General features: G+C 42.7%; 1 long non-coding RNA gene across 1 annotated transcript; it reads left to right on the top strand.

Annotated features, from left to right (window-relative positions):
- Nucleotides 1-46,861: 46,861 nt before the first annotated feature.
- Nucleotides 46,862-52,504, top strand: LOC134298328 (uncharacterized). Its single transcript, XR_010005342.1, has 4 exons — nt 46,862-46,966; nt 47,115-47,152; nt 49,049-49,185; nt 52,002-52,504. It is a non-coding gene; the product is annotated as an uncharacterized LOC134298328 (long non-coding RNA).
- The last annotated feature ends 19,585 nt before the right edge of the window (nt 52,505-72,089 follow it).

Raw genomic sequence — 72,089 nt, 5'->3', positions numbered from 1 at the left:
TGATTTTTTACTACAATCTCCATTTTGATTAATGACTGAGTCAGGATAAGAAAAAATATTTGACTGTTTCAAATTTATTATACCCATTGATAACAAAGCCCAACAAAAAATTATTGGTGTCTTGGTTTTTAGGCCTGTTCCTGAGGTTATATGGGGTGCTGATTCAGAAAAGTGCATAGGATAGACCAGGCCTGTAGTGAGGGGGTGGTTTTAGGAGTTCAACCCCCCCCCCCCCCGAAATTTTTCAGGTTATAAAAAAAATCTGGTTTACTCATGAATTTTAACTGTTAACCAAATCACCATGCTAAGTCTATGAGATGCAAAACATTACGAGTTCCTCCAGGCATGATCTCAAGCAGATATTGACAGGTTTGTAGCGGGGTGGGGTGTGTGCTAGGGGTTCAAACCCCCCCCCCCCCGAAATTTTCAAAACCCCTCCTGAATTTTTTTTCTGGCTACAGCCCTGGGATAGACTGTATCAGCTCTAGTTTTTTATTTGGTTATCGTGATTTCTTATGGGAAGTCAATGGCAACTGATATATATGACATATGTTCTGTATTTCAAGAGTTGATAGGGGGAAAGTGGTACCATTTTTTGAGCCATCAGGTCAAATGGATCCAGAAACAAGTCTAAAATTTGAGGCACCAAAACGTGTGTTGGCCAGTGTAATCATTCCATAAGTTTGAATCTGCAATTGTGTTATTATAGTAAAACAACATGGAGAAAGAGCCTTTTATGATATTGTTCTTTTTAAAATTCTGAGTCAAATAATTTTCAAAATGTGTCTTTGTGACTAAATGTGTTGTAGCAGCTTAAACACCATCATGCCTCTTCTTTTTCTGCATAACCTAAATGTATTTTCAAGAGACAGTGGGATGTAGTTGTTTGAATGCTCAGCTAGGATTCCAGGAGACCAGAATTTGAATCTCTCCTTTGCCCTAGGAAACCCATTGGTTGACCTTAGAAAAGTCACATCCTCTCATCCTCAGAGGAAGATAATGGAAAATCTCCTCTGAATAAACTTTTTCAACAAATACCTCTGAAATAGGAAGAGCTGCATAGCTGTTTTAATTGTGCAAACAACCTTCATTTGCTCTAGATCTTGAGAAGCAAATTTCACTATTTCTGTTGTAAATGTTTGAAACTGCTGTAAAAGTCACTCTAGAGATTGGGGCTACGGTAGGCATTAATCCCACATACATCTTCTCACATAAAATAGAGAACTGTCTTGGGAAATTAGGATAGAATCAATAAATTTGTTATCACTACACTTCTTATTATAGAAGTGAAATGAATTGTGGTGAACCTCAACTTTGTGCCTAGTTTCTCTATTATAAGAACTAGGGCCAAAAGAAGGTGGTAACACAGATGGCAATGATCTTTAATTCTCTTGTATTTTAATTATTACAATAGCTAATCTAAATCTATCTCTATAAAGTATTCATGTGAAAGGCAGAATTACACTTTGGACAAATTTATAAAAGAACAGCATAGCCGTGCTAATGAACAGTAAAAACCAGCTTAATTGTGATTTTGTCCCAATTGACATGTTGAACATCAGCTGGATGGGAGATGGCCAGGGATAACATTTACACTCATTCTCTTGTTAGTTCAATTATTATATATTTTTTAGAGTGTTACTGAATCAATATGATGGGTAAGATGTAGCTGGTGTATCAAACTCATTGGGTTGCTCTACTTATCCTGAGACTCCAAAGGAAATAATCCATATCCGCATGTAGCACAGATAGTTCTAGGTGTAATAATTCTATTCTGTGAAATGAACAGGAGGAGAAAAAAAACATTACCAGGAGAAACTCCTTTGTATAGTTACAGCACAGTACATTTAATCTGTAAACAGGCAATGAATAGGAAAAATATAATTATCCCCCAAATGCTTTCTAAGCTTAAGGGCTAAATTTCTAAAGAGGTGTGTAGGGAGTTGTATGAGTAAATCTCATTATTGTTAACAGGATTTATGTATTAATCTTCTCACAGCATTTTTTAAAAAAACTCACAGGAACAATAAAAGGCCAGAAAAGCACAAAACGGAAAAGAAAGCATACAGAATCAGCTCAAAACATTCATTTTTTCTTATTCATTTATTCCTTGAACTATCCAGGAGGCCAAGTTATATACAGAGTGTTCCAAATGCAGGTAAGAACCAGACATATTTGCTTCAATTTGCAGTGATGTATTCATTTCTGAATAAAAGATAAATAGCTTCTTAAGCAAGCATGAGACAAGTTATTACTGATTACATTCCTGCCTCAGTCATGAATTTCAGACTATGTACCTGGCTCTCTTCCTTTCCATTTTGTTTTTAGGGCAATCCTTTGAGAAAGCCCAGGTGAAATGCACTGGCCAGGATCCTGCTGGGGCTCTACACAAATGTAAGAACTGTAAGTATTCTTTGCCTAAGAAAGCCCTATGAAATCCATGGCGTCGCCATAATTCAACAGCTGACTTGAAAGCACATACACATGGACTCACATGGTGCTATCCACATGTAAATGCTGTGAAATCAATTGTTCTTTCTCTGAGGTCACCTAACTGTGCTCTCTCATACTGCCCAGCATCCCACAGCACAAACAGCCTTTTGAATCAGACTGACAGGGATACCAAAAGTGAAACTAGTTGTAGCGTAATGGATCCTGGTGATGCAATGGGTTAAAGCTTTGTGCCGGCAGGACTGCTGACTTGAAGGTTGCATTGCTAACCAGATGGTTGCTGGTTCGAATCCAACCCGGGGAGAGTGCGGATGAGCTCCCTCTGTCAACTCCAGCTCCATGCAGGGACATGAGAGAAGCCTCCCACAAGGATGGTAAAAACATCAAAACATCTGGGCATCCCCTCGGCAACATCCTTGTAGATGGCCAACTCTCTCACACCAGAAGCTACTTGCAGTTTCTCAAGTCACTCCTGACACACACACACACACACACACACACACACAAACCCCTAATGGCATACTAATCAGAATTATGTCAGTAAGAACTATAGTAATGAGGATCAGTTTTAAAATCATTACAATAGCAATTGAAAAGAAGGTCAACATAAACAGTGCTGCTAAGCAATGCAACAGAAAACCATCAAAGCAACTCTATTGAAGTCAGCCCTACAGTCCCGTGCCTGAGTATAATTCAATATTGGATGAAGGATTCTGTAGCTCCTGTGATGCCACATCCCTGGTACTGACACCTTCCTTTCTGTAAGCATGTCAGGGTGAATCCATTATAGCCAAACTCTGAAGCAAGGCATGGGCAATCACTGCTTTCGTTGGGGAAAAACAAGGGCCACTAACACCAGAATGGATTTAACAAACTTCCATTGATTTAATAGGGCTAAATATATTTTGATTATCTATTTGATGTAGGCTAAACTCTCTCATTTGACTGGACAGGTAGGATGATAATGGGATGTTGTTTAGAGTATGTTGCCTTTCAAATTATTGGTTATGGATCTGTCCAATCAAGTATATTGATGTGTTTTTAACATGCAACCAAAGAGCATAGAAGATCTGGATATTGTGCTGTTATTCCATCTTTCCTTCCTTAGTGGGTTTTTTGTATTGAGAAGAAAGATAAAGATATTGGAAAGTATAAAATCATTACAAATAGAAGACAGTGGCAGCCTGAAAAAAATCTATGAATGATGATGATGAAAAACCTCTTCTGGAAAAATACAAAGTTCCCAAGATCTCAACAACATCCATTAGCAATGACTTGTAATGGAACCTTCTATAAATGTCTTCAAATAGAGATTCCCACTCCCACTGGAAACTTGTGAGTTTCTTTTAAAAAAATTCTAACATACACATTTCCTCCATTGACAAAAGTTTGTTCATACGTATTTTTCAACTGAACATATTTTTAGCTGTTCACATTATAAGAAGTGCTACTTTACATGTGTTTTATTTTTCCCAAACTGCCTTTCAGTCTTTCAAATTGTTATTAATGTTATTTGTATCTTGCCTTTTCTCCCAAACCAACAATGAAAACAGGTCAAAAATTTAAACAAAGATAATACAGTTCACACATTCTAATGTGCTAATTATTGTGTCAAAGTATGTTTTTCCCTTGCAACGAGTCTTAAAGGATGTAAAGCCCAGCATTTGTCAACACTCTCAAACCCATTCTTTTTCTTCACTAAATTTTTCTCTTTATTTTTGCTTTTGGTTGCTTCTAATGAATGCTGTCAATTATTTATATTAATTAGCTGGGCAATGGATGTTAATGGGATGAGATTGTAAATAGACTCCATCAAAATGATGTGAATAAATTATTCCAATTTTGTCATTCACCATGTGTCCTCCTATATTTTACTGCATCGTCTGTTCTGCAAAAAAAATATACAGATATTATAGCAGACTTTTGGGGGCACTTAACACATTTTGCTATTCACAAGCTTCAATCCTATCTAGTCTGAATTACAGTAGACTCATTTAATCAATCACTAACTAGTAAACAAACTCATAGTTAATAGACCTGCATAACTTTGAACTAACAAAATAAGGTCAATGTTTTTTGAACTGACTACAGTGCTTCTTGACCAAAAAAACAAACAAATCTGATAGGTAATGAAAACCAGGAGGGAATTATAACATTTTAATATGCAAATATGCAAGGACATGCACTAATCTGTTTATTAGTTCTGAAATAGATCTGTTGTGTATTTTGGAGTTTGGTAGATCAACACTTCCATAAATACCATTGACTCAATGAGACTTACTCTAGCTGGGACTATCAATTATGTTTAATTTAGACTGCTGCTGACCTGTGACATTTTTAAAAATTATCTATACCTTTATTTTCTGTGATAATAAGGATTCCATGCATCATCCTGCTTATGTTTTCTTCATATATTTAAGATGAAGAGAATGGCCTAATAGTAATATAGATACTATCTGAGCCTTGTGGTTGGCTACAACTATGTGCTTTATTTTACTCAGTATATATCACTGGTTCTTATACTGTGAGACCCGACCCCAAAAGGAATTTTCTTAGCTCACAATTGGGGTTCTGAAAAGTCTGGCAACAATAAAGGTTTTCTGAACATCACATAGTGGCTGCTTTAGACATTTACACAAATCTGTTGTGTAGTGTTTACAGTGGACTCTGCAGAAGATGCTTCAACTGTACTTCATAAAAAGGAAAACCAGCTTGTTTAAGTTTGCTATCAATAAATGTTTGATTTGTATACCTATTTCATAAACTTATATATCTGGGATCATGTAAAAATTTCTTAAGCCAAAAGGGGTCACAAATAAAAAGGTTTAAGAAACCCTGGTCTATATTCATTCTTCTAAGAGAAAAAAATGCATGTGTTCTGTACAATAATTGCATACTACATTCATTTGTTTCCTATGTGGGATAGGAACAAAAGTAAACATATATTCCCTTGCTGTAATAAAATTTAATAAATTTCAGGAATATGGATGACTATCCAAAGGATGAATGGTGAAAATCTGTACCCAAGCAGATGCAGTTCGCCACAATTTCCCATTAGGCTGCAAGGGTTATCTGTTGCTATTTTCAATGACTGGAGAAAAGCCAACAGAGACTGGAGATAGGAGCGTTCTTAAAATGTTGCCTGTTGTTATCTCCAGTCAGTAATTAGAGAAAGGTCCAGCAGTGACTGGAGACTGGAGACCATTATTATCATTACTACTAGACATGTGCGATCCATGAAAAAAATGGTTCAGTACTAGCTTCAAACGTAGGGGCGCTGGCACTTCATTTCTAAAGTCATTTCCAAATTTTGAAGCAAAAAAATTCAAAACTTTCAGAAATTTCTGAATCTTCGTAAGTACTTCGTTAACGGAGTGTGCACATGGGCATGAAGGAAAACATTATCGTCAATGGGCAAAATTAAGGGGCCTCTCTCTCCCTCATTTTTTGAGCTATCCTAATGAAATTTGCTACAGTGATAGAACACAAAAAACGCTGTTAGCTCACCAAATCTATGAACGTTTGACATATCCTCAGATTTTTGGCAAATTTATAATATTTTTTATTTAAAAAACCATTTTTTAATAATGACAAAAATCTGTTCCTGGTTTGAAAGTGTTATTTCCTGTTTCATTGGGTTGTCTTTACTTTGAAAGTCATTGTTCTACTTCAGAAACTTTGTTTTTGTGGCTGAAACTTTGTTAAATTGGTGGACAATGTCCAGGAAACCATATGTGCTATCATAGCACCATGTCCCTTGTGCAAAGACAAAGTTTTGGCAGTGTAATAAAATTTTGCCATGTTTCTATGACAGAACCAATTAGGAGATGACATTTATCACTCAGGAACAGAAATCATAGCGCACCATCAAATCACTCCTGACAGATGGCCGTCAGCCTCTGAATAAGGAAATCTGTTCCTGGTTTGAAACTGTTTCATTGGGTTTTCTGGGGCTGAGAGTGTGTGACTTGCCCAAGATCACCCAGTGGGTTTTCATGGCTGAGTGGGGAATGAATCACAGTCCAACTCTGAAACCTCTACATTACAACATGCTGTCCCAAAAAGGGGCAGTTGTTTCTTCCTATGAGGCTTAAAACCTCAGTCTTTTGTTTTTTACAAATGCTCCCTTCGGGGTGAGAAGAGGGGAATATAAATACTGTAAATAAATAAATAATAATAATAATAATAATAATAATAATAATAATAATAAATGAACTTTTAAAATATGAAATGTCACCTTGGCATGACCCCAGTGTTTTGTCATCAAGGCACATAATCAAACACACTTAAAGGTCTCAATCAAGACATTTTGCATGAATAAGGAATGGCTGTTCCCTTGAACTTCGGAGCCTGGCCACTCAAGGTAGAGCGCCTTTGGACAGGATTACCACATTCCACTGGGGTAAAACCCTCCACCCTCGGAAAGTGGAGATTACCCAAAACTGTCTCACTCCTTTGTCTACACAGCTAGCTGATCCCACTGTCAAAAGTCTCACCTGTTCGTTTCAATATCCAGCCTTTAGGAAACTGGAGTCTGGCGTTTCTGCCAGACACAGATGTATATTCCCACTTTTGCAAAACAATATTTGGTTGGCTTGAGAACCCCAGGGGATCTCGCCAGCCATTACATCCTCCGTGAATCACTTAAATCCACTCAAAGACCATGCTCAGTTCATTGTTTCCCGCCTGGCCCACCTCACTGCTCCTGACTGGCCGAGGGGCCAAAATGGCACTGGCTTTCTGATTGGTCAGCACACCTCTGCCTCCCCCTCCTGCTGTTAGCAACAACCAATCAGTGTGAGGCCAGTCTGAAGGGGCGTCCGTAGGAAATCCAAAAGTTGACCGCTGTCAGGACCCTGGCTGCAGAGCACCAATAACCTTACACAGAGGCCAGTCTCTATCTAATATCTTTATTAAAGAAATATATAAAATCAATAAAAACAAGTGAAGAATATAGTTCAGAAGCAGACCTTTCAGATAAGGTCAAATATAGTCCAGAAATCTATTGTCCAATATAAGATATTAGAGTTCAAAGTTTTAATCCACTTGACCGAAACACACACTTTGCCAAGCAATAGTGTGGGGAAATAACAGAGTCTTTAAAGTCCAATGAAGCTTTACAACAAGGCTGGAAATAAACTTGATTCTTGACTAGATCCATGACTGGAGGCAAGACGAACATGAAGCATGAAACAGAGTCCGTGGTAAATCCGTGAGACAGGGCAAGGCTTGAAGCTTGATCCGGGAAGCAAGGAACTGGGATTACGAAGTCCACACACGATCTCTCTCCTCAAGCTGATCAATTGACTCCGCAAAGTATCCCTCGCGCCAAACACCTATATTGGGTCTCGTTTTCCCACCAACAGAACTCTTTCCCTAGAGAACGAGAAGCAAAACCCAACTCTGTCCAGATGCATGACTCCTTAGAATTTCCCAAGGGAAGCAGACCTAATCAGCCATTTGTTTGGCAGCGATTCTCAGGCTTCTGCGATTATCTTTAGAATAATTTTCCCTCCTGGAAAACGGGGGGGGAGTTCTGCCGAAGGCCTGTTTGGCTGAATTCTTGAGGGCAAACATCAACATCCTGCAGGTGCAGAGACTCCGGCTCTTGCTGAACCGGCGAAAATCCCATGTTGTCCTCTTCGTCTGCCACAATAGTACTAGGAACAGGACTACAAGGCCCATGAGTCATCACAACCGCCCTGTTTTTATGTTATAAAAAGTGTTGTAATGTGTTATGTGACATGTCACTTTGGCGAATGATTGCATTTTGACATCCGCGTCAGCTGACTCAAATAAATATCAACTCGGTCATCTCTCTTCATGGCTCTAGGGTGAGATTATTGGGGGAACGGGGCAAATTGATCTGTAGCACCTCCCGCTTGCCAGGATTTTCGAACCAGAAGGCATTGAGTCTCCCTAATTCAGAGGAGAACCCCTAAATTTTGGCTCAATAACACAGTTTAAATCTGGGATCAGATCCTGGGAATTAGGGCAGTGTAGATTCACTTGTGTCCCCCTCCACACTGCTGTTATATCCCAAGATCTGATCCCAGATTATCTGCTCTGAACTGGATTATATGAGTCTACACTGCCAGATAATCTGGGATAAGAAGATAATCTAGAAGTGGGTTTCTTCCCGCACTCAGGAGTGGATGGGTCTTACACATGTCACATACAAATATAGAGCAAATTTTAAAAGGAATACTACTAAAACATAGATTTAAAATGCAACCTTTTCCCTTCCCAGAATGATACTAATACACACACACACACACACACACACACACACACACACAGAGTAAAACCCCACTCGTTCGAGCCCCACTCGTCCGAGCCTCCGTGTAATCTGAGCAGGTGAACGGGGAGGGCCACAAAGGCCCTCCCCGTTCACCTGCTTGCTGGCGTGCGTGTTGCTAGGTAGATAGCAAGCTACCTAGAAACACGCACGGGGCACCTCCCAAGGGGCGAGCGCCCCGTCCATGTTGCTAGGTAGCTTGCTATCTACTTAGCAACACGCACAGCCGGCTCCTTCGCCATGCCAGGGGCCGGTGTTGCCGGCCCCCAGCATGATGAAGGAGCCGAGGCACGGGCGGGTGAGTGGGTGAACGGGGAGGGCTTTTGCGGCCCTCCCCCTTCACCCGCTCAATGTCTGGCCCAAACGCCCACTGAACGGAAAGGTTTCCTCTCCATTCGGCGGGCACTTGGAGCCAGGGAAGCAGGAAGTGTGTTGCTTCCCTGGTTCCAAGCAGCCGCCAAAGGGAGAGCAAGCCTCTTCGTTCGGTGGGTGCTTGGAAGGAAGCACCCGCCGAATGAAGAGGCTTACTCCCTTTGGTGGCCGCTTGGAGCCAGGGAAGCGGGAGTCGCTTCTGTGGCTCCAAGCAGCCGCCAAAGGGAGAGAAAGCCTCTTCGTTCGGTGGGTACTTGGATGGCTGGGGGGCTTCCTTTGTTCAGTCATTAGCCTTCCTTGGGTCTCCTCTGCCCTCAGAGTGTTGGTTCCCATCTACTGTTTTGATTTTAGAGTTTTTCAATACTGGTAGCCAGATTTTGTTCAGTTTCATAGTTTCCTCCTTTCTGTTGAAGCTGTCCACATGCTTGTGGATTTCAATGGCTTCTCTGTGTAGTCTGACATGATAGTTGTTGGAGTGGTCCAGCATTTCTGTGTTCTCAAATAATATACTGTGTCCAGGTTGGTTCATCAACTGCTCTGCTATGGCTGATTTCTCTGGTGAATTAGTCTGCAGTGCCTTTCATGTTCTTTGACTCTTGTTTGACAACTCCAACAACTATCATGTCAGACTACACAGAGAAGCCATTGCCCCCCAGGCAACCTTTCCAATGCTAACTAGGGTGATTAACTGAAACATTAATGCTGGCTTCCCCGTGACAAAGGACTCTTGCCACACCCTGGACTCTCCACAGATATATTTTTTCCTTTCCTTGCCTAGTTTATCCATGCCTCACAGTCTCTGAGGATGCCTGCCATAGATATGGGCGAAACATCAGGAGAAAATACTTCTGGAACATGACCACACAGCCCGAAAGACATACAACAACCCTGTGATCCCAGCCATGAAAGCCTTCAACAACATAATACTCACAGTCCATTGAATTTAAACCAATAGACTTTAAATATGTACTTAACCTTATAAAGTTTCCTGCTACGTGGTCCCAACTACACATAAGAGCAAGAGGGATGCAGATGGGGGGTTGGGGGTGGAGGAAAAGCAGCCCCACTACCATGAGGGTACAAGAGGGAGGTGGGGGGAGAGAGAGGGGGGGAGTGAGAGCAGCCTTGCTGTCACCATGAAGGCGCAAGAGCGAGAGAGAGAGAGAATGGTGAATTAGTCTGCAGGATATGTATTTGTTTCTGAACCTAATGTGTAATTAAATGAATAAATTCACATTGATTTATTATTGGCTTCAATTTGCAATTGTTGTGAAATCAGTGCCTTCATTTTAATTTTAATTTAAAAAATGTTCTAGTTTCTCATATTTGATTCAAATAAAAACCACTGCATTGCATTACAAATCACATCGCACCACAAATGCATAATTCCTGCAAAACTATGCAGAATTGTGAGCTATCTGTGAAACTGATGAGTCATATCAACTGTCTAATTTGAAGCAAATAGCCCTCAGTTCAAGGACTTTAGTCATCTACTATCTCGTTCAGCAAAATGAAGTGGACAAAGATACTTTAACTGCAGTTTCCAGTTTTCCTTACCTTATATTTGGCTATTCTACTACAGTTAATGTGACTTGTAATCCAACAATATCTGGAAGTCTATCCTTACTCATTTTTGTAGTAGTTATCTCTTCTACTTTTCTTTTAAATTGCCCAGTCACAGTGGGAAAGGCATCCCCCCCCCCCAAGTTATCTGACCAGTCAGATTCTCCCTGGAAATTACTTTTGAATTTCTATCAAAGCAGATGTTATTTTGTTTTACTTTTTACACTCTTTCTTAATTGCCTGTAAAGTTGAGATTATTTGTCCAAGCTGTCTACAACTTGACAGATCTCATCCTTTGAGGGTTAGCAGCAAGTGTGAAAATTTCATACCGTTTAAATGTGAAATGTCAGAGTTGCAAGCTAAAGGATGGATACCCATTAAAAGTAATGGAAAACGTAAAGGATGTCATCTCTTTATAAAACCGTGCTTCAAATGAGCATTCTTTATCCAATCAGCCTGTCATTTGGTGGGTGCAATACACTGGGAGAGGGTCAAAAGCTTATGAATAGCATTTCAATTGAAGGGGGGGGGACAAAAATGTGGTTAGCAGAACATAAACTGGATTTCTATTAAAGTCCATATGAAAATGAAGATAAAATGGAGATTAAACCAAATGAGGGTGGCTGTTAAACAATAAAACCAAGCATTTATTTACCAAGTGTAAATTCCCAGTTTGAAGTAGCAGTTGGTCAGACAATAACAAGGTGGACCCTTGGTATCCAGATCCAGGACCCCACATAGATGACAAAGGAGTAGATGATTTAATCCATGAATGCAGAATCCATGGATGTGGATAGTATAATCTTTAGCCATTTTGTAGACATAGAAAAAAATAGGAAGAAGGTGCAGTAGTCTTCTTGAAAACATGGGACTGAAGCAGAGGAAATGATCTGGTCTAGCAAGCAGTTGGCCTAGTAGTGTCTGTGGACTCCAGTTTTCAGACTATAATTGGACTATGAGCACTGGTAGGCATGTGCGATCGATAAAAAATGTTTCAAAGTTATTACAAACTTGGAGGGCACTGGCTTTTCATTTCTAAAGTGCTTCTAAAATATTTCTAAAGCATAGTTAATAAAACTTTAATTACTATAACGAGAGTTATGAAATTTTGTAACTTTTTCATTATAGTAATTGCTCAAGTGGGGAAACTTCAGGGGCTCCTTTCTCCCTCATTTTATTAGGTATTGGAGTGAAATTTGCTACAATGGTAGAACACATTCACTACTGTTAGCTCATCAAGTTTCAGAATGTTCCACTTATCCACCAATTTTGGGGGAATTATCAAATTTTTATAAACAACATTTAAAAAAAAAACTACAAGAGCGATCTCCTTGAATCTTTCATAAATATGCATACATCTACTGATTTTAAGTTTTTTTGTTTTTTTTTTACAGTTTTGACAAAACCTTTTTTTAAAAAGCCATAATAGCTGGCTCATTGAATGTCTCTCATATTAACCAATAAAACTTCAATTTAGGGATTTTCTTCCCAGCTCAGCAGAGAGATTTACTTACTAGAAATATCATTCAGTCTTCCTCTTTGCAGATTCAACAATTTATTGGAATTCTGGCTAGCAGCTGCTATGGAGGGACAAATCTTTCTTCTATCCTGATTGGGGCTTTCTGATGCTGAGCAGAATTCTGGGAAATGTAGTTTAGAGCAGCGCCTTTTGAATTTTCTGCCAAATGGCTCCTCGCCTTCCCAGATTACATTTCTGAGAATTCTGTGCTCTCTTTCCCAGCAAACTCTGCTTTCTCCATGCTGCTTTCCCCTCCTAATGGCAAGAGGCAATTTAAAGAGAAAAGGCAGCCTTTTTGGCTTTGCTAGGTAACGGCGCTCTATGCAGTCATGTCGGCCACATGACCTTGCAGGTGTCTACGGACAACGCCGGCTCTTCGTCTTAGAAAGATCTCAGCCGGCATTTGGAAACAACAGACATTGACAAAATTACAATCTGCCAACTGCAAAAGGCCACCCTACTGGGATCTGCACGCATCATCCAAAAATACCTCACACAGTCCTAGACACTTGGGAAGTGTTTGACTTGTGATTTTGTGATATGAAATCCAGCATATCTATCTTGTTTGCTGTGTCATAATAAAATAATAATAATTTATTTATAACCCGCCCTATCTCCCCAAAGGGACTCAGGGCAGTTTCCAGTGGAAATAACATAATGGCAAACATTCAATACCAAAAACAATATAACAAATCAAACAGTAGATAAACAAACTCAATAAAAATTATAAAAAGCAAGCATAAATAAACATAACATAATACCACACACATATGTACAGCATAATAAGCAATAAGCTCTTAAAAATGAGACTAAAACATAGAAACTAAAATTTATTTATTTATTTATTTACATCATTTTTACCCCGCCCTTCTCACCAGGAGGGACTCAGGGTGGCTTACAACAGTCGGCAAATTGCATTGCCCAAAATACAGTCAATAAAACAATGACATATTAATAAACAATAAAACAGTACCACATCAATTAAAACTCTAATTAGACTCTATAAAACCATGAATTATAAAATTTAAAATGCAAGTATAATTAAATTCATCCACTAACACCTTCGTGTGCACCTTGATTCATGTCATATTGACCTCAGATGTTACTCCTCGAATGCTTGAGTACACAGCCATGTCATCACGGCTTTCCTGAAACCTAGGAGAGTCAGAGCTTGTCGAACACTACTGGGGAGGGCATTCCACAGTCGAGGAGCCACCACTGAGAAGGCCCTGTCCCTTGTTCCCACCAACCGTGCCTGTGAGGTGGGACCGAGAGCAGGTTCTCTCCAGATGATCTTAACAACCTAGTAGGTTCATAAGAGGAGATACTTTCGGACAAGTAGTTTGGGCCAGAACCATTTAGGGCTTTATAGGTCAAGACCAGCACTTTGAATTGGGCTCGGTATCATATTGGCAGCCAATGGAGCTGGCTTAGCAGGGGGGTGGTACACTCCCTGTATGCCGCTCCAGTTATTAATCTGGCTGCCACTCGTTGTACTAGTTGGAGCTTCTGGGTCGTCTTCAAAGGCAACCCCATGTAGAGAGCGTTGCAGTAGTCCAAACAGGATGTAACCAGAGTGTGGACCACCATGGCCAAGTCCGGCTTCCCAAGGTACAGGCCCAGCGATGAGTCCAAGAGAATTCCCAGACTGCGAACCTGTGTCTTCAGGGGGAGTGTGACCCCATCCAACACAGGTTGCAACCCTGTACCCTGTTCAGCCTTACGATTGACCAGGAGGACCTCCGTCTTGTCTGGATTGAGTTTCAATTTGTTCACCCACATCCAGTCCAACACAGCGGGCAATCACCGGTTCAGGACCTGGACAGCAATGGTATGTAGTATCTAATAAGCAAATATAGGTGTCAGTGACTAGGTGAGGATATATACAAAGATGTCCGAATCCTCCTTCTCTCCATAGACTAGGGTACATAGGTGGGTTTTAGAAGTTTTTTGAATGAGAAGAAGGAGGGAGCCATTTTTAGTTCTTTAGGGAGGGAGGCAGGGAATGATCATGGAGAAGGCCCCCTCTCTCATTCCCACCAATGAGGGTGGGACAGAGAGCAAGGCCTCCTCTGCAGATCACAGTACTTCAGCTGGTTTGTATGTGGAAATATGATTTTTCAAATAGTCTGGGCCCAAACCATTTAGGGCTTTATAGGTAATAACCAGCACTTTGTATTTAGCTCAGAAGCAGACTGGTATCCAGTGGAACTGCTGTAACATGGGAGTTGTCTGCTCCCTGTTAGTAATCTCACTGCAAATCTCTGGACCAGTTGCAGCTTGTGAACTGTCACGCTTACTTCAAACGACCCGCATGAATACAGACCAAAGGCAGCTGCTATCAAACGGAATCTTTATTGAAGAACACACGACTTGGAAAAGTCGAGAATGACATAATGTTTACATACAATCATCTTTATTACCTTCGCTACAACGTCACACCACACGTAAATATCATCACCCAAGCCCCACCCCATGTATCATTATCATCACTACAACACAAACTACTCATTAAAATTGTTTTGATACTCTCTCCAGAATTTCCCATGCTTTGCTGCCAGGTGTCCGTAGGAGCTATAGAGGAGTGCGAATTGTTATGGCTCCGATTCAAGAGCTTGCAGACTCAGCTCTTGGAATCGGTCCCATGACAGTGAACTATCCTCAAAGGCAGCCCCACATAGAGAGCATTGCAGTAGTCCAGGCAGGATGTTACTAAGGCGTGGACTACCATAGCCAGATCTGGTTTGGGCACAGCTGGCATATGAATTTTAATTGTGCAAAGGCACTCCTGGCCACTGACAATACCTGGGGTTCCAGGGTCAGCTATGAGTCCAGGATCATCCCACGACTGCGGACATGTGTCTTCAGGGAGGTGTGACCCCATTCAACACAAGCTGTAACTGTTGTAGTTACACCAAGGGGCAGTTCTGGTACTACTGGTAAAATTGCTAGTAGGAGTAAAAGGGATAATGTTGAGCAGGTGTTTGATGAGGAACAGCAAGTAAAGCGGATTTGGGAAATACTTATGGCTCCTACTGATGAGGAGACGTTTGAAGGCTTCTCTAGTGAGGAGGACTCAATGGAGGAAGATGATGGGTTAACAGAAAGTAGAGGAATTAAGAGATCAACTCGGGAGCAAGAGTCAGATGAGGAAAAGGAAAGAAAGAAGATTCGTGATATACTTACTGCTCCCACAGAAGATGAAACATTTGAAGGTTTTTCTGGGGATGATGGGTCTGAGAGTGGGATGGAAGAAGCTGCAGGTTGGTCTCAAGTAAATATGTGTTGCAGCACCAGTTTCTGAGGGTGCATCGGGAGACTGGCATGCTACTGGTACACCAGAGACATGGGGAGATCTAAGTCTTGAACAAAGATGGAGTGATTGGAGGGCTGGTGGGCGAGGTTCACATATGAGATCAAGATCAGCTGTGGATAATGATGATAGGGCAGAGGCCTCATCATCATCAGACTCTAAGGTGTAAGTTAAAAGTGGAAGGTCCCTTGCAGAAGGCAAGGTGTCGTTTTTGGGACATTGCTTTGTTGCTGCCTGTTCTCCTTGGGTCCTGGCTGTACAGCTTCATGTTCTGAATCTGGATTGATTCCTGCTTTGGCATTCCTGACTTGGCATTTCTGGCTTGGCATTTCTGGCTCCTGAATCCAGTTTGGTTCCTGACGACAGCGTTCATTCCTGCTTTGGTGTACCTGGCTTGGCATTCCTGGCTCCTGAATCCAGTTTGGCTCCTGACGACAGCGTTTTGCTCCTGGCTTGGCAATTCCAACTTGGAGTTTCTGGTTTGGCGTTTCTGGCTCCCCTTTGGCTTCTGAATCTGGTCTGCTTCCTGGTGACGACAGTGTTTGCTCCTGGCTTGGCGTTTTTGGCACCTTTTAGCTTTTGAACTTGGCTTGGCTTTTGACAACGGTATCATTTGCACTCATTATTTAAGAGTGTTTGGCGCTTTCCTGACCCTCTGTGCCACAGCATAGCGTGGCGCTTGTTTCAGTGAAAGTTTTGGTTACATTTGAACCAGATTATCAAGCTAGATAATCCGGGTTATCTTTCTGTTCCTTTTCTTGAAGCAAAGACATTTACTTTTGGTGGAAACACTGAAGTTAAGTGTTTCTGAGTTCAATTTATCATTTAATAAACATTTGCTAACTTTACTTATTGCATGTGGCTCCTTAAGAGGAGTCTGTATCGTGACAGTAACCCCATACCTTAGTCCGCCTTTTGACTGACCAGGAGTACCCCTGTTTTGTCTGGTTTTATCATCAATTTATTAACCATAATCCAGTCCATTACTGATGTCAAGCACTGCTTTAGGGGCAGAATGACACCCTTGGCATTAGGTGGAAAGGAGTAATAGAGTTGGGTGTTGTCTGCATAAATTTGACACCAAACTCCAAAATTCCGGATTATCTCACCAAGTGGCTTCATGTAGATGTTAACATGTGGGACAATACTGAGCCCTGAGGGATCCCACAGGACAAAGACTATAAGGCTGAGCAGGTGTCCCCCAGCAACAACTTCTGGAAATGACCCTCCAGGAAGAACTGGAGCCACTGTAAAACAGTGTCCCCAAGCCCCATCTCAGAAAGGCGACCCAGAAGGTCAATAGTATCTAAAGTATTGGGAAAGTTTTGATTCTTAAGTTTTTCATGTGGGCCATGCCCACGTGTTGGATACCATGTCGTAAGTACAAATTTAATGAATTCAATATGACTTATGATGACTAACAAAAAATTGCATACCCCTAATGAGCAGTATTGTCTCAAAGTAACAAAGACACTTTAAAATATGAGAGTCAAATATGCAGAATAATATTCAACATTCTTGGACATAGATATTGTTGCATACAAACAAGACATTACATACAATACTAGGTTAAATATCTGTCACACTTTGTAGATAAAGAAGCTTAAATTAAGCAGCTCTGAAAGTATATTGGAATGAGAAATGTTCTGGATTTGGATTAGGTCAGCATTAGACAATGATGTGTGTCAGCAGCAGTTTAAATATAGCTGTTTCAGGAGACACCTTTAAGGTAAGCAGAGATTGAAGCATTTTGCTGCCCCACAATAATCAGCAACTCTTAGCACAAAGTATAAATTTTGAGCTTCTCCAACAATATCTCACATGATCTGCTCTCAGCACACCACTGCTCTTTTGCTGAGTGATAGCCTTTCAGAGTACTCACAGATAAATCCTTGAGCTACATTACAACAGTCTATCATTTTGATTTTAAAGAAACACATTTCTGTTTAATAGTGAAGGTAACTTTAAGTCATTCCTTTCAAATAAAATCTAAGATGCAACAGACATGGGGAATTCACATGGTATATTCATACATTCCAATTAATGTATGTGGTCTTAAAATGGAAAGTCAGAGGGTATATGTAGGTTTGAAAAAAAATCCCTTAATAAAGGTGTTAGGGATTACTCAAATGGAAAAGGGAAAGGTTGCCACTTGGTTTTATTTTGACTTTTGGTTCCTTTTACTGGTAGCAATGCACACTGACTTGCACTTATTGATTCATTTCCCCACCTTTATGTATCAAATCAAACTATTCTGGAGTGAGGAATAGTGATTCCCAATAATGTAGGGTTTCTGAATGCAAGTTTTCTTAATAAAATGATCAAATTAGGGCAAGATAGGAAAGTTAGTGAATAAGTACTGGTATATTAAGTTTTCCCCTCGATGGATTGTTAACTTGTCACGGTGAGGGGGCTTGCGTGTTCTGATGAACCTTCGGGCACAACCACTGGAGTCATGCACTCCCAGAAGTGGCCGCAGGGGAGGTTCCAGACCCAGCACAATCCAAAGACCCAAAGACCTCAACGGCGGAGCAGGCGGAGGATAACATGGTACATGTTACAACAGCTGTGAAGGTGGAAGAAGGCTGCAACAGACTGAGAAGCCACTCTCGTTGTGTTAACCACACTACTGCTGGAACCTCACTCTGTGAAGACTGTGTGTTGACCGGCCGTACACCGACCTCCACACATTAAAAAAAATCACGCACAGGCATCTTCAATCAAAAAAAAAACCTACAAAAGTCCCATGGCGATCAGCGAGTGGCGACGGGGGCAGGACTGTGAAATCTGGAAGCCCCTAGTCACAGACTGGCACATGGGCGGTGGATATGGACTCAGTCGTTCTACCTCAACCGAGGCAGTTGAGTAGTCCGGCAGCTGTATCCATGACTGAGCAGTCCTTTTTAGGATCCGCTCTGCTCACCCCACATGGGGAAGGGGCTAGAAAAGGTGCCCTAAACATAGTCTGCCTCTCCTACCCTGACTGGACTGCCGCGTCCAGAGGGGTCACCACTTTGCAGCCAAAAAAGAGAAATGAACTTTGGAACATGAAACGTACGGACACTGTTGGATAACACTGTCAACGAACGCCCTGAACACAGGACTGCTATCATTGCAAGGGAGCTGGGACGCTTTAAGATCGACATAGCAGCCCCAGTGACTGCCTGAAGAAGAGTGAAGAATTGGCTTTGCTATCAGAAATGACCTGGTGAAGCACCTGACTGAAGCACCCACTGGCATCAATGAACGCCTTTCAACCCTCCAGATTAACCTTGCCAAAACCAACAGGCAACCATCATATGCACCTATGCACCAACTCTAGATGCTGACGAAGACATCAAGGAAATTTTTTATTGTCAGCTGGACACCATCCTATTGAAGATTCCTAAGGAGGACAAAATCATCCTCCTGGGGGACTTTAATGCCAGAGTTGGACGGGACTCCGACCTGTGGCTAGGGATCATAGGAAAAGATGGGGTCGGAAACAGCAACTCGAATGGCATCTTGCTTCTCACCAAATGCAGAAAGCACAACCTTGTCATCACCAACACGCTCTTCCGCCAGAAAAACAAGCTCAAGACATCATGGAAGCACCCCCGGTCAAAGCATTGGCACCTCCTGGACTATGTAATTACACGTGCCAGAGACCGCCGCAATGTGCTTCTCACAAGAGCCATGACAGGTGCTGATGACTGCTGGACAGACCACAGGTTAATCCGATCCACGATGGCTATCAAGATCGACCCCAAACGCAGACTCCAAGGAAGAAAAACAAGGCGTAAAATGAACACCCAAGCCCTTCAGGAGCCCTCCAAACGAGCCCTTCTCCAAACAACACTCAAAGATCATCTACCACAGAACACCCCGAAAATGTTGAGGAACATTGGAACAAACTGAAGACCTCCATCATCACAGCCTGCAAAGAAACCATTGGATACCAAATTAAGAAACATCAAGACTGGTTTGACGATAACGACAAAGAGATCCAACAGCTAATTGATAACAAAAGGAAAGCCTTCCAAACATGGCAGAGAGACACCAACTGTGCTGCCAAGAAAAAGATTTATGCCAGTGCAAAAGCTGAGGTCCAAAGAAGGACCAGAGAACTCGAGAACATCTGGTGGACAAAGAAGGCTGAAGAAATCCAACACTTTGCAGATACCCATCACGCTCAGGGATTTTTCAAAGCCACAAAGATCATTTACGAACCAAGAATCCATGGCATATAGCCTCTACGCTCATCAGATGGAACCAAAATTCTGAAGGACAAAACATCAATTGCACTACGTTGGAAAGAGCACTACCAGAACCTGCTGAATCGCAGCTCCAATGTGGCTGAAGAGACCATCTCACAAATCCCGCAACAACAAACCGGGGATGAGCTTGCAGCACTGCCTAGTTTGAAAGAAGTTAGCAATGCCATCAGCCAATAAAAAAAAACAACAAAGCCAGCGGACCTGATGGGATCCCTGCTGAAACCTTCAAAACGGGTGGACCTGAGCTGATATAACAACTCCACCAGCTCATTGAAAAGGTGTGGGTGACCGAGAAAATCCCAGCAGACTTCAAGGATGCCACCATCATCACCCTTTTCAAGAAAGGGGATAGAACAGACTGCGGGAATTATCGCGGTATCTCCCTTCTAACCTCCGCTGGGAAAATCCTCGCAAGAATCCTTGCAAACCGCCTTCTTCCTGTCTCAGAAGACACCCTCCCAGAATCCCAGAATGGCTTCCTTCCCTCCAGAGGAACAGTGGACATCATCTTCACTGCTCGACAGCTCCAAGAAAATAGCATTTTTCTATCGAAAAGTTAAGTGGATGCCTAGCAAAACTCAAGGTGTTCACTTATTGCTATGGATATGAAATGTGAATGAGGATCTAGTGTTGCATCTATATGGTGCTCAGTACTTGAAGCATGAAATAATAAGCATTCCTAACTGAGATGTTTAATTTGACATTGCTTCATTGTTGACTTCCCCTTGCTAAGTGTCAAATTGTAAAGTATTCTGCCCTCCAACATAATATTTAAATTCCACAGGTTATTGATAGTTCAAAAGTAATTTAATTTAAAGCAGAAGGTACATGTGCTGTTCATCTGATTTGCTGAGTATTTTTTCTTTCTTTCCTGGAAACCAGTATAATCTGAAACACTTTTATTCTTACAAAAGCCATATTGATTTCTACCAATCTAATAATTTTTCTAGGTACATACAGAAGTGTACTGGGTGTAGAAATAAAGTATATATAGCCCTATCATTCTATGATCCCTGCTATTTCTCCAGTCACTTTAAACAGACACACTGTACCTTTTAAAACCACTCAACGTTTGCATGAATTCTCATTTAAGATAATTGTGCTCCTAATATTTATTCAAGAAAACCTATCCTATAGTGACATCCAAGCTAGAAATTATATTTACTTTGGATAGGTGTTGGCTTAGAACATCCCTAGCTATATTGACATAATTGATTAAGTATGGTGTCACAAATGTGATTGCTGTGATTTGTGAACTTTGTTCTTTCTATCTGGTAATTAGTCAAGTGCAGGTATAGTCAATGTATGAGTTCTAGTGAGCGATAAATTGGATACATAACTGGTTCTCAAGGCTGGTAAAGGGCTCAACAGTTTTATAACACCTGTAGTCTAACTTTACCCAAATCATTCAAGTAGGTTTGCTAGGTCAGGATTATTTCAGATCCTGAGAATTCAAGCCAAAATTAGATACCTAAGGATGATGGAAAGGTGGTATTACAAGGGGCACCCCCTGGTGATGTCATTAAACATCAACAGTAGTAGCACATGGTAACAAACATAAATGACCTTATCACATGAGCCAGGCAAATTGTCCCACTTTGCCAAAGAAGCAGAGGGGCAGTGGGGTGAATCCATCACCCCATGCGACACTCCCCTGCGGCGACGATCCGTGCTGGCTCTATTAGAGCCAGGGCAACACAGGCAGGCTCCTGTGTTGGGAGGGAAGCGTTGTATGATGCTTCCATTCCAATTGTGGATGGGGCCTCCACCAGAAGTCCATTGGCATTGTGGGATGGCAGTGTACCCATCCACAGCTGGACCTGTAGGGAAGTGCCCTAGAATGCTCCCCAAGCTTTGTTTGATGAGATCGCTAGTCTAAAAAATTAGGAATATTTTTTTTGAAGGCAGCACTCTCAATCTCAGATTCTTCTCCCTTGCCCTAAGATGAGGTCTGAAAAGGAGACTCCAGATCTTGAGATATGGGAACCTTATTCTCAATATATTCAGAATCTTTTTGCAATAATTTTACATGAACAATTTCCAAATGAAGAGCATCCAAAAAGCTGGCACTGCCCATAGACACATCTGACTGTAAGAACATTCTCAATTTTCCTCATGGCATTCATAGGTTTGGATATATTAGGTTTCTAGATATTGTCGGATTAAGACAATTTTCTTGAACACAGGATAAAATGAGATTTCATCCATCTTCCAGCTTAAACATTTTAAAGATTTTGAGGAGGAGTGTTAAAAGGGAATATAATACTTTTATCAAATAATACATAGTGTGGATAAAATGGCTAGAGAGAAAAGTCTGTCTCTATTTGGTAAAACTAAAATTACAGAAAGGACCTTGTTCACTACCAGTATTTTTGATGACTTTTAAGGAATTTCATGGAAGATAGGCATATCACTGGCTACTAGTTATAATGGCAACAATTGGGGAAACTGAGCAAGATTTCACATATCAATTGCTGAGAAGCACATCTAGCTTTCAGTTTCCCCAGTGGTATCTCTCTGGTAATTGTGAAAAGAAAAAACCCAACAGAATATTTATGACTCTTTGATCTGCATTAAAACTCTATTTGGGTTCACTATTCTCTTTTCTGGCATCTTTAGAAAGATTGGTATTTTTCTGATGCTTTCATATTAAGGAACCACATCAGTGCAATTTTTATCATATTTTATCATATTTTATGTTATTTGTCTCTTTTCCCAATCCATCAGCTCAACGTACACCACTGACACCATACTATATTTATATCAATGTCATTTAAACATGCTACTGTTAAGCAGGTAGGATGATTGCACTAATAAAAATGGGTAAGTAGGCAGGTAATCCTTCCTAATTTATCACCATGGCAACAGACAGTACATGTGGTTTGTTGCTGAAGAACAGAATGCTAATAATCAAATGTGTCTTACCCAAATGAATCTATAACACAGCTTGCTAATACAGTATCTTGATTGTATACCTTACTGAAAAGTAATTCTCATTAATTCCACTTCTAAATTACTTGATGGATTTGCTCTGAAAGAGAAAATTGAAAAAAAAAAGATGTGCCATGGATATATCAAAAGCTGTTCATTAATGTACTGCATTTTAAGTAGTGAATGTAGCTTAATCCTCTAAACCCCATCTTTATTTCAGTATGTCATTTATATATGGATGAAATTCAATACTGCATAGTCATTGTGACATGACATAAAGAAACACAGAAAATGCACTTCAATTAAGTAATAATCATTTGGCAAAAATGGCTATTACTTGCAGTAATGCTTGGTTTGTTAGCTAATGGCCCAAGGCAAAGCTGAGGGCAGTTAAGGTTTCAGCGAGCTGATTGTGAATTGTGGCAATCAGGGATATAGAGAGATTTTATTTTGTATGTTATATGCTATGTCTAATGGTTTATTTGCTTTTTAAGAGAGTGATTGTATCAGAGAACATTACTGAAAACATCAGTTGTTCTCTGGGAAAGAGACAATTGGTGTTCTGCTGAACGCTGAAGAATAGACTGTGTTAAATAAATAGCTCGAGGCAAATTCCATACACACCCCTTGTATACTTTAATCTATCTTTCAACACTGCTGGCAGGAAACAGCAGACATATTTACTACTGGATATAAATGATACTTTTTGTGTACATCATAGGAAAAGGTTCTGTCAGTTGGTGGATATGCACAATGAATGAACTAGCTTGGTCTTATTCTTGCTCCCCATCTGATTCAGGGTTAGATTGGGTGATTTAGATCACTCCCCTCACATGGCCTATATCCAACCAAAACTGAAGGAAGCCAATCAAATGTTCAGAATTAGATAATAGTTCCTCCACTTACTTCTTTTGGGAAGCCAAATGGTTGTAACTTTTCTGTTTCTTTACAAATTTCAATTAAGTCTGGAGTTTGAAGACATGATAAAACAAAGATGAGCTTTGCTGAAATGCAAGCAGATATCTTTAGGTATTATCATATTAGGCAACTTTAAAGTTCCTGATTTGAACCATTAAAGTCCTCCCATTTTCCCTGAGATCATGGACTACACTTATCACCCCACCTCCACTTCAGCTGATGCTCATCTATTGTACCAAAGACAAACCATTCTTTTAGGGTCAAGAGTAATAACCACACTTTTCGGGAAGGCTAAAAGTTTTATTGCCAACTTGCACAAAAAAGGGTATATGGAAAGGATACAGGAAAAGAAATTAGACAGCCTAATGTTCACTAGGAGCACTGATATAGCAGCAGAAAGATCCTACTCACTGGCCCACAAGTACCACCATGGTCCAAGATCTGCGTTGAAGCTTTGTACTTCTGTTCTAATTAGTGCAGCTGTAAGTTTAGACATTATGACAGTTGACAGGTCATCCATCACAACTTTTATAAACTGTTTTGGAAAATTTCCCCAGATGCAAATCTTTATATCAACTGAAACCTGAGAAGTTAAGTATTTACTAATTTCTCATGTTTGTACATCTCATAATTAACAATGCTTACAAAAGTGTTTTTAACTCTAGAGCTTCTGGAGCTTTGATACAATACTCTTTCTTCCCATGGAGGCTCCTATATAACCATATTTGACTATCTCTTTATTTTATTATCATTTTATTGTAACCATAGTTTATTTAGCAGATTGAGGGCATCATTTTCTCTAACACTTTTGTAAAGTTGTAAAATCACCAGGCTATTGGTTTTATGACTGAATCTGTTGCAATATTTCTGGTGTATCATGCTGCAAAACATGGTAAAAGTTTTATATTTGAGAACAACCTAGCAAAGTTACCTTATATACTGATGTATAAGTCTAGAAATTTTAGTTAAAAACAATAAAAATGGGTGACTTATCAATGGGTCAGTGTAAATACTGGACCTTAACTCTTTTATATACCGTATATAAAGAACAATCCCCTTATCAGAGTAATGAAAGGCAAGAGTTTAGTCCAACCTAGGAGAACCTAAAAGAAACACTGACTCTCTCTACTGTTGTGCCATTTCTGTTCTTTTTTAATGCCTGGGTGGGGAAATGGCAGTGGTGGTGGCTGGCTAGGAGTGGATGGCCCTGAGGTGGCATTGGTTGTTCCCACTCTCCATGGAAACCTGCCCTTGACTTATACATGAGTATATACGTTCATCACAATCAATTGAAAGTAATATAAATGTTTCTATGAGATTCTTTGTCCCCAGCATTTGGGGAGCAAAACTGCTATTGTGAATGTGAAATTTGTAACCTTAGCCAATATTATAATGTAAGACAATATAGCTCCCTAATATGCTAGAATTACATATAAGTGGTGGGTAAAGAGACTGCCTGCATTGTTTCCAGCCCATTCTAGTGAAACTGGCAATTACCTCATCCTCTAGCCATATACATAGGAAGAAGCTTTGTGTCAGAGTTTGGAAAAGTTCCTTTGGGACTACAACTTCAGAAATCTTCCAGCCAATCAGGCTAGATTGGTTTGGGAACTATAGCCCCAAAGAAATAACTTATCTAAGTTCAGGCTGCTTCACACAAAGGAAAAGTCTGGTTCAATCCAGGGGTGGGGGTTATCCAGATGCCCTGCCAGTTTCCGGCAGGGCATCCAGACAGCAAGAAAAAGCCCCCAGGAAAACCTTAAAAACTAAAAATTACTTATCCAGTCATCATTACCCTGCTGCCAGCCCTCTCTTGGTGCGTAAAAATGATGCATCAGGAGAAGGTGGGACAAGAGTGATTTACCTCCTGGCCATCCCTTCTCCTGGCATACCATTTCTATGTGCCTGGAGAGGGCTGGCAGCATGGTAATGGCAGCCGGGTAAGTAATTTGTAGTTATAAAGACTTGGGAGGGGGCTTGGGGGAGGTGGTTCCAGCCCTCTGAGTTTTCTAGGCCCAGGGAGCCCAGAAAACATGAAAGGACTGTGCAGACTGCCCCTGCAGAAATCCCAGGACTTCTGAGAGGGCTGCCCAGACAGTGGCCATACTGGATTAGATCCGGGTCTTTCAGAAATACCTGGGTCTAGTCCAGTATCTAATTAATTCAGCACAAAGCAGGGTTTTTCTATCATAGACAAATGGCATAAATTATTTTCATGGGCTCCTGTTTTCTCTGGTTTGTGTCATTAGTACTCTGCATGCCCCTCTATGACATTCTGTCAGCTATAGGAGCTAGATCTCTACTGCCTGACTTGAACTGGGAATAGGGGTGGAGAGCTTCTAGAGATATTTATCCTCCCAAGTCTCTGATGCCTCATTTCAATGGCAAAGCCAGTGCATCTTTATTACCATTAGCTGAATTAGATAGGGAACATTAGGGAATTTGATTACTGAGATAATGTATGAGAAGATCTGTGAACACTTGCAATGCTGTATATAAATGCTTAGCATTCTCCTCATTATTTGAGAGATTTAGGGCCTAAGTTAATGTATACCATCAGAAGCAAAGGCACCCATGAATGATCAGCAACTCTAAAAATCAAGGCTTTAATATTTGCAAAGTGCTTTCCTGACAGAAAGTGCTGCTTGCATGTTAAGCATTATTAGTGTCATGTGTACATTATGCTGCCTCAATTGATTCTGGTCGTGCCTAATCACGATTTTTCAAATAATTCCCCTCTGTGTCTGGAGAGGAAATTAAATAAGAAAGTCTCATGTACATTTCATGTGGAGGTTTGTGAGAGAGGAAAGGCAGCTAAAATGATGGAGGAATTGACAGTGAAGGTTGTGTGTGTGTGTAAGAAATGAAATTATATTTGTCAGAAAAATAGTAGCTTTAGGCAATAAAACATTGCTTCAAATGCCATAAAAAAGAGAGGGTGAAAACCATAGATGGGTTAGGACATAACATCAAGAATGATTGTGGCAGGGCTGGTACTGGAGAGTGACACAGTTGGGCACCTGATGAAGACGTATATTCTGGTATAAATGCCATCTCTAAGAATTAGGACAAACTTCTTGCTTGGTAGTAGAAGTCCCTAAGCACAACAAAATAAATATAGGGAATGAAAAGTTCTAATTTATGGAAGTCTTGATGTCCTCTTAAGTTGTCTTACACTGCTGTTTCCATTAGGGGTGTGCAAAACTTTGCTTTTAATTAGTGTGATGTCCCATGGGCCATGGAGTCCTGATCCCAGTGCCATTGTAGCTGATGAGGAAGAAAACAGGGGATTTTTGCCAGCTCAGCAAGAGCCGGGATCTTTCCAGATGCCTGTTGTTGATGTTTCTACCCGAGAGCCCATTACGGACGACCTTGACCAGGCCTTCCCCACTGCCTCCCCTCCTTTTCCCAGGAAACAGTCCTATGCGGTGGGCAGGAGCGAGAAAGAGCAGGTTCGGAGGAGCTTGAGAATCGCAGCTAAACAAGACGCTAATTAGCCATGTTCCCCTGGGAAATTCTAGGGAGGAACGCATCTGGAAGTAGATGTGTTTTGTTCTTCCTTTCCCTTGGGAAAGGAATCTGGACACCTGCTTTGCAGAGAAATGAAACCGGGATAAAAGTGCCGGACACGAAGGATTCCATGCGGAGTCAACAGATCTACTTCGGGAGTGATTTCGTGGTTCCAGCCAAGTTGGACTTCGCAAAGTCCGCAACTCCAGTTCCTTGTCTTGCCTTGTCTAACCAAGTATCCAAGAAATATCTTGTCTTGTTTCCAGCCTTGGACCTTGCATCTAGTATCAATCCTTGTTTCTAACTTTGCTGTGGACTTACTTTGAACCTTGGAAAGGATTTGGACATTTCCCCACTCTATTGCTTGCAAATAGAGTGTGTTTCAGTTTGGATCTTCAACTTTAGACTCTAATATAAAATATTGGACAATATAATTTTGGACTATCTCTGACCTTTCCTGAAAGGTCTTTTATATTTCCTACTTGTTTTTATTATTCTTACATATTTCCTTAATAAAGATATTAGATAGTTTTTGGCCTCCGTGTGTCGGTTCTTAGTGCTCTTGTTGCCCTGGGCGTGACAATTAGTAAGTCATATTTTTTATTTTTTATTTATTTATTTACATCATTTATATACCGCCTTCCTCCCCTAGGAGGCCCAAAGCGGTTTATAAAATACTATACAACAATGAACATAGTGTTAAAAATGGTCAAACCCATAGCATTTAAAACATCCCAAGTAAAAGCAGTTTTTTTTTTCCGCTAAGATGGCGACAAGGCAACAGCGACCCTGTTAACATCAGCGGGGATAAATCACAATCTGCTGGAATCCTTGGCTTGCAGCCTTCATCCTGCTGCAAATTGGACAAGAAAATCTTCCTGATCTGTCAGGGCACCTGACAAATTGAAAAAGACCAGAAGCCGTGCTGTAAAACTTTACCATCACTGTGGACGAAGCCGAGCTGCGGCCTATCTGTTGAGCTACGCCGCCCCCTCGCTCACTCCCCCTCGCCAATCTGGAGGGAGTTCATTCCGGCTTGGACTAATCCATCGGGCCCTCTTTTATCATCCGGGAGGGGGCCGAAGAGCTGCTGTTGCCACTGTCTCTCTCTCCCTGACCAACGCGGGAGAGAACGAAAGGTGCGTCCCCAGTGGTGACCCATTGTGCCAGGTTTCGCCACCAGCTGGCCTTTCTCCCTTGCGAGTGGGTGAGAAAAGGGGCTATTCCATCCCCCCCTTTATTTACCACCTTGGGAAGCGGGGCAAAGAGCTATCTGGCCGAGTTGCTGCTGCTCCATCCCACACCATCTTGGGAGGGGGTGAATTGGGAGAGCCGGCCGGTTGCGGCCTTGTGGGCCGGTCTGTGCCTCTAGGCCGCCATTGTCCCCTCGCCGGCCCGGGAGGGGTGAGCTGGCTGGCCTGGGATCGTCATTGGCCCATTGGGAGGGGAGAGCCAGTGGATCGCCACTCCAGCGGGCCCCTTCGCCCGTTGGGAAGGGGTTGAAGAGCTCCAGGCCGAAATCCACACCTCGCTGCCCCCAATTGGGCAGGGGGGTGAAGACACAGATGGTTTTCGCCACGTCGGGCCTGCCTTGTCAGGAAGGGGTGGAAGCCTTTTGGCCCACGCCAGGATCCCTTGTCACCATCTTGCCTCTTTCCTTTATTTTATTTTTATTTTTATTTTATTTGTCTCTTTTCTCTCTCTTTTCTGATTAGCTATTGGGTAGATATAGTTGGCTGTATGTTGTATGTTACTGTATGTGTTGGTTGTTGAGTGTGACAGGATTTATAACAGGAAATATATAGGTTAGTATAATGCAAAGGAGATAGATAGCATAGGACTGAGCTCAGAGAGGTGATCTGTATGAAGTGAGCCCAGGAGTGTTTGTGTATGTTGATGAGAGAGTGTGAAGGTTAGTTTTGATTGGTGAGGGAAATTGTGAAGAATGATGAGAGTGTGGGGTGTGAGATGTTGTGATAAGTCTGGAGGAGTGACTGAGTGTGACGTAAGTTGCCATTGAGTGAGGGTTGGTAAGTGTGGAGTAGTGCTAGTAGTCTAAGTGGTATTTATGATAGACAAAGGAATGGCTGAAACAGAGTCACGTGTGAAGAATGACCTATCACACTTATACGACCTCCTGGGAGAATCGTTTAATCTTTTGTTGCTTCAACTTAAGATTCTGAACAACAAAATGGATCATATCTTCAGTGGACTTGTCCATATTACCAGAACTTCAGTGCAATCCGATCTCCCAAGGGCAGACAACCCCTTATGTGCAGATTTGCCCAAGGACCTGTGCTCAAATGGAGAGGAAGGCTCATTGGATCTCGGGTTGGAGGGAGGGATGGATGATGAGATGACTGAGGGAAGGGGAGAGTTGTTGGGTATGGATAGAAACAAAAACATTTTGGATTGGCGGACGACACCTATGGACATTCAGAGGACAACTGCTAATTTAATATCAGATCCTATTGCTCAGCCAACCGCAGTTTCTACTCAGCATCAACATCTCCTAATGACAGACAATTTTGTGGTGGACATTGCTGACCTAAGGATCAATAGAGGCAGATGGACCTCTAGGAGGGCGGTTTGTGACTCTCTGGCCCAAATCCTATCGAAAAGACCATGGGAAATAAGATTGAAAGCCATAACTTGGCTGCGGAGGGACTACCAGTCACTTGACCACTCCACGCGTCTTTTAGTTACTCCGGAAAACAATTTATGGCTTGGTGAGCTACTGGCAATGCGATCTTGCCTAAAGAAATGGGACATCACCATCAGAAGGGTAGTTGTGGACCCTCATATTCGCCCCCTTATTGACACAGTGGTACCTGCTCGCCTTTTTCCATCAGGTCCCTGTAATAAATCCACAGATAGCTCCCCGGTTAGGGCCCCCCCTCCTGGTCTGTACCAATTTGAAACTCCATCTGTCCCAGTTGTCCCTACACAATCAGCCACACTTTTCCGCCCAAGAACACTTCTCCTGATTAGTCCACTTAGTTCCCTCGATGGCTCTCCTTCCAGTTTAACATTGGAAGCATCCCTACCTGAAGCCCGAGGGAGACTATACTCCAGCCTTACTTCTTCTGAAAGTTGACTAGCCACAGATCCCAACCATGTAGGGGGGGAGGGGGGACCGGAGGAGGGGGGCACCATTCAGGTCGTGTGGGGGAGGAGACTTGCGGGTCACCAACACCCCAGGGAGAAGTGCAACAGAGTGCTTGCGACCCTTGAAAAGGTAGGAAGTGGTAGGCCCCATGGCAGTCCCCTTAGCCTTAAGGTCTTGCTGATCAACGCCAGATCCGTCAATGGTAAGACCGCTGCCATTCAGGACTTGATCCTGGATGGGGGGGCGGATCTGGCTTGCATTACCGAGACCTGGCTGGACGAGCTGGGGGGAGTAAATCTCACTCAGCTGTGCCCACCAGGCTTCGGAGTGCATCAGCAGGCCAGGCTGGGGGGGCGCGGAGGAGGGGTCGCAGTTGTCTATCGGCAATCCATCGCCGTGGTCAGATGCTCTGTTCCGCAAGCATCTGGGTTTGAGTGCATCCACCTGAGGGTGGGGAACCGTGATAGTGTGGGGTTTCTGCTGGTGTACCGCCCACCCCGTGACCCAGTAGTTTCCCTGACTGAGCTAGCAGAGGTGGTCTCCAATTCGGCCTTGGTCTCCCAGCGCCTGGTGGTGCTGGGAGACTTTAACATTCATGCTGAGACCCCCTTGACTGGTGCAGCTCAGGATTTCATGGCCGCCATGACGACCATGGGGCTATCACAAATTATAGCTGGTCCTACCCATCAGGCTGGACACACACTCGACCTAGTTTTTGTGGCGGACAGTGGAATGATCAGAGTGGAAGAACAAAACACCCTTCCTGTGTCATGGTCTGATCATTATCTGGTCAGTTTTAGGCTTTCGGCGACCCTAAACCTCCGCTGGGGTGAAGGACAAATTAAGATCGTCCGCCTCAGGAGACTGATGGATCCGGAGGGATTCCTGAGGAATCTTGGGGTCCTTCCTGCCATGGAGCCTGGCGATCCTGTCGATGTCCTGGTCGATCTCTATAACAGGGAAGTGACCAGGGCGATAGATACGATCGCTCCCGAACGCCCCATCACGTTGCGTTATGACAAGCCGTCTTCCTGGTTCACCGGGGAGCTGGCTGTGATGAAGCATATGAGGAGGGGGCTAGAGCGCACTTGGAGGAGTTCTCGGGACGTGTCCGACCGAGCACGGGCTACAGCCTCTCTTAGGGCGTATACCGTGGCTATACGGGCAGCCAAGGAGTCCTATATGACTACCCGTATAGCGTCTGCAGCAAATAGATCATCGGAGTTGTTTCGGGTCGTTGGGGAACTCCTTCAGCCACCTGTGGTGGAGGAGACTTTTGACGACCCAGCAACTCGGTGTCGCGATTTCGCACACCATTTTGCAGACAAAGTCGCTCAGATATGCCTTGAGCTCGACTCCAGTTCCACCACAGTGCCAGGGGAGGTGATTGAGGCATCTGCTTGTCCAATTTTGTGGGATTCTTTTAGGCTTGTTCTTCCTGAGACCGTGGTGGAGGTCCTTGGGGCTGTGAGGGCAACCACGTCGGTTCTGGACCCTTGCCCGTCTTGGCTAATTAAATCGGCCAGGGAGGGGCTGGTTGATTGGTTTGTGTTGATCATTAATGCATCGTTGGAGCAGGGGTTTTTTCCATCTTACCTGAAACAAGCTGTGGTTCGTCCACGCCTTAAAAAGGTTTCCCTTGACTCCACGGTGCTGAACAATTTCAGAACAATCTCCAACCTCCCTTTCTTGGGTAAGGTGCTGGAGCGGGTGGTTGCCTCCCAGCTCCAGGTCTTTCTAGATGACATCAACTACCTAGATCAGTCACAGTCTGGTTTCAGGCCTGGTCACGGCACCGAGACAGCCTTGGTCGCCTTGGTGGATGACCTCTGTAGAGAGCTGGACAGGGGGAGTGTGACCCCGTTGGTTCTCTTGGACATCTCAGCGGCTTTCGATACCATCGATCATGGTATCCTTCTGGGACGACTCTCTGGGATGGGTCTCGGGGGCATGGTTTTGTCGTGGCTCCGATCCTTCCTGGAGGGTCGATCCCAGATGGTGAAGCTGGGAGACGCCTGTTCGGACCCCTGGCCTTTGAGCTGTGGGGTCCCGCAAGGCTCTATTCTGTCTCCCATGCTCTTTAACATCTACATGAAACCGCTGGGAGAGGTCATCCGGAGTTTTGGAGTTGGGTGTCACCTTAATGCAGATGACGCACAACTCTACTACTCTTTCCACCTAATTCCAAGGAGGCCTCTCGGGTGCTGGGCGAGTGCCTGGCCGCTGTGTCTATCTGGATGAGGAGGAACAAGCTGAAGATCAATCCAGACAAGACAGAGGTCCTCCTGGTCGATCGTAATCCTGACCGGGGTATAGGGTGGTAACCTGTGCTGGACGGGGTTACACTCCCCCTGAAGCCACAGGTCCGCAGTCTGGGAGTCCTCTTGGATTCATCGCTTACGCTCGAGGCTCAGGCGTCGGCGGTGTCTGGGAGGGCCTTTGCACAATTGAGACTCGTGCGCCAACTGCGACCGTACCTCGCGAAGGCTGATCTGGCCGGGGTGGTCCATGCCTTGGTCACCTCCAGACTGGACTACTGTAATGCGCTCTACGTGGGGCTGCCCTTGAAAACGGCTCGGAAGTTCCAACTGGTCCAACGAGCGGCAGCCAGGATGTTAACTGGGGCCCCTTACAGAGAGAGGTCAACCCTCCTGTTCAAGGAGCTCCACTGGCTGCCATTTACTTTCCGAGCCCAATTTAAGGTGCAGGTGCTTACCTACAAAGCCCTGAACGGTTTGGGACCATCCTACCTCCGCGACCGCATCTCCGTCTACGAACCCACGCATTCACTTCGGTCATCTGGAGAGGCCCTGCTCGTGATCCCGCCTGCGTCGCAAGCGCGGTTGGTGGGGACACGAGACAGGGCCTTCTCTGTGGTGGCCCCCCGACTCTGGAAAACCCTCCCCAAGGATCTCAGACAGGCCCCTACATTGGCAGTCTTCAGAAAGAACTTGAAGACCTGGCTGTTCCAATGTGCCTTCCCAGATTAATAGGCAATCTCCAACACCAAGTCCCATAAGCACTTTATTAGAACTAAGATTGTATATCGCACTCTGCACTTGCCCTAGAAGCCCTATATATCACCTGTCACATCAGCACTTTTAATCTTGTACCCATTACTCTGGCCCGGCCCAGTTTTATTGTGTTTTAGCGTATTGTTTATTGCTTGTTGTTTATACTGTTTTAATTGTTTTTAATTTGCCTTTTGTTTTGTATTGTTATATTGTGTGTTGAGGCCTTGGCCTTTGTAAGCCGCATCAAGTCCTTCGGGAGATGCTAGCGGGGTACAAATAAAGTTTAATAATAATAATAATAATAATAATAATAATAATAATAATAATAATAATAATAATAAACATTGCAAGTAAAAACAGTTAAAATCACACAATGTGAAAGCTTTGATCCAAGGCCAGTTGAATGTCAATTCTTCATTGCACGTATGGTTCAATATCTGTTATTGCTGTTGAGTCAAGGCTTATATCTGATTTGTAAGTTTTGTATATAAAAGAGGATATTAAAAATAAAATATTAAATTATAAAATGATTAAAAACATTGGGGGGGGGGGCGCCCACGCAAAAACTTAAGAATAAAAACTCACCCTACTTTTTTCTTTGAATTTTGTAATGCTCAGAAGTCTATCAAAGTCAATTTTATTTGCAGTGCAAGGAAGCAAAGCAAAGCCAAAAAGGCTGAAATTCTTCTGTAAATCAATGGCCTCTTGCCATGAGGAAAGGAAAGCATGGGCAGGACAAGCTGAGTGAACTGGGAAAGATACTGAAAGAGTACAGAATTCTGGGAAATGTAGTTTGGGATGGCAAGGAGCCTTATGGCAGAGAATTCAAAAGGCCCTGTTCTAAATAACATTTCTCAGAATTCTGCTCAGCATCAGAAAGCTCCAATTGGTATAGGAGAGAGATTTTTCCCTTCTAGCAGCAACCAGAGTTCCAATAAGCTGTTAAATCTGCAAAGAGAAGGACTGACTGATAATTCAATACAAGTAAGTGACTACGTGCTGGGCTGGGAAGAAATCACTTAATTGAAGTTCTATTGGTTAATATGGGAGACATTCAATGAGATAGCTGTTGTTGGTTTTCTAAATAAATGTTTTTGTCAAAACTTTTTAAAAATCCTCAAAATCGGTCCAGTGTTTCCTCGCTACTTTGCGGTTCACTTTTCGCGCCGTTGCTGTTTTGCGGGTTTTTAAAATAAACACTAAAATAATATTATAAATCATTAAAAAATTATGATTTACAGTGATGGTGGTCTCAGTCAGGTGTGGGCGGCGGGGCGGCAAAGGAGCCCAAATGGCAGCAGGAGGAGAAGGAGGTGGTGCCATGTTCCCCTGCCTCTTTGTTCCATTCCTCCCTCCCTTCTTCCCTCTACTCCTTCCTAAGGAGAAGCCTAGTGTCCCTACTTCGTGGATTTTCACTTATCGCAGGTGGTCCTGGAATGTAAACCCCCCCCCCCCCCCCCGATGAGGGAACACTGTATATGTATGAATATTTCTGAAAGTTGAGGGGCAGGATCCCTGTTATCTTGTGTATAGAACATTCAAGGAGATATCTCTTGTAGTTTTTAAAAATGTTGTTTGTAAAAATTTTGAAAATTTCCCAAATATTTGTGGATGAGTGAAATATTCTGAAACTTGATAGGCTAACAGCAGTAAATGTGTTCTATAATTGTAGCGAGTTTTATGCCAATAGCTCTAGCATTGAGGGAGAAACGTGTCCCTGAAGTTTCCCTTTTGACACAATTAATTACTTCATGAAAAGTAACAAAAAAGTAGTTAACTCACTATAGTTACTACACAGACACTGTCTAATTTTGGAAACAATTTAGAAACTATTTTCCCCCATCCCCTAATTTTGTAATGAGTACTGAAACATTTTTTTTATTGATCTTTCAGATCTAATTTCTATTATCTGAAGCCAGTGTAGCCACGTTAGGGGAAACTACTAAAGAAGTGATTCTCAATCTGTGGGTCCCCAGGTGTTTTGACCTACAACTCCCAGAAATCCCAGTCAGTTTACCAGCTGTTAGGATTTCTGGGAGTTGAAGGCCAAAGCATTTGGGATTCACAGGTTGAGAATTTATTTATTCATTTATTTACAGTATTTATATTCCACTCTTCTCATCCCGAAGGGGACTCAGGGTGGATCATATATACATGGCAAACATTCAATGCCATATGACATACAGACAGAGACAGAGATGAAGACACAGAGGCAATTTAACGTGTTCCAGCTTCCAGGCTTCATGAGGTATGCACAATTCCGGCCACAGGGGGAACTGCTGCTTCATCATCCACTGTGACACCGAGTCCTTGATAGATTGCTACCTCATTCCTTTCCACATGCTGCTGGATGCTTTTTATGGTGTTGTAAATTAGTTAAACTAGCGTGCCTGCATAAGCGGTACCTAAATTTCCTACTTGGCAGATGCAACTGTTTTTTTTGGTCGGGCACTCAAGCCTAGGCAGGCTGGCTTTGAACTCATGAACTCAAGGTCAGTAGTGATTTATAGCAGCTGACTTCTAACCAGCTGCACCACAGCCCAGCCCTAAAATACAGAGAACCAATGTATTTAAGGATCTTTCAGAGATGCCAGGAGGTATTTTCCCAGAATTTAGTGCATTCTCAACTATTTCTAGGATGAATAATTGCTAGGGGTTGGGGGCTTCAGAAGGTTACCCCCCACAGCTCCCCCATCCTCATTTGGGTGAGGCACGAAGAAAATTTGGCCATGTCTTGCTTTAATCTGCGATGTTTAAGTCAAGTTTGGGTTTGCTTCCTAATTTAAAAAAAGGCTCTATCTTAAAGCAGGCTAGGGATGGTCAAAACTGCATTGCCCATAGGAGCAGTAAAATGGGCCTCATTTTGCCTCTTTGGATGTTTTTTCCTGTGATCTTCTTGGAACATGAGGAAGTTTCTATCTGCAGGCATCTCTCAAACTAGGAAACTGGTAGTCTCTCTCTCTCTCTCAGTCGCATAGTTGTTTCCGACTCTTCGTGACCTCATGGATCAGTCCACGCCAGAGCTCCCTGTCGGCCGTCACCGCCCCCAGTTTCTTCAAGGACAAGCCAGTCACTTCAAGGAATACTGACCATCCATCTCGCCCTTGGTCGGCCTCTCTTCCTTTTTCCTTCCATTTTCCTCAGCATCATGATTTTTTTCAAGCTTTCCTGTCTTCTCATGATGTGGCCAAAATACTTCAACTTTGCCTCTAATATCCTTCCCTCCAGTGAGCAGCCGGGCATTATTTCCTGGATGATGGATTGATTGGTTCTTCTTGTGGTCCAAGGCACTCTCAGGATTTTCCTACAGCACCAAAGTCCAAAAGTGTCTATCTTCCTTCATTCAGCCTTCCTTATGGTCCAGCTCTTGCAACCATAGGTTACTATGGGGAATAACATTACTTTGACTATGCGGACTTTCGTTGCCAGTGTGATGTCTTTGCTTTTCACTATTTTGTCAAGGTTGGCCATTGCTCTCCTCCCAAGAAGTAAACATATTCTTGATTCCCTGGCTACAGTCTGCATCTGCAGTGAACTTCGCGCCTAGAAATATAAAGTCTGTCACTGCCTCCATGTTTTCTCCTTCTATTTGCCAGTTATCAATAGGTGTAGTTGCCATGATCTTGGTTTTCTTGATGTTTAACTGCAACCCAGCTTTTGCACTTTCTTCTTTCACTTTGGTGATAAGGCTCCTCAGTTCCTCCTCGCTTTCGGCCATCAGAGTGGTATCATCTGCATACCTAAGGTTGTTAATGTTTCTTCCAGCAGTTTTAACTCCGGCCTTGGAATTGTCAAGCTGATTGTCGCATGATGTGTTCTGCGTACAAGTTGAATAGAGAGGGTGAAAGTATGCAGCCTGCCTTACTCCTTTCCCAATCTTGAACCAGTCTGTTGTTCTGTGATCTGTTCTTACTGTGGCTACTTGGTCTTTATACAGATTTCTCAGGAGACAGACAAGGTGACTTGGTATCCCCATACCACCAAGAACATGCCATAGTTTATTATGATCCACTGGTAGTCACTAAGCCTGGAATATTGTGAACAACATATGCTGATATAACTTCCCAATATGCTTGCCATGCCTATACTTTTTTGTGGCAATTGTAGATGTTGAAATCCCATGTCTTCTTGCTCAATGGCCTCTGCCCTGTTGCACTAGTATGGAAACCATCAGGCACACTGCCAAATCCAATTAGTGAGTCTCCCGTGAGTGCATTGAATGTTTGAGAAGACAAAGAATGTTCATTTCTCTTAGTTGCAAAACTACAGATAGACACTATTTGAGAGTGTCTGATTGCCCTTGAGTCTGTACTCAGGGCCTTCTGGCCCTGCAGCTTAAGAAGTATATTGAGAAGCTACAGGGTGTCCACTGTCCAGAGAAGGGTAACCAAAATGATCAAAAGTTGGAAACTAAGCCCTATGAGGAATGGCTTAGGTAGCTGAATATGTTTAGCTTGGAGAACAGACAGCTGAGAAGGGACATTATAGCCTTATTTAAATATCTGAAAGGATGTCACTTTGAGGAAGGGGCAGGCTTGTTTTCTGCTGCTCTGGAGACTAGGACATGGAGCAATGGATTCAAACTGGAGGAAAAGACAGCCTAAGCATTAAGTTCAACTACCTGATAGTAAGAAATGTTCAACAGTGGAATATGCTGCCTTGCAGGGTGGTGGAGTTTTTTTTCTGGAGGTTTTTAAGTAAAGGCTGTATGGTCATCTGTCAGGGGTGCTTTGCTTGTGTTTTCCTACATAGCAGGGGATTGCACTGGATGGCCGTTGTGGTCTCTACCAGCTCTATGATTTTATGATTTTGATGGTGTATAGTCAGTGGCAGTAGAAAATCAGTGAAGGACTGTTTGTGTAGTTTGAGTTGACATAACAACTCAGCCTATCTGAAATTGCCACTCTGAAAAGCCCAAGAATATGAAATCACAGAGAATTCTCTAGATTTGAAAGAAGCAAGGAGTGAAAAAAAAATCACAGAAAATAAAGCTCAGTGGAGATTGGGCATATTTGGCATGTCTTGCATGGACTTGTTTGTGTGAGGATCAAAACAAATGGGAAATGCTCATGCAGTTTAATAAGCCCTAATTAGCACATTTATAAAAGAGGTCACTTACTCTATAATCTGGCCTCACAGCAACAGAAGGGAGTAATAGTTCTTTGCTACTGAACCTGACATATTATTTATAAACTGTATGACAAACTGCTGCTATAGTTCTCTTTGTGAACACTCTTCTCTTTGTTGAATACTCATTTCACCCATAACGAATAACCCAGTTTTCTGTCATATAACCTGTGAATAAACATTGATGATAGAGTGATGGAATCTTTTTATTTAACATATATGACAGCTTCCGTTAATTCTTTAGCTCACATTTGTGTGGTAAAACCAATCAGTACTCTATTTTTAACCTAAGATATTCAGAAGGTTTTTTCCTCTTAGAGCAGAAATATTTTCTTCTTTGTCTAATAGATTTTCTCTTAAGTAGTATATTTATTGCTGTAAACTATTGTTTTGGTAATGGTTAAGACCTATGCTTAACCAAAAGCCGCAGAAGTTTATTGATGTGGGCCTAAATCAAATTATGACTCTGTCAGGTAAAACAGCAGTCACTGTGGACGTTATCACATGAGGCCAATAAAATGCATTTATCCCAATAAAAGTGCCTTTGGATTAAGCTTACCATGTGATGCCATATCTTTCCTGTAGTAACATTGGGAGTGTGGTTGGATATTTTTTTCATTGACAGGAAAAAAAACCCATCAATTACCTCAGTATTGTTGTTCTTGTCACTCTCCTTTCTGCAATAATGTATTTCTTCTGAAATCCCAATGTTATGAAGTGGAAGAAGGACCTTCAAGAATGCTTGAACTATGAAAGAGAAAAAAAGTGTGCATGCACTAGCTCAGAAAACAAGGATAGGAAGAAAAGCTATTGTTAGGGATTCCTCTTCTTCAGAAGAGGAAGGGGAGCAGGAAAGTGTTCATGAATCTGAGGGTGAGTTGGAATCTGAGGAGGAGACTTTGCAAGTACCCACTTTTCAGGAGAGGCGAAAGAAAACAGAGCAGAGACGTCATTCAGCTAGAATAGCTGCCAGAAATACAGCTGAGTAATTAGGAACTGCCCTAGCAGCTGTGAGGGGACTCAGAGCTATAAAGCAGAAGCAGGTGCAGCCAGCTCTTGCTGGTAACACACTGACCCTAATGCCTTCGCTCCTGTGTGCCTGCTCCGAGTTTGCATCTAGATTTATTGCTATTTCTTTGTCTGAAGTAAGACTGCTATTCGATTTGGGACTGTATCAGAGACTAAAAACTGCATTTGCCCTAAGGCTTCATTGCTTCCTTTTGCATTATTCCACTGAGTGTGTTTTACTTTATGTTTTGCTGAAGTAAAGCAGCAAGAGTTCCAGCTGCGCACCGTCAGGTGTCTGGTCGACCATCAAGCTATTCAGCAACATTACCGACCTGGGAGGTGTTAGCAGCACCAGAAGTCCCCACACTGTCTACCATCTGGTTGCATTGCAGTTTGCCATATTAGCCCCTTATCCTTTTTTATTTTATTTTATTTTATTTTTTATTTTTTATTTTTTTTAGTTTTAAATGTGGGAGTGAGAAAGTTTTAATTTAATTTAACAGGGGAGGAGATATTTGACTGTGATAGGAAGTGGGTTTGCGAGAATGGTATTAAAGGTCATAGGAAGTGATCACATAGGATTTGAGAGCACCTTGAGTTTAATTGATTGTTGAACTGATGGTTTTGGAATGTGATTGATGGTTTGTGTATGTTTGTTGATATATTGCTGATTGAAAGTTTGACTGAAATAGGCAGTAGGAACGATGTGTAAACTTTGAATTTTTGAAGGTTAAGAGTGGTTTACTATAGGAAGGCTCTTTGGAAGGTTATAGGAAATGGGAATGCAGGAAACTCTGAGGAATAATGATCTTTCTCACCTATGTGATCTTCTGGGGAAATCGTTCAGTACGTTTCTGCAACAGATGGACATACTGAGCAAGAAAACGGACCATTTTTTTAAAGGAATTTCCCTGATTGTGAAAAACTACTCCTATAGACATTACAACAACTGTACCAGCCAGTTTTATTAACATTGATGAGGAAACAAGTGCTTTGGAAGGCCAAGGAAGGAAGAGGCTGGAGGGGCAGAAGGTAGTCAATAGGCTAGGATCTGAAGTTGCTAGGGGAGGGGAGGGGTTTGTGCCTGGGGGAAAGGGACAGGGGAGGGATGGTTGGAAGGAGACTAGCAGAGTCTTGCAGAGGACAAACAACTCTTTAACATCTGAATTGTTTGGACAATCTCTGGACACTCCCTGCAATTTTCAACATCTGCTACGAACAAACAATGTGACAGTGGAAGTTTCAGACTCACTACTGAACAGAGGCAGATGGACATCTAAGAGAGCGGTCCAGATATCTCTATCGCAAATTCTATCTGTAAGCTGGTCGGAAGTTAAGATCAGGACTATTGACTGGCTTCATAGAGATTATCATAGAATCATAGAATCATAGAATAGTAGAGTTGGAAGAGACCACATGGGCCATCTAGTCCAACCCCCTGCTAAGAAGCAGGAAATCACATTCAAAGCACCCCCGACAGATGGCCATCCAGCCTCTGCTTAAAAGCCTCCAAGGAAGGAGCCTCCACCACGGCCCCGGGGAGAGAGTTCCACTGTCGAACAGCTCTCACAGTGAGGAAGTTCTTCCTGATGTTCAAGTGGAATCTCCTTTCCTGTAGTTTGAAGCCATTGTTCCGTGTCCTAGTCTGCAGGGCAGCAGAAAACAAGCTTGCTCCCTCCTGGAACCGCTCCTCGTGTCTTCTTATTGGACTGGAAGACAGATTGTTAGTGGAGGAATTGTTCTCACTTGGGCCCAAATTACAACAGTGGGGTATCACTCTTAGAAGGGTATTAGTAGACCCATTGATCCACCCTTTGGTCACCGGGCTGAAATCTGATATACAAGATTCAATAATTTCCAACAATGGGGTTGAATGTTCGCCGGTGTTGGCCCCCTTCTCAGAGTTCCATTTTGAGACTCCCTCCCCAATTTCAAATCCGGCCTGCTTCAACTCCCAATCCTGCCCACAGACGCTACCCTTGTTCAGTTCCCTTTCCACGTCAGATGACTTCATGTCAGATGACTCCTTTCCTACCAGTGGAGATGGGCTCTTTCCCTAGACAAACAAATACATTTGGAGGCTCTCCATCTTTGGACAGCTGACTAACCCCTTCAGAAGGCAACCTCAATCAGCCAATCCACCAGGGGGAAGAGGGTTCACATGGGTGGGGCACCATCGAGGTGGTGTGGGGGAGGAGGAAGATTGGTCACTTGCTGCCCAGGGAGAAGCGCAACAGAGTTTTTGCGACCCTGGAGAGGAATAGGTGTGGTAGTCTCCAGGACAGACCCCCCGGTCTTAAGGTTCTGCTTTTGAATGCCAGATCCGTCAACGGTAAGACAGCTGTCATTCAGGATTTGATCCTGGATGAGGGGGCAGATCTGGCATGCATCACCGAGACGTGGTTGGACGAGCTGGGTGGGGTGAATCTCACCAAGCTGTGTCCACCGGGTTTTGGGGTGTATCAGCAGGCCAGGGCTGGGGGGCAGGGAGGAGGAGTCGTGGTGATTTTTCGGAAGTCCATCGCCCTGATCAGATGCGCCGTTCCACAATCCTCGAGGTTTGAGTGCGTCTACTTGAAGGTGGAAGCTCGAGACAGCTTGGGGATTCTGCTGGTGTACCGTCCACCCTGCAACCCAGCAGTCTCTCTGTCTGAGCTAGCAGAAGTGGTCTCCAATTTGGCCCTTGTCTCCCAACAACTCATAGTTTTGGGAGACTTTAACATCCATGCCGAGACCACATTGACAGGTGCAGCTCAGGATTTCATGGTTGCCATGACGACCATGGGGTTGACTCAAGTTATATCTGGGCCCACACATCAGGCGGAACACACACTGGACCTTGTCTTTATTGTGGACGGTGGGACAGTCAGAGTGGAAGAGCAAAACATCCTTCCATTGTCATGGTCTGACCATCATCTGATCTGTTTAAGTTTCGCCGTGTCTTCTAACCTCCGCAGGGATGGTGGACCCACTAAGATGGTCCGCCCTAGGAGCCTGATGGATCCAGATGGACTCCTGAGGTCTCTTGGGGATCTTCCTGTTCTGTAGACTGGCGATCCTGTCGATGTACTGGCTGATCGCTATAACAGCGAGTTGGCAAGGGCACTTGACACGATCGCTCCCGAACGTCCCCTCTCGCTGCGTAGAGTCACGTCAACTCCCTGGTTCACTGAGGAGCTGGCTGTGATGAAGCGTGCGAGGAGGGGACTAGAGTGCATCTGGAGGAAATCTCGCGATGTGTCTGACCAAGCACGGGCTAAAGCCGCTATTAAGGCTTACTCCGTGGCTTTGCGAGAGCCAGGAAAGCTTTCACAACTGCCCGCATAGCGTCTGCGGCCAACAGGCCAGCGGAGTTGTTCCGAGTTGTTGGGGAGCTCCTGCGTCCCTCTGAGGCCCAGGGGCTTCCCGATGACTTGTCAACTCGGTGCAGCTATTTCGCGCATCACTTCGCAGGCAAAGTTGCTCAGATACTCTGTGAGTTGGACTCCAGCTTAAATGTTGTTCGAGCGGAGGTAACTGAGGTACCTGTCTGTCCGATTTTGTGGGATTCTTTCCGGCTTGTTCTTCCTGATGACGTGGAGGGGATACTTGGGTCTGTGAGGGCGACCACTTGCGCTCTGGATCCTTGTCCTTCTTGGCTGGTTAAGCTGGCCAAAGATGGGTTGTTGGATTGATTTGTGGCTATAATAAATGCCTCCTTGGGCCAGGGGACAGTTCCATCCTGCTTTAAGCAGGCGGTGGTAAAACCGCTATTAAAAAAGACCTCCCTGGACCCATCTGTATGTAACAACTACAGACCAATTTCCAACCTCCCTTTCCTGGGCAAGGTTCTGGAGCGGGTGGTTGCCACGCAGCTTCAGGAATTCCTCGATGACACTGATTTTCTGGACCGCTCGCAGTCTGGCTTCAGGCCTGGGCACAGTACCGAGACGGCTTTGGTCGCCTTGGTGGATGACCTTCGCAGGGAGCTGGACAGGGGGAGTGTGACCCTGCTGGTTCTCTTCGACATCTCAGCGGCTTTCGATACCATCGACCATGGTATCCTTCTGGGGAGGCTCTTTGGGATGGGGCTCGGTGGCACGGTTTTGCTGTGGCTCCTGTCCTTCCTGGAGGGTTGTTCCCAGATGGTGAAGCTGGGGGACACCTACTCGGACCCCTGGCCATTGACCTGTGGGGTCCTGCAAGGGTCTATCCTATCCCCCATTCTATTCAACATCTATATGAAACCACTGGGAGGGGTCATCTGGAGTTTTGGAGGTTGTTGCCATCTCTACGCAGATGACACGCAAATCCACTACTCGTTTCCATCTGAATCCAAGGAAGCTCCTCAGATGCTGAACCAGTGCCTGGCTGCTGTGGCGGACTGGATGAGGAGGAACAAGCCCTCCTGGTCAGTCGCTCGTCTGATCGGGGTATCGGGTGGCAACCTGTGCTGGACGGGGTTGCACTCCCCCTGAAATCACAGGTCCGCAGTTTGGGGGTCCTCCTGGATTCAGCGTTGACGCTTGAGGCGCAGGTATCGGTGGTGGCCGGGAGGGCTTTCGCACAACTAAAACTCGTGCCAACTGCGACCATACCTCGTGAAGTCTGACTTGACCACGGTGGTCCATGCCTTAGTTACTTCTAGACTGGACTACTGCAATGCGCTCTACGTGGGGCTTCCCTTGAAGACGGCCTGGAAATTACAATTGGTCCAGCGTTCGGCGGCCAGACTAATAACTGGGGCGAGTTACAGGGAGAGATCCACTCCCTTGTTCAAGGAGCTCCATTGGCTGCCGTTTATTTTCCGGTCCCAATTCAAGGTGCAGACCATCACCTATAAAGCCCTAAATGGTTTGGAACCCACCTACCTTCGTGACCGTATCTCCTATCATAAACCTGCTCGATCCCTTCGATCATCAGGGGAGGCTCTCCTCCCCTGATGATCGAAGATGATGATGATGATGATGATGATGATGATTATTATTATTATTATTATTATCCTTGATAAAATTGATCCAGGCATCTTACCCAGCCATGTTAAAACGTAGTACCCACTTCATTTGGACCACAGGTCACCAGCGTTCAATGCTCTGCCTACTTTCCTAGCTAGTTAAATAGTCCCATGATCCCATGAACAATTAGCCTTCCCAGTTAAAGTGGGGATAAAATGCATTAATATTCCAGTTTAGATGCAATTCCACAGTATATATTCCAGATGACTCTCTGCAGTTATGGCTTTGTTATGGTGGTCAACTTTGCCATAACTGCGATCAAGTCAATCTTGAGTTATGGTGACCAAATGAAAGAGAGACTTCAAGATACCCTTTAACCAACTGTCCTGCTCAGGTCTTGCACACTTAGGTCCATGGTTTCCTTGATCTTTTACAAAATAATTACCATTGATACAAGATCCCCTAAAAACTTTCTAAGATTTACAAAGAAACATTGAACATATATTGAAAATGTGAAAAACATATGTAGTTGAAAAGGATAAAAAGTATTGGTCCAAATACACAGTTTGATACAGAAAATTTTAAATTTTAAATATTCAGTTAAACCCTGTTTTTTTTTTCTTTTGGGACTGATGAATGATCAATTAGAAAGATATTAAGGAAAAATACTTATATATATGACAACAGCTACAAGAGTAGTATATGCCCAGAAATTGAAGAATGACTTTTTGCTTGCTAAAGATTTGCTATTAAAATTGAATAGCATAATAAAAATTGATAAATTGCCTGTTTTGATTAAAGAAAAAATTGACAATGTTTTGGAAGATTGGGAACCCCTGGTGGACTTTTTTTTGGGGGGGGGGGGATGATGGTGGTCAGATTACATGTTGTTGTTTTTGTTAATTACTATGAGTTAAATGCATAGATGAAGTATAATTTCTAGATCAAGTAGGGAGAAGTGGGAGTTCAAGAGTTGAGACATAACTACAGAAAATATAATTGGAAGTCATTTTTTATCTTTATTTATTTTGGTAGTTGCAGCTGATCTTAGCCAAAAGGCTGAGAAGCAATTTTATTTTATTCAATAAAAATATTTTAAAAAATATTTTGGTCATGTAAATAGACACTGATGAATAAAAAAACAACATTATGTCATATACTATTCCACCACTGTAATTGTGCTTAGAGTTGAATGCCAACAAACAAAACAAGAAAAAAACAAAAACAAAACAAAACCTGAGTATTTTAAGATGTATTTGTCTGGAAACTGCTAAATGGGCTATGTTCATTTTCATAAAACTATGAACTAGTAGATGCGATAACTAAAATATTAGTTACTATGGTAGTTAAATAAAGTCTATTGGTTTTAGGATAGCACATAAGCGTGCCCATTATTACACCCAGTTATCAATTGAACTATTATAGCAAATTCTTAAATTCACTTATCCATCATTGTATGGGCATTATTTCAGTATTGAAGTTGAATTTATATCAATAGACCCCCAATTAAATCATAAATAAAGCTAAAATTAGAGCACTGTCATTGACAGGTGGATAATTGAAAAACATCTCAGACTATTTTTTTAAGGTAAGGCAGTACTGAGACCTAAATGGAGAATTAATTAAGACAAACATATATCCCATAATGTATATGTGTGTGTGGGAAGACTTCTGACATGATTGAAAAAAATCCTTAATCTAGCTTTTTGTTTTGAGTAAATAGCACTGATCACTCTTTTAAATTGCTGGCCCACCCTATTTTTTTTTCGTGTCAGAAGCAACCGGAGTTGCTTCTGGAGTGAGAGAATTGGCCGTCTGCAAGGACGTTGCCCAGGGGACGCCCGGGTGTTTTGATGTTTTTACCATCCTTGTGGGAGGCTTCTCTCGTGTCCCCGCATGGAGCTGGAGCTGATAGATGGAGCTCATCCACACTCTCCCCAGGTGGTATTCGAACCTGGCAGCTTTCAGGTCAGCAACCCAACCTTCAAGTCACTTAGTCCACTATGCCATCTGGGGCCCACCCTATAACAAGCCAATACTGTTTCTATAAACTCCCAACTGATGTTATCCAAGGCTTTCTCTGCATCTAGAAATAAAAGCACCACTTCTTTTTTAGGGTCTTGTTCAGCTAGAATAATAATAATAATAATAATAATAATAATAATAATAATAATAATAATAATAATAATAATCAACAACAACAACAACAACAACAATATATTTAGGACCACTCTCACATTTTTTTAGCTGCCTGTTTGGAAGGAAGCCAGCTTGGTCTTCTATTACTAATCCATTTATTCAGGTCTGGCCATATGAAGCAGAAGGTAACAAGCCTCTGAGGTGTGATACAATAGAAACTTCTTCTTCATGTATCAATCTCTCTCCCCCCCCCCCCGGCCCGAGGACCCACAAGAGAATGCAAAGCAATAGTACATGGTACATCACAATTCCCCATTTGGTTGATGTAATAATCTTTCTTAACCCATAAAAGTAACCATGTCAATCTGAGGCTTGACTAGGTCACTACAAGAAAAACATTGACAAAGAAATTTCATCTCCTTGTCTCGGTGGTGAATCCCAAACCTATGAGGAGGATGCCATGTCTTCCAGATTAATGTGTAGTCTTCCCATTCTAGGAAGAAGGTAAATATGTGGCTGCAAGCAGATGTGTATATCAAAGCATTGGACACACACACAGTCTTGTGAAGTAACATGCAAGAATTTCCTTCTTACTTTAAAAAACTCCAAAAATGGAGAAGCAGAATGTTTATCGCAAAATATTTTCCTGCAGGTAGGATGAGAGGAGAGAAAATGGAAGTCATAGTCAAGGTATGAGCACTATTTTTATCAACTGAAATACCATACTAGAGTGAATAGTTTAATGAGGTCTCTGTAGTGTTGATTATTCTGTTTTATGGATGTGAAGGATATTCATACATTTTCTTGCCATCAGCTAGGGAGACTGTATTGACACAAGCCACTGGGAAAAATGTTCAATCTTCATGAGATTTTTCATATTTCCTGAATTTTTTTGAGGAGAAAAGCCTTTATGCAAAAAAAAAAAAAAAACCCTTTCAAAGCCCCAAACTGTTCATGATGAAGAAAGTGCTTTTCAACAAAGTACACTTCTATGAAAAGTACTATTTTGTGGGGAAAACTCACTTCTTTCTACACCATTTTCTTTGTGCAAAAAACAAATGATATTCTCAAAATATTAAAAAAAATAAAAACCAATCCTAATTATGTACAATTTTCGAAATTATTTGTTCTTTAATTAAGTAATAAAAGACTGGCCTCCCTATTCTTTTAATGCTTGTTTTAGAATGCATGAATCGGGTGCACAGGACCAAATGTGAATCGGGTACCCAGGACCAAATCCTGGTGATAAATGCCACATTTACTATAGTACCTAAAACATTCGTTAACATTACAAAAAGTGTGGTTATCCCTCTTTAAGTTTCAATGAAACGTTACTTAGCTATGCCTTGTCATCCTATCCAAGTCTCCTACTAAATGTAGCACTTTGCTCATTTACCTCATCAATTGAGTTTACAATATACACTCCTTGCACTTTGGCCCAGTTTGTTTTCGTTAACGCCTGTTCCGGTTTTATATTATGTCTAGCCATACTATTATCACTATCTTACTTTTTACTATGTTATCATGTATATTTGTGTTTTTATTGTGATGTATTTTTATCTTCTGATAAACTGTACTTAGTATGTATTTTTATTGTGTTTTATTGTAACTACCTGGGCTTGGCTCCATGTTAGCTTCCCCAAATCCCTTTGGGGAAATGGAGGTGGGGTATAAAAATAATGTTGTTGTTGTTGTTGTTGTTGTTGTTGTTATTATTATTATTATTATTGGAATTTATTTACAGCATTTATATTCCGTCCTTCTCACCCCGAAGGGGACTCAGGGCGGATCACATTACACATATAGGCAAACATTCAATGCCTTTTAACATAGAACAAAGACAAGACAAACATAGGCTCCGAACAGGCCTCGAACTCATGACCTCCTGGTCAGAGTGATTCACTGCAGCTGGTTGCAGCTGGCTTGCTCTCCTGCCTGCGCCACAGCCCGGGCCTATATATATATATATATATATATATATATATATATATATATATATATACACACACACACACATATATACACCATACCTGTAACAAGATGTACTTCCAAGCTAATATGAAATAATCATCAGTGGCTGACAAAGTGTTCCAGTAACACTTTTATCAATCAATGGTTTGTTTCAGCAAAACACAAAGGAGAAGTCAATCCCTGTAAAGTGTATCTCAGGGGTTCACTTAGGACAGGCAGTTGTTGCTTTTCATAATAGCCAAAATACTTATTTGGTATCAGTCATGTTGTTTATACTGAACTGCTGTTTATACTTGCAAACTCTGTCTGAAATTTAGTCTAATTTCTATTAAACTTGTTTTGTGGTTTGTTTGTGTGTGTGTGATTTAAGTTGAAGCTTAGGTCAAATGCAAATGTGGCTATAGATTTATCTGGCATGCATAATTTGTAGTCTGTGTGGAACTGACTCATCTGTCTTCTGTATCTGTACTCATGTGATGAGCTCTCCTGCTAAGAGTGACCTATTCATCCTTCAAATAAACAGCCCAGAGAGGAAACAAAACAATATGTACAGATACAAAGAAAGGACAACATATTGTTCCTGGTGTGATGCTCTTGCTTTTTTTCTGTCAACAGGATTCAGAAACTTCTATTTAAAAGAGAAAAAAACACACAAAAAGCCAGGTGCTAAGGACAGGCATTTCACTTGAGCCAGAGCAGCTCTAGCTTCATACATTATCTGAATTCAGATATGTCTGATCAAGAGTATTAAGGTGAGCTGTATAAAAACTAAAGTACAAATGACATATCAAATGCAGAAGTACTTTCAATCCAGTATTGCTTTAAGGCAATAATATTACCATAGCAAAGTATTCTTAATAATTTTATGTATTAGTTATAATTTCCAAAAACATTGCTTTAGTTTTTGAAAATTAGGCAAGGCAAGGACCTTTCCATTTTTTCAAGCTTTTTTTAAATCTCAACAATATTTCTGGGAACACTTCAGAGTGAAGCAGTAGACATTAGTGATGTGCTGTGTTCATTTTGTCCACATGGGACTACAGGAATTTTTGGTAATTCTTTAAAATATAAGAAGAAAAATAAAAGAAAGAGTTGTGCCACTGCTTACTAAGTTTTTGGGAGGATGAATAGTAGTACAGCAACTTGGGTGAATGTAGATGTGTGCATGTGAAAGGGGGAGAGAGAGTGAAAGAGAGGGAGCAGCTTTATTGGTGAGTTGGTTTGCAGAGAGAAAGAGGAGGAGACATATGCAGAAGGGTAGTGACTGAATTGACAGTTAATTCAACAGGAATTGATGTACACAATTAATCTGTAGACAACTGATTGGGGATGAGATACTAATTACATTAATTTTAGTGGGATTTGGGGACAAACCAATTACCTTGCCTTCTCTGAAATGAGGAGTAAATATGTGTGTGTTTGAAAGAGACCTATAGGTGTCATATATATGGTTTTGTATTTCACAATCTGAGCCCAAGGGTGCATCTACATCAAGGTTCCTCAAACTAAGGCCTGTGGGCTACATGCAGCCCTCCAAGGTCATTTACCTGACCACTGACCTAAAGTTTAGACTTAGGGTCACCCTAAGTCTGAAATGACCTGAAGGTACACAACAGCAACAATCCTAATTAACTTGACTCATCAGCCAAAAGGAGGCTCACACTCCCGTTGAAATACTGGTTAGTTTATGTTGGTTAAAATCGTTCTTTGATTTAAATTTGTAATTTTTTATGTTTTTTGTACTACAAATAAGATATGTGCAATGTGCATAGGAATTTGTTCACTTTTTTCAAATTGTAGTACACTCCCCACCCCCCAAACAGTTTACCATGAACTAGCCCTCTGCTTATAAAGTTTGAGGATCCCTGATCTACACTGTACAAATAATGCAATTTGTCATCACCGTAATTGTCATGACTCAATGCTATAGAATCAAGGGAGTTATGGTGTGTTGGGGCACATCTGCCAAAATTTCATAGCATTGCAACATTTAGTTTTCCAAAGAAACTAAAAGCTACATAATTTAATATTTTGGATAAATGGGTGAAAATGGGAGAAAAAAATAATAACTTTTAAAACAATTATAACAGTAACAGCACTACTAATTAGTAGTTAGTCCCAACTGGTTTCATCCAAAACACCCAGTCTGATTATTACAGCCTTCAGACCTCAGTGATTTATTTCAAAGAGCTAACATACATGGTTTAAACATTGTTTTCATATTTTAAAATGGTTTAAATTTATTCATTACAATTTTTTAAATTGCTTGCATTGTTTTAACTTGCTTGAAATGGTACGTAACTACTTTGTGGCATTGGAGCTACAAAGGTAAATAATTACATTTAAAAGTGACTTTACAAGCTCTTATTCATTCTATAAATATCTCTCCCTATCTGTGGAAGTAAAAATACAATAATTCCAAAGTAAAAGATTAACAATGTGTTATCTTTCCACAATGCTCCAAATTTGCTGCTTTACTTTGTCTCATTGTACATTTGGTTCTATGTCTTCCCCACTACCAGACCCCAGCTATTTCCCAAAGTTGGGGCATAATCCATGCCTAAACTAGTTTTTCATGTTGACTTCAAAGGACTGGTCAGTTTTGCATAGTCATGCATAAACGTTGTCCTGGATACAGAGCTCTTTGGAGGACAGGCAGTTATGTAAAATGGCCTAAAGGTACCCAAACCAAACACACATTATCCACAGAAGCTTGAGCTGAGATTTTTCTATCTGACCTTAGTCAAGTCAGTCAGTATGCCACATATCTATTTACCTGGGAACAAGCCAAATAGAAATCTATGGGAATTACTTTTGCATAGGAATGTTTTACACCTTTAAAATATTTCCTCATCCTTAAAAATACAGCTAACACGGCTTTATCATGCAAGCTCTTGCTGAAAGCAAAAGGCTCAAAATTCCAGTGCTGGAAGATATTTCATCATCTATTATTCAGTGGCCAGAACATCATTCTGCTTCAGCCACACATTCATGTGTATTCCTACACTTCTTTCTTTTATCTTCTATCTTTACATATACTTTTTAAAAATCCAGTATAAATATTTTATTATTTAATATTCTTCCTCATTTACCAAGATTCTTATTTTAGTATGTTCAAAATTTAGGACCACATTGTTCCCTCCCATTATAGTAGGCATCATACGCTATGTGCCCCTGGCAACATGACCAATGTTTAGATATGAGATTTTTAGTGCAAAATAACTGGTTTAGAATATGTCAAATCAAAGAACCATACCCCTTAATAAAAATGACAAAATTGAATAGTATCCTCTTCATCTTTATACCAGTTATCTATTCCTTGGTTAATGATTATGTGATTTAATGGATGTTCTCCACTTCGTTCTTTTCTGGTAGATCACAATAAGTAATGTTGACTACTGTACATTTTCTGTCTTTTTTTTTTTGACACATATAAATGGATGCAAGGTGGGAAAGTCACACAGCTTCTTCCAGGAACTGCAGGGGGGTCTAAAAAAAAATCTGCAGTGAATAAGAACACAATGCAAAATGCTGTGCTCATATTTGTATTCTCTTTTCACTCTCTTAGGAAATTGGAGTTGCTGGGCGTGTGACCCAAAATGTGTCTTCAGAGTACTGCTGCTTTATTGCTATTACCATATGGACATCACATTATCTTTAGTGCACTTGGATTTCAAAGCAAAGGAGATAATAGATACCACTGAAAATGGATAAGGAGGATAAGGATGAAAACAATGTAGATATGTTACTAGCAGCAAAGACTGCTGGGAGATTTTAATTTTCATTTATTATCCAATTACAATTTAGCTACACATACTAGTAATGACAGAGAAAAAGCTAGAGATTTCATAAAGAGAAATGGTCTGAAATGAAAATATACCCATTTCTGAAGAAATTATGAGGACGCAACAGGGAAAATTACAAATTACAAAAGCTTACCTAGAGCTGTTCTGGTTCATGGTGACAAATAAATCCAGTCTACCTCCATATTCTCTTTAATGAATGTTGGGATTTACTTTTCATCAATCACAATAATTGATTGGGGTACGAATACACTCAATTTTTCATTAGGACCAAGAACTGTTAGATGTAGAAAATACAAGTGATAATGAAATACAATAATACATCAAATGTCTTATGTTTTCTAATACAGGCATGTGCAAACTTCAGCCCTCCAGGCATTTTGGACTTCAGCTCCTACAATTCCTTACAGCCTGTAGGCTATTTGGAATTGTGGAAGTTGAAATCCAAAATGTCTGGAGGGCTGAAGTTTGCCCATGCCTGCTCTAACAGCATCTAAAATTTCCCACCTGAGACAGCAACTTAATTTTGCTTTATGACAGATGTGGCCATAGTTTTGATCCTCACCATCTATTATTAGCATTTGAATTCATTTCAATTTCTCCAGTCAAAATTCTGATTCCACTATATTCTGAAAGCAATTTAGGTAGAAAAAAACCCCGGGCTTTTTCCACACTCCACAGTTATAACACTATTATTCCATTTCAAATGTCATTGCAACATTCTACAGAATCCCTTATAGTTTGAGCTACTAGAGGTTCCTGGCCTCTACTAGAGGGTCTTAGTCTCTAAATGCCCCACCTAGAATTTCATTGTGTTGTTGCTATGGCAATTAAAATGGAATGTATTTTGTTATGTGCCTTCAAGATATTTCGAACGTATGATAACCCTAAGGTGTACCTATCCTAGGGATTTTTTTTGGCAAGATTTCTTCATGGTTTATCATTGTTTTCCTCTGAAGCTAAAGGATTGTGACTTGCCCAAGGTTACTCAATGGATTTTCATGACTGAGTAGGAATTTGGACTCTGATCTTTCAGAATCCTCTACAACCTCATCAAACTTACTTTAAACAGCATCCTAGGGCACTTCCACTCTGACTTGGAGACGGAGTCCTACACTGTCCATCACACAACATTGTATGACTTCCAGCTGAGACCCTGCCGCCAACCAGGGTAAAAGCATTGTCGGAGGCTTCACTCTCAACATGGGAAGCTTCCAATAGAGACAGTACTGATCCTCAGCACTTGGGCAATGCTTTCCCCATGTGATGGGGAAAGCTTCGCCAAGAGGGAGATGTGCGCAGGGCAAAAGATTCACTCCGCTGCCTATCTCTTTTTTCCTGCAAGCCAGGTGAAGTGGGATGCCATGTGGCCTGTCTTCGCCTGACAGAAAATTGTTTTCCCCACATTGCAAGATATATCTGCCTCTCTTGTAAGCCTAGATGTGTGTTACAACATAAGCTTTCTAAAATAGTATTGCTTCATTTATCAAATGTCACAAAACTTCTAAAATCAACCCATTATAGTGGGCAATTCTCTTTAAACATGATTTCTTCCATGGGTACATCTATATATTGGCAGGACAGGATTTTTGCTTGAGAAACAGCTGGAAAGAGAAAGGTTAAGCAATCTATCCTCATAAGTTTTCCATTTCTAATTTCAGACAGCTGTATATTGACGTGGCTTTAAAAATAATGGAAAAGTCACATAACTGCTCATTATATATAACTAACTCTATAAATGAGTTACCAATGAGGATCTGCTAGTGGAAAAACTGCTTCAGACAGGGCCATTGGGGGACAGCAAACATGTCCCCTGGAGAAGACCTATTGATAACTGTACTATCAAGTAAAAATGGTAGCATACCATCCCCTGCTATCTATAGGATGATGTTTTCTTATATTATAAAGAAATTCTGTTGTGCAAAATTGTATGTGTGTACCTGTACATTCACATCATTGTTGACTCATAGGGATGCTGTTAATTTCATGGAAACAGGGGATACTGTCTACATGGATTATATTTGTAAAATAAATAATATAATTGCATTAAACTTACATAAATAGGTTTTTAAATAAAGTTTTGTTTCTTTATACACTGTAGATTCTATCTGATAGAATCTGATGGGGAAGGAATGGGGAATAATGTTGAAGGAGACCGCATTTGGCAAGAGAGACCTACAAAGTTTAGAAGGAGTCCCAGGTGAACTGTGAAAACATAGGTCCTGTTGTCCAAGTTTATGTTAGTTTCAGGGAGAGAACATGATTCTTCCTATTTACCTGGTTTCAAGAGCTGTATTAATATTGTTTTGAAATTTGATTCCAGGATGATCTCATGATTGACTCTGGTTGAAATCAGAGATAAACTTAATTTGGAGTACATTCTATTGAAAACAATGGGCCTTTGTTTTGAGCAAATGGGTAGAGGATTATTGTGTTGAGAGTGAAAGGGATTGAACAATTTAGAAAAGCAAGGAAAGCTTACCTGGGGGTGAGATAGGGTGAGCCCTGATGAGTTATGTCTGGAAATATGTGTATCCTTCTTTTATGTTCACTTTCTCAATTACCATTTTAATACATAAATAGGTATTACTTAAATATAAATAGTGTATGAGCCATCAAATGCTCTTTTTGAGCTTGTTTTTAATAATAGGCCATGAAAAAATGGGACAAACTCCAAAGCAATCGGATTGTGTTACTGATCTGCTGAATAGTAAAGATTTTATTTTGTGTCCTAATTTTAAGCACATATGGGAGTGACAGCTTTTTAATGAAAATATCAGTGCCTTAATACAAGTTTTTGACATTTTCATACAATGTCCTATAGAGAAGAAATAGACCACAACATATGTTTTGGGATGTGCAATCTGAAGGTTTGAAATTATTCGCTTTCTTGTCATCATAAACATCTTGTTGCTATCTAATAAGCTGATTACCTTTTCCTTTCACACGTCTGCTTGACGGTGACTTGGCAAAATGGATATAATGGAATTCATTCATGCTCCATGCCTTGTTGGTTCCAGGAAGCACAAGTAAAATAATATCCATGCAACCAGCAGCCTTCATGAGCCAGGTTAGTCCAATAAACAGGATAATAATAATAATAATAATAATAATAATAATAATAATAATAATAATAATAATAATTTTATTCTTATATCCCGCCCCATCTCCCCGGAGGGACTCGGGGTGGCTTACATGGGGCCATGCCCAGACACGACAGCACAAATCAGATAAAACATTAAACTGAGCAGTAAAACTTCAACATGATTAAAAACAGTCATAAAAGTCAATATAGACAATAATATTAAAATCCCGATTAGCCTTTGCATTTCTGGTTGACTAGGAAATAATAGGACTAAAGGGCCACTTTATAAACTTTTTATATATTAATATTCACCTTTATTTATTTATTTATGTGGCAGTGGAAGAGGGGATTAACTCCATCTGATAAAGTTTCTTCTTTTCCTCCAAGGCCAGGTCAGTGGCAGCTGGAATAGAATGAAAGCCTTTCATAAACTTGTGGGCCTTGGTATGATAGAGCTATGCTTGCCTCTCCTGGGGCTATCGCAGTGGCAGCTGGGATAGAGGGAAGGCCTTTCATCTACTCTTCGGCCTTGGGATGATGGAGCAGTATCTGCCTCTTCTTCTCTTTTTCTGGGGCTGTGCCAGTGACTATTAGGATAGAAGGAAAGCCTTTCATCTACTTTTGGGCTTTGGCATGATGGATCTGTGCCTGTCTCCTCTTCTTTCTTTTTGCATATGCATACATTTATACATAGAATCACAGAATAGTAGAGTTGGAAGAGACCTCATGGGCCATCCAATCCAACCCCCTGCCAAGAAGCAGGAAATGGCATTCAAAGCACCCCTGACTGATGGCCATCCAGCCTCTGCTTAAAAGCCTCCAAAGAAGGAGCCTCCACCACAGCCCGGGGGAGAGAGTTCCACTGCCGAACAGCTCTCACAGTGAGGAAGTTCTTCCTGATGTTCAGGTGGAATTGTTGTTGAGCAAATTTTGGGTTTGTCCCTGGAGCAGGGACGAACCGATGCCCTCTGACCGCAGGATTCGATCCTGGCCAGCGGGGGCACTGCGAATTAAAACCCTATTTCCCACAATAATCTCACCCAAATCTTGAAGAGAGAGAACCGAGTTGTCTTTATTTCGAGTCAGCTGACGCGGATGTCAAGACGCAATCGCTCACAGTGATGACATGTCACATAATACATTGCAGCAATTTTTATAAGCAAAAAGACAGGCGGAGCAATTCAAATCTCCCTCCCCACCTTTCCCCGCCCAGTTCCACTCTGGTGGCTCGAAATCCCCCCAATCAGATGGCTTCCTACAGTCTACCAATCAGGGACAAGGGGCGGGCTGAGCAGCGATTAATGGACAGCCAAGCAGATTATGAAAAGGATGGATGAGTCAATATGTCCAATCTACATATGTGTCTGACACGCTGATATTGACAAAGGGAGAGCTGTTTCCTGAATAATTGTGTGGATGAAGGGTGAGCTATTCTTCCTTCTGATGGCCTGCTCCGAACTCAGAAGGGGGAACAGCCCAAATAATTGTCCATGCAAGGGTAGGTGATAATCTCCTCTGGGCAGGGTATTTCAGCCCATCCGGGGGGGGGGGGGCTGTCTGCACGTAGCTGAGTCAAACCTCAGTCACTCTATTTTTTCATATATGGGGCATTTTGGGAAGGGAGACATATAGGAATACATTCATAGAATCAGAAATCATATTGCCCACTCCCAGCCACCCAAAGGTCTAGAGTTCATAAAGTTTCATACGAAATCCAGAATCCAAAGGAAAAGATTGTAAAGCATGTGGTTTGAAACTGGCTTTTTTCCTTTGCTAACTCCTTTGTCTGGATAAACAAAAGGGAGTACTTTTGTCACTGGTTAAAGAAAGGATTAAGGAAGTTGTTATCTTTTGCCTCAGGCTAAAAGGTCAAACACCTTTTGTGCAGAGAGTTTTAGTAAACCACAGTAAACTCCAGTAAAAAGTCTCAATCACCTTCTACTATAAATTATGAAATATAGAACATAAAGTCTTGATTTTTGAACTATCTTTTACAAAGTCCTGGGGGGGGTGTCACCTCGATCACATTTTCCCCCCTTCGGGGCTTGGAAATGGCTATGAAAATTTCCCAAAGCCCCGACATTTCACTGCATGCAGGGCCTCTGCCTTGGTAGATCAGATTGTGCCTTTTTGTTGGAGGGCAGGAGCTTGAAGAGGTGAAAGCTGAGGTTCAGCCAGTGGTGGGTGATCCCATGGTGTTGAAGCAGATGTCCCTTGGTCTGGAGTCATGGGAAATGGAGCATGAAGGTGGAGGTGGTGAGGGCTGGGGATGATGGAGGCTGTGATGCAGTACTCCAATTTGGCTACCCTTTCTTGGCTGCAGCTTGGCCCCCCCTTTGTAGTTGGCAGCTGGGGGCAACTGGGCACAGCTTCTGCGCCTCACAGCACGGCGCCTCCTGGTGACTGCAGTCAGGTCTAGCACTCCAACAGTAGAGACGGAAAGGAGAGAGTGCCTAGGGAAACTAAGGACAGATTATAAGCCCCCCTCCCTCCCGTGGTGGGGTTAGTCAGGGAAGTCACTCATACCTTGTGAGGGCTCCAGCAGTCCTGGGGTTCTTCTTTGGCACAGCTCTGGTGAGGGCGGAACATCCTTCCCTCATGGTGGTCACTGGTAGAATCCTGTTCACTTCTTCTGGGACATCTTCTGCCATGGCGGCCAATTCTATCCCCTGGTGATGTCATGAGGGCCTCCTTGGCAGCGTCAAAGGCAGACCTGCACTCAGTAGCCCTTTGCCAGGGCAGATCAGGCCAGCTGGAGGGCCCCATGCGGGGGTCTGGCTATAAAAGCCTGCCATGTACAAGAATCCTTTCAGCAGTGTGTTAGTCTCTAGCCCCTGAGCCAGGCAGATGGGGCTGCTTCCCCCGTAGGGGTCTCAGATCAGCCCCAGGTGGGGCTGTCTCTTCTGGGTGACTGGGGGTCTGGGCTTACCCTCACAGGACCATCTCCAATGGCCTCTGGGTTCTAGCTGCTGCATGAAATCCACAGCGCACTCCGAGAGCCCTTACCCAGGTCTTAGAACTGTTCATAGTGGCAGGTATGGATTATGGGTCTTGCAGTCTGGTCTGATGTCCTCAGTCAGGTGGTTGGGTCCGATCCTCTGGATCTCTTCAGCTGTGCCTGGAAGGTCCCCTGGACTCTGTAGTGCCCTCCTCATATTTAAAGGCAGTTAGAGGGATTTTTAAAACATTCACACGCATGCACTCAGGGAAAGGGAGGGAGAAGGACCCAAAAGGAAGAAAAGAGATTGTTGGGGAACTGTGGAGAGTGAAAGAGTGCCTTTACTATAAAAGTACTATAAAACCAGGATTTTGACTGTATGTTTATAAGGAGAAATGGGGATGCTGGGAGTCCCCTTCACAGGGGAAGGAAGGGGGGGAGAGAAAGCTTTGAAAAAGGAGAAGGTTGAAGCGCATTTTGGCCTAGGAAAACATGAAGTGGAAGAGAGCGAGAGAGAGAAAAACTCACATATACAAAAATACATCCATTCTTCCACCCCACCCCCCTTTCTCCCTAAGATAAGGGAGGTTTGAGGAGAGAGAGACAAGAAAAAGTTAAAACCACAGAAGCAGCAGGATTTCTCTGGGGGGGGGCACAAAATATTAGGGCTTGAACCTTTGAAAATAGGGAGGTGAGATGGCACAGAAGAAAAGGGAGCGAGAGAGCATAGCACTAAGCTAGTCCATTCCAGCCCTCCTTCCCAGAAAATTATATATCACTGGTGGCTTTTAAGGCAAAGGGGTGAGTAGAGACGAGTTTACAGCCCACACATTACATAAACACACAAAATTTAACCAACACTTTTCTGGGAGTCCCCCTCCCCCACCCAAATCCTTTGCCATGCTTCCTAGATGGGAGAGAAAGAAAAGGGGAAATTAAGAAACAGAAGCGGCTAAAGGAATGGCTCCCCCATTTGTAAGGACCAAAGGAAAATATAAGACAACCCTGAGGTAAAACGTTAAGGCTAGTGTCTGGAAGATGGGAACGAAGGGAAATAAGGGATTTTAGAAGGTGGGAAGAGAGGAAGGAGAGGAGGAATGGATCTGAGATTTGAGAGAGAGATTTTCACTCAGAAGAGAGAGAGAGGAAAAGAAAAAAGGGTACAATTTGAGGGTAGGCAAGGCAGAATTTCAAGTTGGAGAAGGTTTGATTTGAAAGAAGGAAGGGATCCTTGGAGAACTATAGATCTGAATCTTCTCCCCCCTTTTGTCAGGACCCAGGCTGCAGAGCACCAATAACCTTACACAGAGGCCAGAATCTATCTAATATCTTTATTAAAGAAATATATAAAGTCAATAAAAACAAGTGAAGAATATAGTTCAGAAGCAGACCTTTCAGATAAGGTCAAATATAGTCCAGAAATGTATTGTCCAATATAAGATATTAGAGTTCAAAGTTTTAATCCACTTGACCGAAACACACACTTTGCCAAGCAATAGTGTGAGGAAATAACAGAGTCTTTATAGTCCAATGAAGCTTGACAACAAGGCTGGAATTAAACTTGATTCTTGACTTGATCCAAGACTTAAAACGAGGCAAACATGAAGCATGAAACAAAGTCCGTGGCAAAACCGTGAGACAAGGCAAGACTTGAAACTTGATCCGGGAAGCAAGGAACTGGGATTACGAAGTCCACACACGATCTCTCTCCTCAAGCTGATCAATTGACTCCGCAAAGTTTCCCTTGCGACAAACACCTATATTGGGTCTCGTTTTCCCGCCAACAGAACTCTTTCCCTAGAGAACGAGAAGCGAAACCCAACTCTGTCCAGATGCATGACTCCTTAGAATTTCCCAAGGGAAGCAGACCTAATCAGCCATTTGTTTGGCAGCGATTCTCAGGCTTCTGCGATTAGCCTCCCTGACTCCCCTATCTTTGGTATAATTGTCCCTCCGGGAAAATGGGGGGGGGGAGTTCTTCCCAAGGCCTGTTTGGCTGAATTCTTGAGGGCAAACGTCAACATCCTGCAGGTGAAGAAACTCCGGCTCTTGCTGAACCGGCGAAAATCCCATGTTTTCCTCTTCGTCTGCCACAACAGTACTAGGAACAGGACTACAAGGCCCATGAGTCATCACACCTTTGCCCCTCCCTCTCCTCCTCCAAAAACAGGAAGAGGAAAAAATGTCCTCTTTACACGATCCCCCCCTTCCCATCTAAGGAAACACAGAGGGTGGCAGGAGGAAAGTGGCAGGGGCAGATACAATTTGGGGGGGGGGGCATTGGGCTTCAATGGAACGGCTGGGATGGGGGCTGAGAGAGATAGATGGGGCGAGGAGGAGGGGGAAAGGGTCTGGAGAGGGTGATTTGCTGGGGGCGATGGAAGTGGGGGCTAGAGGGGGGCAAAAAGGGACAGGCAGGGAAGCGGATGGGGAGGTAGGACAAGGGGAAGCAAGCTACTATGTCGATTAGGTCTTCCTCAGATTGAGGATCTAGGAGGGCCCCCGGAAGAGAGTCAGAGACCCCAACTTCCTTGCATGGTAAAAGTTGGAGAACTGCTCTCCCTCAAGCTTCCCCCTGGCATTTTGATCAGAAACAGGCAATTTTTAGGCCAACTCAGCCTCCCTCAAGTGGCTTGGGGCCTGAGAGGTCATTTGGCTTACACTGAATCTGACCATCCTGTCTGGCAGGAGGGACCTTCCTGCAACCTCATTCCAATCAGACAGGACCTTACCAAGCGGTGTTTCCTTTGGAATGAGACTTTTCTGACGAGAAGAGCAAGCACCCATTTCTTTCCAAATGCAGCCCCCTGTTGCCTTACAGGTTAATGGGGGACAGGTCACCAGCCAGCACAGACGGTCCCTCAAGAGTACGGTGCGCAGAAATGAATGACTAGTCCTGATGCCAAGCCTATGGGAGTGGAGGGAAATCCCACAACCCACAGTCCAAAGCGGTGCTTGGCAAAACTAGATTGCTCTCACCTCGCCTTCAATGCCTAGATGTCTCCCGCACCTCACTAGGATTTGTTCCCGAGATCCAAAGATTTCCCTCTTCCTCAGACCCCCTCCCACCTTGGTCTTGGTGCAATCCTCCTGGCTGCTTTTTTGTTTTTTTTTCCCTAGGTTTTCTTTTAAATTCCCCCCTCAAGTCGGTAATCTCTCTTCGGGGCGCGCAATGCACTCTCCCCCACTTCTTTGTGCTAGAGGTCTGGCTCAGGTTTGACAGGAGTAAGGTCTGAGCGGACCAAGGGGTCCTTTTCACAGGGGCGTCCCCCTCCCAGACGTTTCTCCTGAGAGACCTGGCTCAAAGCCTCTAGACCAGGAAGCAGCTTGGGATTTTGGAGTTAAATTTGGTTTTTGGGACCCCAAGCTTGTCCCTGTTTGTGGTCGCCAAATTTTTGTCGAGCAAATTTAGGGTTTGTCCCTGGAGCAGGGACAAGTCTCAATCACCTTCTACTATAAATTATGAAATATAGAACATAAAGTCTTGATTTTTGAACTATCTTTTACAAAGTCCTGGGGGGGGGGGGGGGTCACCTCGATCACAGAATCTCCTTTCCTGTAGTTTGAAGCCATTGTTCCGCATCCTAGTCTCCAGGGCAGCAGAAAACAAGCTTGCTCCCTCCTCCCTATGACTTCCCCTCACATATTTGTACATGGCTATCATGTCTCCTCTTAGCCTTCTCTTCTGCAGGCTAAACATAGTTTAACATGGATTTTTCTTTAATATATACATTTTGTATACACTTGCTCTAGCTGGCAAATTTCTAAAGGCATTTCCCCCGACATAATTTGTTTTCTTTTTATATACTTTTGAGCTGTAAATTGACTTGTAAATGTCCAAAAGGGGCAGATTCCACACCAAAGTGTATATAGGGGATGCTCATCAATTTAGATGGTCTAAAATGTACAAACTTGTACAAAATAGGGTATCACATATGCCTGTAATATTTTTTAACCAAGATACAAGCTTGAATAACCAGTTCATGGACTCACATGACTGAGGATCCCCTTAGTGGTGGATGTCTGCCTAGCTTCCCATATACGTAGTAGGACATGAGGCAATTCCACTACATAAAAGTTGATATTTTGACTTCTTTTTAATTGAGGGTAATCTCAGTTCAATGAAATTTACAATAAAAATATAAATTTAAAAAGCCAGCATTGAAAGTAATAATACAGAAACAATGCCCCATTAAGAACAATTCACCAGATACCAGAGGTAACTGATAGCATTAATACTGAGAGAAACAATGATAAAAATGCCTAAGTAGACAGACGGATTATTAGTGGACAGTGGAAACACCCAACAATTGAAGACCACCTTATTTCAAGAGGAAAAGTGTTTCATATGGTGAGTACATCAAGAAATGATTCTCATGTGAGCTGGGCATGTGGATGTTATCTTGTAAGTGCAGTGGAAAAATGGGTGTATGCCTAGTCTTGCAGAGGACTCTTTCCCAAATAAGAAAGCGAACCAACCCCTTCTTTGCTGCTTCTCATTTGTCTTTTTTACTGGCACTGATGGCTCTGGGTATGCTTTCTGTGTCTAATAGTCTTAGGGTGCTCTCAGACTGGGTTTAAACCCACTATGAAGTATCACTATGAAGTACCCATTGCATCATGGTTTAAGTCTCCACACTCTTCCCAAAAACCCAGGCATTCCCAGGGGTGTCCCCATGCCAGTGCGGTAACTATCATGCATGCATGAGGCCACGCCTACACCCACCCAGCACTTAAAATTTTAAAAAAACTTACCAGGCTGCCATGCCGTTCCTCCAGGAGGTCTCCTGGTGTGAAGAAATGATACACAAGGAGACGAGAAGAAGCATGAGCAGTTTTCCTCCCCCCCCCCCCCGGCCTCCTGGCATGTCATTTCTATGCACCAGGAGGTCTGCTGGAGGAGCAGCATGGCAGCCCTGTAAGTTTTTATTTTATTTTAAGGGCGGGTTTTGCGGGAGCGGTTGTGGAGGGGGTGGGTGCCCTCCTCAGTTTTCCAGGTTCATAGAGCCCAAAGAACTGAGATAGGCTGTGGGGACTGCCCCCTGGGACTGCAGAAGGCCTGGATCCAATGTAGTATCAAATTAATTCACGTCAAAACAGGGTTTTACCTGCTTTGTTCTGAATTAATCCTCTTTTACCAGATGCACTGTTTCATAAAGGCCTGAAAGGGCCCACATTGTGGGCCCTTTCTGTAAAAGCCATTAGCAATATCTTTTTCTATGCAAATTGCACAATTAATAATATTTGCAGACATATCCATTATGATTCTCCTGCTAATGAGGCTCAAATGTAAGAAGTCAATATTTTAGCAATGATGTCCCTTAAAAAAAAACTGCTTCCCAATTTGATGCATCTTATTAAGTCTTTTCCCATAACTAGCTGAACAATTGCTTACAAAAATATATTTTTAATTCAGTATTTTCTTTGCTAGATGAATTTCTGTCCAATATTTTCACCAATAGTAGTAGACATTTAATATGACTTAATAATAAAGAGTTACAAAATGTGGTGCTAACACATACTTTCATAGGTTTAACTGCTTGGTATGTTATGTACATTTTTCTCCTAGTTTCATTCCAGACACTTTTGCCCTTATAAAGAAGAATTAGTTATTGGAATGTATTAAACAACATCATGATGCTTTTGTATATTATCGTGTTGTAGCATGTATAGTAATAGATTGATCTCACAAAGAGTGGGTTTTAAGATTGATTTAATTTATAAGGATGATGAAGGGTGAATTTTGATAATTAAGGGTACAATAAATAATGAGGATTATCTGTTAGTGAATATCTATGCCCCAAACTCTGGCCAAAGGGATTTTTTTAGAGGGGTTGACAAGAGGATTAGAAAAGTACAAACAGACAATATGATAGTGGCAGGGGATTTTAACACAACATTTAAGCAGGAACTGGACTCATCATCACAAAAGAGAGGGGATTTACAAGCAAGACATGGTTTTGTTCAGTTGGTTGATAATTACAATTTAAAGAATGTACTGAGATTAATGAAAGGGAATGAAAAGCTATACACATACTATTCAGCAGTGCATAAGGTATTCACAAAAACTGATTATCTATTCATAACACCACCCCTAACAAAATATGTTAAAGAAGTTAATGTAAATTTAAATTCCATAAGTGACCATCGAGATGTGAATATGGTATTAGAATATCAAATTGACTACGAGCCCCTAAAAAGAATGTGGATGGACATAAAGATTATTAATAAAAAATTAAAAAATATAAGGGAAAATATTTTAAGAGAATGGACAGAAATTTGGGAGTTGAATGAAAGGGAACCCCCTTCATATGAGGTACTTTGGGATACAATGAAAGCAGTTCTAAGAAGATTCAGGTATACTGAAGAAACAGAAAAGGGAACATGAGAACCAACTGATAGGTGAAATTAAAAAAAACTTGAATCAATGTACTGGTTAACAAAGGATCTGAAGATTATAAATAATATTACCAGATTAAAGAAAGAGTTGGAGGCTAAAGATATAGAAAAAGTTAAAAAAGACATGATGTATACAAACAGATATTATTTTGAATATAATAATAAAAGCTCAAAACTGCTGACAAAAATAGCACAAACAAAAAGGGAAAAAAGGGAGATTGGAAGTATCAAGGATAGTAATCGTATCGTATGTGCCAGAATGGTAGATAAAATCAAAACGATACAGGATTTCAGGGTTGTTGTATGTCTTTCGGGCTGTGTGGCCATGTTGCAGAAGCATTCTCTCCTGACGTTTCGCCCACATCTATGGCAGTGTGATGTCTCATGGTTCTCAGAGTTCTGATCCTAGCGCCATCATGGATAATGATGACGAAAACATGGGTTTTCTGCCGTCTCAGCAAGAGACGGATTTCTTCCAGATGCCTGTTGTTGACGAATCTACCCAGGACTTGAATCGGTTTCTCCCAGTGTTTCTCCCCCCTTTTCGAGAAAACATTCCTATGCGGTGAGTCGGGGCCAGAAAGAAATAACAAGGAGAAGTCTCCGATTAGCAGCCAAACAAGATGCTAATTAGCCAAGTTTCTCTTGGGAATTTGCAGGGAGGATTGCAGCTGCAGGAAGATGTGTTTTGCTTCTCTTTCCCTTGGGAAAGGAAGCTTTGGACACCTGCTTTGCAGGAAGATTGAAGCTCTTAAAAGTTACCCACACAGGGAAATCCATGCGGAGTCAACTGATAAGTCTACAACCCCAGTTTCCTTGCCTTCGCGGTGCCTCGCTTTGCCTTGTCAAGTTTTCAAGAACTATCTCGTCTTGTTTTCAGCCTTGGATTTTTGTCTCAAGTATCTAGTCTTGTCTCCAGTTCTTGCCTTGGACTTACTTTGAACCTCAGAAAACATTGTTGGACGTTTCCCCACTCTACGGCTTGAAAGTAGAGTGTGTTTCGGTTATGGGATTACAACTTTGAACTCTAATATAATATAATGGACAAAATATTTCTGGACTATATTTGATATTCTTTGAAAGGTCTATTCCTGGACTACATTTTCTACTTGTTTTTATTCTTCTATAATATTTCCTTAATAAAGCGCGGGAGTTGGAGTTTGAAAGTCACGGGGTTAAGTTGCGCCACCACTGGATAGGGACCAATGAAACGGGCATCTAGCTTCCGGCAGGGATGGTGGGAGGGCAAAAAGCGAGTGGACAACAGAACCCGATCTCCTACCTTGATTTCGGGGCCCGGCTGGCGATGACTGTCAGCGTGGCGTTTATAGTCCTCCTTGGCTTGGTCCAGTTGCTGGAGCAATAGTTGTTGCACCGCTGTGAGTTCCTGCAGCCAGTCCTCCGCTGCCGGGACTTCTGAGGTTTCAATGACAGGAGGAAAGAAACGTGGATGGAAGCCGTAGTTTGCAAAGAACGGGGTTTCCTTGGTTGAAGCCTGTACACCGTTGTTGTAGGCAAACTCTGACAGAGGTAATAGGGAAGCCCAATTGTCCTGTTGATAGTTCACATAACAGCGAAGGTATTGTTCCAAAGTGGCATTGGTGCGCTCCGTTTGCCCATCTGTTTGGGGATGATGAGCTGAGGATAAACGAGAGTCTATGCCCAATAGTTTTTGTAGTGCCTTCCAGAATCGAGAGGTGAATTGAGTTCCACGGTCAGTGACCAAACTCTTGGGCAGACCATGTAACCGGAAAATATGCTGAAGGAATAAATCTGCAGTCTGTTTGGCCGTGGGAAGGCCATCACAAGGAATGAAGTGGGCTAACTTGGTGAAAAGGTCCACCACCACTAGGATCGTGGTATATCCAAGGGAGGGTGGTAGGTCGGTGATAAAATCCGCAGAAATTATCTCCCATGGACGAGATGGAGTAGGAAGGGGATGCAGTAGCCCTGAGGGCTTCTCCCTTCTTGTCTTGGAACGCTGGCATACCGGGCAGGTATTGACATATTTTTCCACATCCTTGCGGATCTTGGGCCACCAAAAATCTCGTAGAATCAAATGCATGGTTTTAAATAGCCCAAAATGCCCTGCTGGCTTGCAGTCATGACATAGGTGAAGAGCCTTTTCTCTGCCTGGTCCTGGTGGGATGTAGACATGATTTCTGTAGCATAGTAACCCATCCTTAAGTGAGAAAGGGAAACGTAGTCCTTGGTGAATTTGATCTTGAGCCCAGGTATCCGCTTGTTGACTGGCTCTAATTTCTTGAGCACTAAGGGGTCCTGGAGTAGAGGGAGTTGGTTCAACTGCAGTGGATTTGGTGTTTCCCACTGTGAGCGTGGCAAAGTTTTCAGGCTGTAGCAATTGGGATTCGAAGGTCTCTCTGCGCCCTGCAGCATACTCTGGTTTCCGTGATAGAGCATCTGCTTGCTTGGTCTGAGCTGGGGTTACATAATGGATCTGGAAGTCAAAACGCTCAAAGAATAAAGCCCAGCGTTGCTGCCTCTGATTTAACTTGCGGGCAGTTCTTAGGTGTTCCAAATTATGATGGTCAGTATGAACCTCAATGGGAAATTTGGCCCCTTCTAACCAATGTCTCCAATTTTCAAAGGCTGCCTTTATGGCCAAGAGTTCCTTCTCCCAAATAGTGTAATTTCTCTCTGGGGCTGTTAGTTGACGGGAGTAATAGGCACAAGGATGAAGATGTTCTCTCACTGGTTGCATGAGTACAGCCCCGATTGCCACATCGGAGGCGTCGGCCTGCACAACAAAAGGGGTTTTAGGATCAGGGTGCTGTAGAATTGGCTGGGACGTGAATAATTTCTTTAGTTGCTGGAACCCTTTCTCTGCTTGCTCCGTCCAGCGGAAAGGCTGTTTTCCACGGATGCAGCTGGTGATTGGGTCAGACCAGCGGGCGAAGTCTGGAATGAATTTGCGGTAGTAGTTCGCGAACCCCAAGAAACGTTGCACCTCTTTCTTGTTGGTTGGCGCCCGCCATTCCAATACTGCTGAAACCTTTGCCGGGTCCATGGAGAGCCCTAGTGGCGAGACACGGTATCCCAGGAAGTCTACCTCTTGTAGATCAAAAGCACATTTTTCCAACTTGGCATATAGTCCATGATCCCGCAATCGTTGTAACACCATTCTGACGTGTTTCTCATGTTCTGATTGTGATCTAGAAAACACCAAAAAATCGTCCAAGTAGATAATCAAGAACCGATCTAGATAATCCTGAAAAATATCATTGACAAAGTGCTGGAACGTTGCGGGAGCTCCGGACAAACCGAAATTCATGACTAGGGACTCAAATAATCCGAATTTAGTCTGGAAGGCGGTTTTCCACTCGTCCCCCTCCTTGATGCGAACTAGATTGTAAGCCCCCCGAAGATCCAGCTTGGTGTAAACCTTGGCCCCTTGAAGCCGGTCTAATAGGTCCGAGATCAAAGGCAGGGGATAGCAGTTTCGCTTTGTGATATTGTTCAATGCCCTATAGTCCACAACCAAGCGTAGGTCCCCTGACTTCTTTTTCACAAACATCACTGGGGAAGCGGCTGGGGATTGAGAGGGTCTGATGAACCCCTTGCGGAGGTTTGACTCTATGAACTCCCTGAGAGCTTCTTGCTCTGGTTCTGTCAGGGAGTAGAGATGTCCTCGCGGAATCGGGGCCCCCTCCACCAAGTCAATGGCACAATCATAGGTTCTATGCGGGGGTAGTTTCTCGGCTTCCTTTTCATTGAACACGTCCCAAAAGTCTGAGTATTTCTTGGGCAAGGTGATGATGGGTTCAGCGTCTGTGGCATGGCAGACCTTGGCTACAAGACAATGGTTTTGGCAATATTTAGAAGCAAACTGCAGTTCTCTATTGGTCCAGGAGATGTTAGGGTCGTGGAGTGTCAGCCATGGAATTCCCAAAATCACAGGGAAGTGAGGGACCTCGGTAACAAAGAAGGAAATCTCTTCCATGTGTTCCCTTATCCACATTCTGGTGGGTTCAGTCCATTGGCTTACTGGACCTGTCTTCAGGGGACGGCCATCTATGGCTTGCACCACCCGGGCGTTCTTGAAATCATGATATTGTAATCCCAGAGAGTCGGCATACTCTCTATCGATGAAATTGTTTGTTGCTCCTGAGTCTATCATGGCATGGATCATGACGGGTCCTTTTTTCGCTGACCACAGCGTGACCATCAGGACGAATAGGACCCCGGTTTGCGGCTCTTGAGTGGGGTTTTTGACCGGGTTGGCGAGCCTCTCTACGCCCGGTCGCTAGCTTCCCCCGCCGGCTTTGCGCCAGCCGCCTCGGCCGTCTCCGTCTCCACGGAGGACACCGCCGCCAAGCGAGCGGCGGGCTTTCTTTTGGCTGGACATTCTCTGGCGAAGTGGCCCCCGTTTCCGCAGTACCAACAGAGGTTTAGACATTGGCAGCGGGCCTTCTCGGCAACATCTAATCTGGGACGCACATTGCCCAACTGCATCGGCTCCTCCTCGCTTCCTCTGGGGTATGGGGCTGGTGGTGGGGGTCTCCACACTGGACGTGGCTGAATGCTGGCGGGAGCGGGAGGTTTTGCTCCTGCTCTTCCACTCTGGCCTCGGAGCCACTGTTTTCTGTTGGCAAGCATGACTTCGGCCCGCAAACATTGGTCAATAAGTCTCTCAAGAGAGTTTGGAGGATCCACCTTGGAAATTTCTTCCTGCATCTCGATGTTGAGACCCTCACGAAACTGTCCTCTGAGGGCTACATCATTCCAACCGGTGTCTTGGGCCAGCACTCGGAACTCGGCTATGTACTGGGACAACGGCCTGTCCCCTTGGAAAAGGCGCCGGAGTTTATGGCCGGCCGCCTCTAGATTGTCCTCGATCCCCCAGGTCGCCTTAAGGTGATTCAGGAAGTTTTGCTTAGGTGCATGGAGTGCTTCATCGAATAACGCCGTTGCCCAATTGGCCGCTGGCACTTCTAGGAGACTGTAAATCCATGCCACCTTGACTTCTTCTCGGGGAAACTCGGCGTGGTGAGCTTCCATGTACGCCTGGCATTGGCGACGGAAAACATGAACCTTGGAAGCTTCTCCTGAAAACTTGGTTGGCAGCGCTAGGGCAGGGAGTCGGGCTCCGCGTTCTTTCAAGCCCCGTATTTCTCCCTCCTGCGTATGGAGTGTATCACGGATTCTGTCTAATTCATCCTTGGAAATGGTGTAGCTGAGTGGTTGGGCTTCCGCCCCGGTTCCTGTAGACATTCTGGTCTAGGTTAATTGGTGCTTAGGGTGGCGGAGTCAAACTGTCAGGACCCAGGCTGCAGAGCACCAATAACCATGCGCAGAGACCAGAATCTATCTAATATCCTTATTAAAGGAATATATAAAGTCAATAAAAACAAGTGAAGAATATAGTTCAGAAGTAGACCTTTCAGGAAAGGTCAAAAATAGTCCAGGAAAACAATGTCCAATATGAGATATTAGAGTCCAAAGTTGTAATCCCAAAACCGAAACACACACTTTGCCAAGCAAAGTGTGGGGAAATGACAGGGTCCTTAAGTCCAATGGAGCTTGACAACAAGGCTGGAAGCAAACTAGATTCTTGGCAAACAAGGCTTGATACGTGGCTACAAAAGACAAGAAGCAAGAACAGGGTCCGTGGCGAGGTCCGTGGAACAAGGAAAGCTTGATGCTAGAACAAGGTCCGTGAAACAAGGCTTGGATCTTGGTCCTGGAGGCAAGGGTCTGGAGTAGCGTAGTCCACACACGATCTCACTCCACAAGGTGACGAATTGACTCCGCAAGGATTTCTTTGCGGGCAAACACCTATATAGGATCTTGTTTTCCCGCCAAGGAACACTTTCCCTGGGGAACAAGAAACGAAACCTATACAGTGTCCAGATGCATGACTCCTTAGAGTTTCCCAAGGGAAACAGACTTAATCAGCTAATTGTCTGGCAGCTATCCTGGCGCTCCTGCGAGTCGCCTCCCGAGCGCTTCTATCTTGATTATAATAAGCCCGGCGAGAAAATGGGGGAGATTTCTGCTCAAGGCTTGTTTGGCTGACTTCCTGTGGACAAACATCTCGCAGGTGCAAGGGCTCCAATTCTGGCTGAAACGGTTGGAAACCCAAGTTTTCCTCTTCATCAGCCACAATAGTACTAGGAACGGGACTACATGGCCCATGAGTCATCACAATACCTGTAAATTATTCAGAGTTAAAAATTTTTAATTTTGATAGACTATTTAGGGAAATCCAAGAATGACTACTGGAATATAAAAAAATTTAAATCTCTCATGTTTTGGCAGAATTGCCATTTTTAAAATGAAACTATTATCTAAATTTAACTTCTTATGTAATATGTTACCTATTAAATTTCTAGAGGTTGATCTTAAAAAAATGGCAGAAATTAGTTAATGAATTTTGTAATGGAACTAGAAGATCTCAGCTATCGAGAGGTTTATGGTATATTCCACAGAAATTAAGGGGATTAGGAATACCAGAATTAAAAACCTATTATGAGACTCATATAATAAAGGGAGTGTTTAGGCTGCTCTCGGAACCTAAATTAATCTGGCGGGAACTGGAAGGAAAGTGTTGGCAAAGAGATTGTGGGGATATGTTTTTCTTGTCAAAAACTGACAAAGTAATTAAGGGGTGTAAAAACAACCTGGCTAAAGAGGTTATGGAGACATGGGCTAATGTGATGTCTCAGGTACCTTTGGCCCCTGATCCAGCAGCCATTGCGGATCAAAACGAAGAGAATTTGGTTTTTTTCCCACCTCAGCAAGAGTCAATCCCTTTCCAGATGTCTCCTGTTGACATTGCAGAGCCAGAGCCAATTAGGAATGCCCTTGAAATGTTGCCGGCTCTTCCCGGATCTCTGGAGAATTTAGAATTTGATAGAAGGGCTACTTTCCAAACAGATCGCTCTTGAAGACAAAGTTTAAGGAAAAGATTAGCAGAGCGAGGAGATTGTGGCTAAGCCAGTTCTCCTGGGAAGAATTGGGGAGGCAGGCATCTGGGCCTAGTTGTTAGCAGCTCGTTCTCTTGGGAACATTTGGGGAATTACGCACCTGCTTTGGGGGAGCTTTTGGACTTCAATAAAAGTTCTGTGCAGAGAATCTCTGTTGCAGAAGAATACATCGTCTCTTAATCCTGAGCTTCTAAGCGGCCCATTGGCATGCTTACTCTCGAGTAGACTGGGCGTAGCGACTCGTCCCTTGCCAAGTTTGGACTGTGTTTCAGATCCACCACGAACAGCCTTGCCTTGCCTTGAAACCTTGTTTTGGACTATTATTCCAAGTAATTCCCGGAGGAACTTTGCTCCTTCCCCCATTCAAACTTCCAATAAGTTTGAGTGTGTTTCGGTTATTGGATTTTGGACTTTGGACTCTAATATTGGACATAAAACTTTCATTCTTTGGACTAATTTTGATCTTTTCTAAAAGGTCAACTGT

This window comes from Anolis carolinensis, chromosome 1 (assembly GCF_035594765.1).
Source record: "Anolis carolinensis isolate JA03-04 chromosome 1, rAnoCar3.1.pri, whole genome shotgun sequence".
In the NCBI taxonomy this organism is placed as follows: domain Eukaryota; kingdom Metazoa; phylum Chordata; class Lepidosauria; order Squamata; family Dactyloidae; genus Anolis; species Anolis carolinensis.
This window is presented reverse-complemented; position numbering and strand designations above follow the sequence as displayed.